The sequence below is a fragment of the Arachis stenosperma genome, chromosome 2, assembly GCF_014773155.1.
Source record: "Arachis stenosperma cultivar V10309 chromosome 2, arast.V10309.gnm1.PFL2, whole genome shotgun sequence".
Taxonomy (NCBI): domain Eukaryota; kingdom Viridiplantae; phylum Streptophyta; class Magnoliopsida; order Fabales; family Fabaceae; genus Arachis; species Arachis stenosperma.
In genome coordinates this window covers 7042189-7114277 of record NC_080378.1, presented here as the reverse complement: position 1 = coordinate 7114277, position 72089 = coordinate 7042189, and the positions used below count along the sequence as shown (strand labels likewise).

The 72089-nt window shown below is 33.0% G+C and overlaps 4 protein-coding genes across 4 annotated transcripts; 3 read left to right on the top strand and 1 right to left on the bottom strand.

The window, feature by feature from the left end:
• The first annotated feature begins 2675 nt into the window (after positions 1 to 2675).
• Positions 2676 to 4574, top strand: LOC130962450 (uncharacterized). The gene has a single exon (XM_057888661.1). It carries the CDS (start codon positions 2676 to 2678, stop codon positions 4572 to 4574), a length of 1899 nt encoding a protein of 632 aa, XP_057744644.1.
• Positions 4575 to 29005: 24431 nt separating this feature from the next.
• On the bottom strand, positions 29006 to 40822 carry LOC130962449 (uncharacterized). Its single transcript, XM_057888659.1, has 2 exons — positions 38752 to 40822; positions 29006 to 29394 (listed from the first exon to the last, which is right to left on the bottom strand). The coding sequence occupies exons 1-2, from the start codon at positions 40820 to 40822 to the stop codon at positions 29006 to 29008; spliced, it is 2460 nt and encodes an 819-aa protein (XP_057744642.1).
• A 17468-nt stretch (positions 40823 to 58290) lies between these two features.
• Positions 58291 to 63195, top strand: LOC130963728 (protein DMR6-LIKE OXYGENASE 1-like). Its single transcript, XM_057889831.1, has 4 exons — positions 58291 to 58613; positions 59416 to 59663; positions 61034 to 61355; positions 62913 to 63195. Exons 1-4 carry the CDS (start codon positions 58371 to 58373, stop codon positions 63156 to 63158), a joined length of 1059 nt encoding a protein of 352 aa, XP_057745814.1. The 5' UTR covers positions 58291 to 58370; the 3' UTR covers positions 63159 to 63195.
• A 3369-nt stretch (positions 63196 to 66564) lies between these two features.
• On the top strand, positions 66565 to 70702 carry LOC130963703 (cathecol O-methyltransferase 1-like). Its single transcript, XM_057889804.1, has 5 exons — positions 66565 to 66943; positions 67799 to 67961; positions 69215 to 69525; positions 69684 to 69751; positions 70265 to 70702. The coding sequence occupies exons 1-5, from the start codon at positions 66622 to 66624 to the stop codon at positions 70559 to 70561; spliced, it is 1161 nt and encodes a 386-aa protein (XP_057745787.1). The 5' UTR covers positions 66565 to 66621; the 3' UTR covers positions 70562 to 70702.
• The last annotated feature ends 1387 nt before the right edge of the window (positions 70703 to 72089 follow it).

Sequence of the window (72089 nt, the reverse complement as noted above, 5' to 3'; positions counted from 1 at the left end):
CAACTGTGTGGCACAAGGACGTTGATGAAGTTACATCGGAATATAATAAAAAATGATATATCATTTTTATTTGATTGGTTTCTTAAACACATCAAAATTTATGAAATGCATAAAAATACAAAAATAAGATAAATATGAATTGGGAGTAATCAATCGAACCATGTAGCCAGTCACCGGGACTCAGGAGGTGCAATTCTAAGTCATTAGCTAAGAATACCCACAAAATTTGTCATCCTGTAATTAGAGAAAAACTGTTATAGATGTCTTAACTCTAACTTTATACATCTTACTGTTCATGATGTAATATGCATGTAATTAAGGTTATATATTAGGTACTTCTTAGGTACTCTTAAAGTACTCTGGTGTATATAATCAATGTACATTGCCAAAAATAGATAAGTCATACAAACAATAGTATCTATCCAAACGAAAGGTATTTCAACAGAGATTAAAAAAATTATAATCTAGAAATTTAGGCTTTTAGAACTCCTATGTAGTAATATCATGGGCTTCCCCATGGATTAATCAAGTTTAGGAGCAGAATTCCAAGAAGATTCATCGATTGAGAGGTTTTCTTTTCATTTTTTCTTTGTTAAGAAATCGCATTTGTATTCATTATGTTCAACTTTCTTACTTTTGCGTCGTATTAGATATTAGAAACAGCACAAACCTACCGTGCCATAGTAGCATTCTGTTACCAAGTTTCTCCCTGTATGGAGCATACTTATCAGATTCTCCTTACCTTTCAAGTGAAAAATTTTCTTCTAAATCAAGACTCCATTCTTCTATAGAAGGATTACAAATATGGAAGTTTTATAGTAAAAAAAATGTAAGAGCTCACACTTGAAATTAAATACAAAGATACATACCGTGTGTGGGAGCATTAGTAGTATAGAAATACTTTCAATCAATGGATAATCTTTACATGTGCCAATGTATTAATGTTTTATCCATTAAGCTTTAGATATCAAAAATCATAGTTGAGCTTTATTTTAGGAGTACCTAAGGAGTACCTAAAGAGTACCTAATATATAGCCTTAATTACATGCATACTACATCATGAACAGTAAGATGTATAAAGTTAGAGTTAAGACATTTATAATAATTTTTTTCTGGTTACAGAATGACAAATTTTGTGGGTATTCTTAGCTAATGGCTTAGAATTGCACCTTTTGAGGCCCGGTGACTGGCTATATAGTTCGATTGATTACTCTCCATTCATATTTATCTTATTTTGTATTTTTATGCATTTCATAATTATTACATGGATAAGCTTGCTGCCTTAATTTGTAAAATCGCTAGTGGTTTTTGACTTTTTTCTAAAATATGTTTTGATGGTTTGTAAATAATTGTGCAGGTTAAATTGCATTATTTGGTGAAGTTGGGGTTCCATCAATGATGAGATGCATGAAGAATTGAGCATGTGGAAGGAGATCTTGCTTTTATGTGATGCATGAGTGCGGTTGCTTGTTTAAGGGTCCTCTCGTGTGCTATGCATATTATAGGATTATATTACCAAATTACAAGTATTGATCAATTAGTACTCAAAAAGAGTACATAAATAATTTTAGATTAAATTATACATCAAATTAGATTGATTTAAATTTAAAAAATATAAAACTGAGTTAGCACACCGTATTTATTAATAATGATATTTTAATAATCGTATTTTAATTCACTTAATTGTGTTTTTATTTTTAAAACGTTCATCTTTTTTATTATATAAAATTGTCCATCTCTTCTGTTATTTAAAATGTTATATTTTTAAAAGTTTGGTCTAATTTAAATTATTAATTATTTTTATATTTACAAATACATATATCTTATTATTTATACTGTAAATAAGATATATGAAAATTGAAAAAATATATATATCGATACGTGCAAAATTATTTCGCTTATAGTATAAATGAGATATGAAAGACTGACGTATTTTTGTAATAACTTTTAAAATTATTTATTTCAGTAATTATTGAATATATTTAATTTGTTTAAATAAAAAACCCTTAACCAGAAGAGAGTAAAATTTTTCTTTGGTAAGCAATGAACTCAATGAACTCAATAATGAACTTTTTAAAATAAATATAAATAATAATTAAGAATTATGTTAAAAAATTTAAGCATATTTTAAAAAGAACTTTTAAATCAATGAAACTTTAAAAATTAAAAATTAGAAGAAAAATTCTTTCCGTTTATTTTAGGGCAATTGACATAAATAAATAAAATGGGAGAATTATTTACGTAAATGTGCAAATCTGTTTGTTGTTACGATTTTGTGCAAAATTGAATTTTATGTAAACCGTGGCAACCCACCACGGTTTTGAAACATACATAAACCGTGGGAGGTCACCACGGATTAGGAGGAAAACGTTTAACATGTAAACCGTGGGAGGTCACCACGGTTTACGAAGGCAAAATGGGTGTGCATAAACCGTGGGGAGTCACCACGGTTTATGTAGAGTGAAAAAACGTGGTGGCTTGCCACGGTTTACTTTGACGGAAAATCTATATATATGTGGGTGATTCAAGCACCAGAAGAGACCATTCTCACAATGGCTAGTGAGGAAGAGAGCTTTCTTGCTCTGGTGCATTGCTCTGGAAAAATTAAAAAAAGCAAAAGCAAAGGTGTGAAGTTCACCGACAGAGAACCACTAAGTATTTTTATCAGTTCGTCTATGAGTTTGTTGGACTTGAAGAACAGCATCTTGGAGAAGCTTGGCGTGTTGGGTTCCAAGTGGGTGAAGAAACTATTCTACAAGATTCCAATGGCGGTTGTCTCGACCGGTGTTCAGTACGAAACCTTTGCGGTTAAGTCTGATGAAGATATTAGGGTTCTCTTCTACTGTGTAAGGAGTTTTCCGGAGATCAGAATCCATGAGTTGTTTGCGAAGTTGGAGGTTGGTGTCGATAGTTCTGGGGCATCCGCTCCAGTTCCTTGCGTAGCTTCCGGTGGTGGTGCATCTACTTCGATGCCTCCGGTCAGACCGCATCTTCCGCCGGTTCAATCACCTTCTTTTGCGGCTGACTTACAACAAACGGAGGTTGTTGGTTCTGTCCCTTTGGAGCATGCAGCAGTCATTGAGCCTCCCAACGTAGTGGGCACCGGTGGTGGCCTCGTGCCTTATCTCGAAGACTTTGGTGGACCTGATCAAGTAGAGAATGCAATGCGTGACGATGAATCTGAAGAGGAGCCTGTTGATATCGATGGTGACAGCGACGAAAACACAGGCGGCGATCCAGATGCGCAACATCGGCCTTCAAGTTCTGCTTCTCATCAATACCCTCCACACTTCTCGACACTAAACTTGGAAGCTCTTGGTCAACAGGAAGACAGTGGTAACAGAGTGGGTAGATCTTCTACAGAATTTGAGATTGGGCAATCTTTCCAGAGTAAAGATGAAGCTGTGCTCAGTGTGAAGGACTATAGCATCCGGCGAGGTGTTGAGTACAGAGTCATCGAATCGGATCATTTGAAGTATCATGGAAAATGCAAGGAATTCGGCAAGGGTTGCACTTGGTTGATTCGTGTAGCGCTTCGTGCACGAAAGGGAACTTGGGAGGTTAGGAGGTACAACGGGCCACACACGTGCCTCGCAACTTCTATTTCAAGTGATCACCGTCAGCTGGATTATAACGTTATATGTGCGAGGATTCTTCCTATGGTTAGGGCGGATGCTGCGGTTACGGTAAAGGTACTTCAAGAAGCGACAGAAGCTGATTACGGTTTCAGGCCTAGTTACAGGAAGGTCTGGTTGGCTAAGCAGAAGGCTGTGGCAGAAATATATGGAGATTGGGAAGAGTCTTACGCGGAGTTGCCCCGTTGGATGCTAGGGATCCAGGCAACAATGCCGGGAGCAATCACGGTGCTGAAGACGTCTTCGGTTCAGATTGGTGGTGCTGTTGATGAGTCGAGGGTGTACTTTCACCGACTTTTCTGGACATTTCCACCCTGTATCGAGGCATTCCGGCATTGCAAGCCACTCGTCAGTATTGATGGTACCCACTTGTATGGGAAGTATGGAGGGACGCTCCTGTTGGCGATAGGTCAGGACGGAAACTCGAACATCCTGCCGATAGCGTTCGCCCTTGTAGAGGGGGAAAATGCAGAGTCGTGGTCATTCTTCTTGTCCAACCTACGAGAGCATGTGACTCCTCAGGAGGGTATCCTAGTTATCTTAGACAGGCATAATGGGATCAAGGCGGCCCTTGAGGCACCTGAGAATGGATGGCTGCCTCCTCGTGCATTCCGGGCCTACTGTATAAGGCATGTGGCAGCGAATTTCGCCCTAACGTTCAAGGGTAAGGACTCAAGGAGGTTACTGGTCAATGCTGCCTACGCCAAGACTGAGGGTGAGTTTTACTACTGGTTCGACATCATGCGGACTGAGAATCCAGCAATGTGTGACTGGGAGGTGCCTGGGATGACCCTCTGTGACGCGCCTCCTCAGTCAACACAATCGGCCTCGGATCCTGAAATGCTACATCTGGGGATAGGAACCTGTGCGCAACACGGCACCACCACTCTAGGTAATCTGATGATGGACCAGGGTCGAGGACACGATCGACCCATATGACCGACTGATGCCGGTTCTCCCAATACTGGTGCCACTCCCGATAATATGAAGGAAACCACCGGTCCCCACCCCTACCATCCTTCGCATGTAGCCAATCTATGTTCAGAGCTACATCTGGGAGAGGCTGAACACCGCCGAACTGGGGTAGAACCCTATCCACCTGATGCCACTCGATCGCAGCAAAATATATCAGGCTAGTGACGGCCGTCCATAGCCGTCGGTGCTGATCAAGTAGTATCTCCGGATGAATAACAGCAGTAACATCAGCATGAGAATAAGGCTCCCACACAAACTGCATACAGACAGTAAGACGTTCATGAGGCAGTGCCATGTAAGAAAAACTAGATCGAGCATCAGTAATGAATAAGTCACTCACATCGTGGACAAGCAGCCGATCAAGTGCAAGGCGTGCGGAAACTAATCTCTGTGCCCCTGCATCGTTCCTCGGAACAAACTCCGCCCACCTACAATTTAAATTGAAATGATGTCAAAACAAACCATAACACAGTAGCAATTTTTACAATTTATGAACGCATATTTTTAAACCATACCTAGAAGCAAGCGGAAAACCAAACCGGTCAAAACCAGTGGGCCTCAGAGTGGGAAACCTCCAGAAAATCCAAGACTGTAGTAGGTGTAGCGGCCCAGCCAAGTTAACGACGTTCCTGTTTGTACCACGACAAAGACACCTATACAACCAGGCTAATGCAGCGGAGCCCCAGCTATATCTGCCCAAGTCATCCAATGATGCCAGATAAGGCAACCAGCGAAGGTGTACCCTGTTTGCATTCTTGTCCGCAAACAGCTGAGACGACAACAGCATCAGGATATAAGCGCGTGCGTATACACGAACGGTCTCATCAGTAGCATCTGCAGGGAGAACACGGAACCTCTCGTGGAACCAGGTGTAGCACACTGTCATCTGCTTCACTTTACTCTGCGGAGGTAACTCCCCGAACAACTCCCGGAACCACACCCATGCTGGTCTACCGTGTTCCATCAGATTCTCAAACTCAGTCAAGCACCCACTAACGGGTGCACCATCAATCGGCAAACCCAGCTGATACGCAACATCCTGTAGAGTAATGGTGCACTCACCAAACGGCATATGGAACGTGTGGGTCTCCGGACGCCAACGCTCAATAAATGCGCTAAGCAGAGACTCATCAACCCAGAACCACTGACTGTTTAGCCTAGCAAGATGATACAACCCCGCAGTCTCCAGATACGGTATAATCCGGTCATGTAAGGGCATATTCTGCTGCCGCCTAACGGCTGTAATAACCCTACCAGGCTGCAAAACGTTGGTAATAAAAAAATCCCTTAACATACAACCATTACAAACAACAACATACATAATACTGGTGCTAAGATAACTGTGCACATTAAATTCATGGATTCTCTTATCCTCTATTAAATACTGAAGCTAAGAAAACTGTGCCCTAACAACAACAAATTAACAATTTAAATTCATGAAAAAAACCTTTGAATCAAATAAAATATTGATAACAAAATATTGTGCAAAAATACTAAAAACCACACTACGAGGATAAATAAGCATAATAAAATATGCATTACTAACAACACCGATAATATCATTAATATTTACGTATATAATATTAATCAGAATCACAAAACAAATAAATGTAATAAAATAAAAATATTTACTATCAATATTCCTACTAACATATCAATTGCTATATTAGAATTAAATTTAATTACAATAATAATAACAATAACAGTTACTAACCTCTTCGTCGATATTTCCTGCCACGTGAGCGATGCCATTTAGTCGGTACAATCGATCCTCATCCTCCATTGGCCCCACCACCCACTTCTCCTTCACTGCCTCCAAACCTATTCCCAAACTCTCTCTACCACAATGAATCCAATTTTTTGCCAAAGGTTGCAAATGAATCCGTCCCAGCCTTCAGCGGATTACATATATATATAGATACACGTAAACCGCGGTGGGTTACCGGGTTTTACGTTCAAATTTGCATCCTCATAAACCGTGGTGACTCCCCACGGTTTATGCACACCATTTTGCCTTCGTAAACCGTGGTGACCTCCCACGGTTTACATGTTAAACGTTTTCCTCCTAATCCGTGGTGACCTCCCACGGTTTATGTATGTTTCAAAACCGTGGTGGGTTGCCACGGTTTACATAAAATTCAATTTTGCACAAAATCGTAACAACAAACAGATTTGCACATTTACGTAAATAATTCTCCCACTTTATTTATTTATGTAAATTGCCCTTTATTTTATATTATTTTGTTGGACAGCAAATAAAGAAAAATTAAAGAACATAATAGTTAATAGAAAAATGATTGACTAAAAATCTTTATTATACTTTATATATATTATAATGTCATTACTTATATATGTATGTATGAGTCGTTAAAGTGGTGATATGAATGTATTAGTTAAAGTGGTAATATGATAAAATTTATTTTTTCTACTATTTGAATGTAATGGACACATGACACTCATATATAAAATACAACTAGTTTAGTTTATTTCCTAAATTTACGGGTTTAAATATTTTATTCTATATTTTTGTTATAACTTACTTGACATGTACAGATAGATACCGCTGAATGAATAATGTATAAAAAAATGTGATTAAAATTAGAAGTATTAAATTTACATTAAATAATAAAACAGAACAATTTTATTAAGAAAGACACACAATTTTAATCACAGGTAAATCGTTTCTTTTTTTTACGGAATAATACAGAAAAATATATAATTTTTTATTAAAAAATTAATCAAATAATATATAATAATTATCACTATAAATATTTTATAAAGTTATAATTATAATCAAAATTTAATGATTTTTAATATTAAAAATATTAAAAATAATTAATATCTATCTCAATAAATATCTATCTCAAATAATTAATATTAAAGTAAAATATTAAAATTTAAATTTTATCTTGTATATGTAATAATCTATTAGTTAATAGCAGACTTTTAAATAGATTTTCAATCTACAGTAAATTAATTCTTAACTTGTCAAATTAAAAAATACCGTAAAAAAAGATAGTATTGATTTTTAAAGTCTGCCAAGATAGAAAATACCATAAAAATAGTATTTGTCTTAAAAAAAATTTTGGTGCAAGGACTCAATTAAAAAGAAAAAAGTATAGGGACCTAATTAAAAATTTTGCGAAGCTATAGGGACTAACAGAGTAATTAAACCTATAATTTATTGATATAAAATTATAGATTATTTTCCTATTATTTGAGCCAGCTCGTGTGCTTTCGATAAGCCGAATTTGAGTTTAAGAAATAGACTCGATTGTTAATGAGCCAAACCGTGAGTCAAGCTCAATTTTTGTGAGTCGAGCTTGAGTTTGATCTAGTTCGGCTCAGTTTGGCTCGTCTCGGCTCACTTCCAGTTTCAGCCCTAACTAGAATACTATATCGTTGAGTATTAGTTTGTGTGAAGAAATCGAGACCATAACAATTTTTGTTATTCAATAATTTATTCCATTAAAAAATGTATTATTATCCTCTAGATTGATAAATACATTTTCTTTCAATTTTTTACACCATTTTATTTGGGTTAATAGTCAAAATCGTCCTTGAAAGATACTCCGATATCTATTTTCATCCCCAAAAGATAAATTTAATCAAAATCGTTCTCGAAAGATTTAAAATTAATCACGTTAGTCCTTCTGTCTATTCTGTCACTAACAATGTTAATTTTGCAGACGTAAGACGTTAGTTTTTTTTTTGTCTTTTTGGTCATGGGTTGTTAAGCCTAAGAAACAGAAACAAAACCCTAACTACCCAGAACCCCGACCCACCCGTACCCATCCCGAAAATCCCTCCGCAACCCATCTGAGTAGTTTCGAGCCTCCATTCCCATTCCGCTGCAACAAAACCCCCGGAATGGTGGTTCTTCAAGCTTCACGTTGGGCACCGTCTCCAGTAACCACCGCCGTCGTCGCCGGATGTTGCAGAGATACCACGCCTTGCCTAAAGGTCAACCTCCGCCACCTATCAAGTGTCTTAGAGCCCCTGCTCCACAGTTACTGCCACCACCGCATTAATGGTATAGTGCTCGTTTTCCACCCCCAATCTAATTCGGTTAGCCGCATCACAGAGCACTACTTGCAGAACGCAGTCGTCGTTGTGCCAAGGAGGACGACTTCGAACTTCCGCCGTCGTCATCGTCTTCTAAACGATATGTCCGTTCGGTCTCCGCCCTTGATCTGAGCTTCCTCGAACGTATGCTCCTCTGTCCGTGGCTCCTGATGTCATCTGTTGCTTCCCCTGCTGCTGGTTCTGTTGACACCGCTCGATCCTTACTCCTCGGTGACTCTCGACGTCGCGTCGGATCACTACCCTAAGTTCAGGGGGCGGGTTAATCGTCCAGGATTGCTCCAGCGCTCCACCGAGTTCCATGGCTTCAATTTCGTGCGCCAATCTATTTCCCTCTCTTGGCGTCCAAGTGAACCCGAACCTGTTATCCTCTCCTGCCAACTGTAGGATGTCCAACAATATTGGATCAATGTCCCCCAACTCTGCTCTTCGATTTCAAATTCTGCACTACAAGTAAGCTATCTAACTTAATAAGCACTTTCTGTAACCCCAAATTGTTTGCAAGTATCATGGCGTTTCTAATTGCTTCTGCCTCTGTTGCTAGGCTAGAGATTGCTCCAAGTTTGGATGCTAACCCAACCTGAACACTCAGAGAGAGAGAGAAGGGGGTCAGTTTGGGGATTGGGTTTGGGTTGGTTGGGGTATGGAAATAGATACTGATGGTAGCTGATGCGAAGGTGTCGATGTAGGTGATAGCGAGAAAAACAACATCGACGAAGAGCCAGCAACTGTTGGAACTAGCATGGAGGCTGAGACGCGTAGAGGAGAAAGAGAGTCTGTAATCTCTGAGTCGGGTCGTTGGGTTGGGGCTCCAATTTTCTGATGGTTTGAACCTTGACAAAAAAAATTTACGTGTCACGTCAGAAAAATTAACGTCGTTAGTGACAGAATAAACGGAGGGATTAACGTGATTAATTTTAAATCTTTCGAGGACGATTCTAATTAAATTTATCTTTTGGAGATGAAAATGGAGATCGGAGTATCTTTCATGAACGATTTTGACAATTTTGCTAATAATTGTCAGTAAAAAAAACCACATTATGCTATAATATAATGTGTAAGGTAATTTTTTATTTTAAAACTAATTCTAGTTAGTGAGATAAAATTAAAAGTAAATTTTTTAATTTTTTACTCAAATTTAAATTTAAATTATGAATTGATTAATAATTTATTCTTTTTTTAATTTTAATAACAAAAATAAAATTAGTTAGATACAAAATATTTAACAATTAATTGATATAATTAATTTATTATAATTAATTGAATTTAATAAACAAAAAATTTAAAAAATATTCTTAAAAATATTTCACATCAATTTTATTATTAAGTATAAAATTTGAATTTGAATAATATATAATAAATAATAGATATATAACGAGGGTAGATTTTTTTAAAAAGAAAAAATTCTAAAAAATGCTTTTACCTTCAACGTTCCACTTTCTATCCTTGTGTGTTTGGCACAATAATATTGGGAATTTGCCTTCAAAAAGTAAAAATAATGTTGTAAAATAAATAAATAACTAATGAAGATATAATATATAAAGTAATTAAGTATAAATAGAAGACTCTAACTTTGATATGCACTAATATAATTATCATAATATAATAATAGAAGAAACTTATATATTTATTACTGTTATATATTAGTAGCGTATGAAAGAGGGAGGAGAAAAATTTAATATAAAGAGAGAGAAAGTATTAGCAACATAAAGAAAAAGAGAGAAGTGATTTGTTTATTGTTTTTGTGTGTCCAAACCATTTGCCTCGTCTATGCTTTTATAGGCAAATAAATTCAACTTTTTCAAACTATATTAATTGCTTTGTCATGTGAATTGTTCCTTTTAGCATAGGAAACATAAACCTTCCATGGTCATCCATTCTTATCGTAACACTCCCCCTTGGATGACCATTTAGGATTATTGCCTCGTTAAAACCTTACTAAAGAAAACCCTGTGGGAAAAACCTTAGTGAAGGAAAAAGAGTACAATATCCTTTGTGATGGGGACTGCCTCATTAAAAACCTTGTCAAGAAAAACCCAATGGGAAAAAACCTGACCAAGAAAAAAAGAGTACAGTCTCCCCCTCTTGCCGACATTATTTAACGTCTCGAAATCGGCGCATCCCAATCTTATGTACCAATCTTTCAAAGGAGGATTTTGGGAGTGACTTTGTAAATAAATCTGCCAGATTGTCACTTGAACGGATTTGTTGGACATCAATTGTCCCTTGATTTTGAAGATCATGAGTGAAGAAGAATTTGGGAGAAATGTGCTTTGTTCTATCGCCTTTAATGTATCCGCCTTTAAGTTGAGCAATGCATGCTGTATTATCTTCAAACAGGACAGTTGGAGCTATCTTATGATCAATCAGTCCACATGATGACAGAATATATTGAATCAGACTCCTCAGCCAAAAACACTCGCGACTAGCTTCATGAATTGCTAGTATTTCGGCATGATTAGAGGATGTTGCAGCAATCGTCTGTTTTGTGGACCTCCATGATATAGCTGTTCCACCATATGTGAACAGGTATCCTGTTTGAGATCTCCCTTTATGTGGATCAAACAAGTATCCAGCATCCGCATAGCCAACTAATTGTGACTTGGATCCATAGGGATAAAACAATCTCATATCAACCGTCCCATGAAGATATCGAAAGATTTGTTTGATTCCACTCCAATGTCTTCTGGTTGGAGAGGAACTATACCTTGCTAGTAAATTCACCGCGAATGATATGTCAGGTCGCGTATTATTAGCAAGATACATTAGTGCTCCAATGGCACTAAGGTATGGTACTTCAGAACCAAGGATATCTTCATTTTCTTCTTTAGGACGGAATTGATCCTTTTTCACATCTAAAGATCTTACAATCATTGGAGTACTTAATGGGTGTGACTTATCCATATAAAATCTCTTCAAGATCTTTTCTGTGTATGTTGTTTGATGAATAAAGATTCCGTCTTTTATATGCTCGATCTGCAGGTCGAGACAAAATTTAGTCTTTCCAAGATCTTTCATCTCAAACTCTTCTTTTAGAGTTTTTATAATTGTTGGAATCTCTTCAGGAGTCCCAATGGTATTTAAATCATCAACGTACACAGCAATTATAATGAACCCATATGTAGTTTTCTTTATAAAAACACATGGGCAGATATCATCATTCTTAAATTCATTTTTGGTCAGATACTCAGTAAGACGATTATACCACATTCGTCCAGATTGCTTTAGACCATATAAAGATCTTTGCAATTTAACTGAGTATAACCCTTGCGAATATTCATTGGATGGTTTAGATATCTTTAATCCTTCAAGGACTTTCATATAGATATCCCGATCTAATGAGCCGTATAAATAGACTGTTACCACATCCATTAAATGCATATGCAGTTTATGATATGCAGATAAGCTGACCAAATAACGCAAAGTTATCGCATCCACTACAGGGGAATACGTTTCTTCATAATCTATACCGGGCCTTTGTGAAAAACCTTGTGCCACAAGTCGGGCTTTGTAGCGCACAACTTCATTTTTCTCATTTCGTTTTCTCACAAATACCCATTTATATCCAACAGGTTTTACATCTTCAGGTGTATGGACTACAGGTCCAAAGACTTCACGTTTTGCAAGTGAGTCTAATTCAGCCTTCATGGCTGCTTCCCATTTTGGCCAATCATTTCTTTGTCGACATTCTTCAACTGATCTTGGCTCAAGATCCTTATTTTCATGCATGATATTTGATGCCACATTATATGCAAATATTTCATTGACAATTGTCTTATTTCGGTCCCATTTCTCTCCTGTAAAGACATAATTTATTGAGATCTCATCATTTTCACAATTTTCAGGTACCTGAACGTCTTCTGGCGTTATATCAGAATTTTGGACAACTGCCGGTGTCTTTACTATGTCTTTTTCAACAGGAATCGTATTTACCTCTTTTCTCTTTCGAGGATTTTTATCTTTGGAACCGACAGGCCTGCCACGCTTCTGGCGTGTATTTGCTTCCGTGGCTATTTGTCCTACTGGAACATCAATTCGAATTGGGGCATTTTCCGCCCTGCCACGCTTCTGGCGTGAATTTGCTTCAGTGGCTACTTGTCCTACTGGGACGTCAATTCGAATTGAGGCATTTTCCGCTGGTATATAAGATTTGGTTATCCTCTTTGTATCGAAAAATGCATCAGGCAATTCATTTGCTATTCTTTGCAAATGTATAATCTTTTGAACTTCTAGTTCACATTGCCCTGATCGAGGATCTAAATGCATCAACGATGATGCATTCCAATTAAGTTCCTTTTCAGGAAGCTTATTCTCTCCCCCTAATGTTGGAAATTTTGATTCATCAAAATGACAATCCGCAAACCTGGCTTTAAATACATCTCCAGTTTGTATCTCAAGATACCTCACTATAGAGGGAGAATCATATCCAACATATATTCCCAATTTTCTTTGGGGTCCCATTTTGGTGCGATTAGGTGGTGCAATGGGAACATATATCGCACACCCAAATATTCTTAAATGGGAAACATTTGGCTGCTGGCCAAAAGCTAACTGTATAGGAGAGAATTGATGATAACTCGTTGGCCTCAAACGAATAAGTGCCGCGGCATGTAAAATAGCATGCCCCCAAACCGAGGTTGGGAGATTTATTCTCATAAGCAAGGGTCTAGCAATTAATTGGAGGCGCTTAATAAGTGATTCTGCTAACCCATTTTGTGTGTGAACATAAGCTACTGGATGTTCAACACTTATTCCATTAGCCATACAATAAGCATCAAAAGCTTGGGAAGTAAATTCACCAGCATTATCAAGACGAATTGCTTTAATTGGATTTTCTGGAAATTGTGTTTTTAATCGAATAATTTGAGCCAATAATCTCGCAAACGCCAGGTTGCGAGAAGATAATAAGCACACATGTGACCATCTCGAAGATGCGTCTATCAGGACCATAAAATATCTAAAAGATCCACATGGTGGATGAATAGGTCCACTTATATCACCTTGAATCCTTTCTAGGAATTCAGGGGACTCAAATCCAATCTTTACTGGTGATGGCTTTAAAATTAACTTTCCCTGAGAATATGCAGCACAACAAAATTCACTAGTTTTAAGAATCTTCTGGTTCTTTAGTGAATGTCCATGAGAGTTTTCAATGATTCTCCTCATCATGGTTGTTCCCGGATGACCCAATCAGTCGTGCCAAGTTATGAATTCATTTGGGCTAGTAAACTTCTGGTTTACAGTGGCATGTGATTCAATTGCACTAATCTTGGTATAATACAACCCAGATGAAAGTGAGGGTAATTTTTCTAATATAACTTTCTTATTTGAATCATGAGTTGTGATATATAAATACTCATGATTTCCCTCATTCATAGTTTCAACATGATATTCATTTCGGCGAATATCTTTGAAACTCAACAAGTTCCTCAGAGACTTGGTAGATAATAGTGCATTATTTATTATAAATTTTGTTCCTCCAGGAAACAAAATTATAGCTCTTCCGGAGCCTTCAATCACATTGCCTGAGCCAATAATAGTATTAACATATTCTTCTTTTGGCACAAGATGGGTAAAATATATATCACTTTTGAGAATAGTGTGCGAACTTGCACTATCCGCAAGGCATACATCTTCATTACATATCCTTGCCATTTTCTTCAAAAACAAATAATAAAATGAGTAATATGCACAGTTAAATTGAATGCTTGATCAGAGTTATTTCTCTAAGGAACACTATACATAAAATAATGTCATATACTAAAATTTTATTTTAAAATTTGACACATTTAATAATTTCAAAATTCATAAACATTAGAATTTTATTATTTATGTACATCACTTAAATACATAGAAAATAAAACTTAACAATAAGTTCTTTACATTATTTATTTACATAAATACTTCACAATCTCACATATTAAACTATTCCATCATTGATCAAATGACCAATATTTCCTTCGGGATCCTCAAAGAAATCAGATACATCATAATGAGTGGTGGAGTTCTCAGCATCATTTGAAACAAAATTTGTTTCCTTTCCTTTGTCGTTCTTTTTCAAAGATGCCTGATAAAGATCGACTAGGTGCCTTGGGGTACGACAGGTACGAGACCAATGGCCCTTTCCACCACAACGGAAACACTTCTCCTCTGTTGATTTATTCTGCCCGATATTCTTTTCTTTATCCCACTTCTGGTGAGATCCTCTCTTTTGAACATAATTCTTTTTCCTTCCATAATTTTTCTTGTTATTAAAAACTTGCCATTTACCTCTTCTGGGGTAATGATTTGCCACATTTACTTCAGAAAATGGGGCGGCGCCAGCTGGGCGCGCTTCATGATTTTTCAATAACAACTCATTGTTGCGTTCGGCAACAAGAAGGCAAGAAATTAACTCAGAATATTTTTTAAATTCTTTTTCTCGATACTGCTGCTGCAGGAGCACATTCGAGAGGCATGGAAGGTCGAGAAAATTTTCTCTAACATATCGGGTTTGAGGAAGTATCACCATTTTTTCATGATTATACCTTTTTCAAGGTCTTTCCACAGATCTGCAGGATCTTTTAATGTGGGGTATTCATTTTTTCAATCATACTTCAAGATGATGACGAAGGAAAAATATGGCTTTATCTTTTATCCTTCTGGGATGTATTATTTTCAGCCTCAATGGTATCTTCAAGATCCATTGAATCAAGGTGGATTTCAGCATCTAATATCCATGGTAAATAATTGTTTCCAGATATATCAAGAGCATTGAATTCAAGATGAGAGAGTTTCGACATAATGAAAATATTACCTGAGTCTTCCTAAAGATTTGATCAGAGACTCGTACTGATAACGTGTTGTAAAATAAATAAATAACTAATGAAGATATAATATATAAAGTAAATAAGTATAAATAGAAGACTCTAGCTTTGATATGCACTAATATAATTATCATAATATAATAATAGAAGAAACTTATATATTTATTACTATTATATATTAGTAGCGTATGAAAGAGGGAGGAGAAAAATTTAATATAAAGAGAGAGAAAGTATTAGCAACATAAAGAAAAAGAGAGAAGTAATTTGTTTATTGTTTTTATGTGTCCAAACCATTTGCCTCGTCTATGCTTTTATAGGCAAATAAATTCAACTTTTTCAAACTATATTAATTGCTTTGTCATGTGAATTGTTCCTTTTAGCATAGGAAACATAAACCTTCCATGGTCATCCATTCTTATCGTAACAAATAAGAACTTTTTCTTTTTTTTAGTGCTGTATACTTTTTATGAGGTGATATCGTAATCAAAACCGCACTCTTTTAGTTTGATACACGCTAGTACTTTTGTCAAACCATTTACATTCAGTGTCTCTTAATAAAATTTAATCAATTTAACTAGAATTTAACTAATCTATTAATCTATCATAAGAATAATAGCTCAAATAAACTTGAAATTTTGATTAAAAAATTATATGTTAAACTTCATGTAAATATATCATAGAACAAAAGATTTTAGAGACAAGGTTAATATTCACAATGGTAATGCTAAAATAACAATATCTATAATTAAATATTTATTATATTTAAAATTATATAATTATTTTAATAATAATTAATGAATATTAAATAAAATTATTTTGAACTATTTAGACTAATTTTTTATTATCTCTTAAATATTAGTATATTCCGAAATATCTCTTAAAAGCATTACAAAACAATATTAATTGTAAATTATATATATATATATGTATGTATGTATGCTATCAATGTGTCTCCCAAACGTAATTAGTTAAATAAATTTGTCACTTTTGTTTTATCAAAAACCCCATTATTTTCCAAAATAATTGTACATACCAAGAGTGTATTTTCTCTAAAAGAGTGCACTTTAAAATTTATTGTTTATTTCACCACATGGTTAATAATAATAGATGAATAGTCTGTTGAAGTTAATATTTTTACTTTTTATTAGAGTTTTTTTCATGTTAGAATTTCCCCTTTACCTTTTCCGTAATTAAAATAAGCTTCAATGTTCACTTTAATCAAAGTAATTAAAACTCTGAAGACTCATAAACTTCAATTTTTTTTTATAATTAATCAATTACTTATTTTAATGAAATTATGATTTTTTTTTTGTTATTTAGAGATCTGAAATCCATTTAAGAGTCTGTTATTAATTAATGAATTATTGATACATATAGAAGATGTGATTCGAAAACCTGACACTTATTTAACTCGACCAAAAAAGTTTGTCAAATTGTTACGATTTTTTTTTGGACGGTAATGTTATGATGTTTTAACAAGTTTTAGTAGCAAAAAAGGGCCTGCAAGACAAAAGAGCATGGACAAAAAAAGAAGAGGACATAAGAGAAGATAGCCCAATTAATTTTGGACCTGAATTATCTTTGCATATATAATAATATGGGACCATATAAGATATCATACATTCTGTTCACCTAAAAAAAAAAAGATTTCATACATTCTGACCCAAAGGAAAAAATATCATATATGAAAGTAATCGTTTTTGTTTTCTCCTTTAGAATTTTTAGTCCCGTTTGGATATTAAAAAAAAAAAAAAGAAGAATGAAGAGAGTGGTTCAGGTCTTCAAGTGATTAAGGAAGATGATGATGAGGAGAGGGGTATTATATATTGGAAAAAAAAAATTGAGTTTGGATAGAAAAACATTGAAAATTTAAAAACGTTAAGGATGTGAACAAAATGATAATAGCATTAGAAACAATTTAAAAAAAAATTCAATCATTTTTCCAGTTAAAGACAAAAGTTATTTTTTATTTTTTCTAAAAAGGAAATCAAGTGATAATGGTAAATACTTTATGTAATATTAGATTATTTCGAGAGAGGAAAATTTTCCCTAATTCTACATTCCTACGTGAATTTAGTTTGGAATGTAAAAGTAGAATGGTTTTATAGAGAAAGTAATTTTGTTATACATTTAATATCATTAAAAATTTTGAAATATTATATTGTTAAAATCTACTTTAGATTTTTAACAAGAACACTCATTGCCAAAATCTTATAGTTTATCTAGCATTAGTTTATAAATACAAATTATCATGATTATCTGATCCAACCGAAATTTAAACGACATATTTCAAGACCAGAATATACTTAGTTTTATTTAGATTCAATTATTTTATTAGATTCTATAATTTTATCGAATTTTTAATTAAATTTTTATAATTTTTTTAATTGGATTTTATACTATATTAGATTTTGTAATTAAATTATTACTATAACAAAAATGTTGGATTTGAGTTAACAGAATATTATTTCATTAAACAAATCAAAATATTCAATCAAGTATTAGGACATAATTAAAAATTAGGTAAAATTATAAGAGCCGATAGAATAAAACCTTTTATTTATATTAAATGTATAATTATTTATATGTTTTTACTTAATAATTTAAATTTTATGATAAAAGATTTAAAATTCGATCATTGTTATCCTAAAAAAAAAAAATCAATATAATACAAAAAAAAAGAGACATACAAAATTTATCCTTTAAACCCTCCAAAAAAAAGTTTTTTATATGAAGAATAATAACGTTAGAAATATAACTATTCATATATTTCTATTTAATCATATAAATTTTTAGAATAAGTGATTTGGTAATAATTCAATATTTTACAAATATATAATATTTTCGTAAAACATAAATGTTAGGCTTATATTTAATCTAACAAATGTAATTGTTCTTCATATTTCATAAAGTTGCAATTAGATTCAAATTAGATATTACTCATGAGATATTATGAGTTTCATACCTTATGTAAGAATTTAGTTTTTGATAAATTGATTTTTTGGGCTATTTTGTAATTTATTCTACAAAATGCTAAACCATGGCTCAACAAGAGTCAGTGAGACTAGTTCGATGGTTAAAAAAATAAAAAAATATTAATTAATAGATTAAACTTGGTTTTATGAGGATAATTAATTCTTTTAAGTCAAATTTGACTAATAAAAATTAAACACTTATTTGTTATTGATTTATTTTTTTCACTAAAGACTTTTTGAATTGGGATTTAATGATAGTTTTGCGTATGCCAAAAAAAAAAAAAGTTAAAAACCGAAAAATTCAGAATCGCTAATAAAAATAATTTCTATATTTGTAATTGTGTCCCAAGATCAATATTAGCAATCTATTCATGATTTATTTCTTTAAAAATAAATCTTAGCCATTAATTATTTTACCACACAGTAAAAGTTATCCTGAATCGAATTTCTGACTAGTATTCTGCAAATGATTCCTAAAGACCCCGAATCCTCTTACTTGTCATCCAAGAAATTCACCCATCCCTCTCAGCCTCTGTGTAATACTCGGTCTAACCGAAATTAATTAAATAATAAGTTAAATAGGAGCGAATATGGTTGGAAGATTTGGCAATTGGAATTTGATGATTTAAATATGATATTCGGATTCAGTGAATTTTTCCGAGTCGAAAAATATAATTTTCTGCGTAAAAGCGTGCAGTGGAATTTTGACCGGAAGTACCGGCTGAGATCTGTCTAGTACTGCAGCTGAGAAAATTGATTATGAGTAAATAAGATTAAGAAATGAGGAATTATAATTAGGGGAGGTAGAAATATTTGAAGTACGATTTAGAGCGCTAATCTTAAAGGTTTTGGTCCAAAATTGGGCCAACGGACAAAAATAAGTGAACCGGGCCTAAGTGGGCCCAAGACCCAACATATATAAACATTAGTTATGAGCATTTCAGCTCATTTTGCCCTAAAGAAGGGGTGTTGGGCGCTGAAATTGGGAAGAGATAAGAGAAGAGAGAAAACCTAACTCTCTTTGATCTTCAAATCACCATAACTTGAGCTACGAAGCTCCGATTGACGAGCCGTTTGTGGCTACGCGTCGCTCTTCTTATCCTCTACAATTCTATCTACGTTTTGTGGTGAGTAATCCACTGTCCTCTGCCTAATTTTCATTTTTCTCTTCAAATTCGAATTTGGTTTGGGTTTTAAGGATGTGATTTTGGTTGTTTAGGAGTGCTCTAGTATGAGCCATGGGTGATATTCATCATAAACTTCAGTGGGTTAAGGTAAGAAACCCTCCAATCCTTGTGAATTGTCATTTTTATGAGCCATAGGTTGATGTATGTATGTGATATTGGTTATGTTAGTGCATTTGATGGTTTTGGTGCACAATTGGAAGATTGATGTTGCTTGAGGAGCTTTGGTGAGGTTTGGGACTAAGGTTGGTGGAGACTTCCAAAGAAGAGGCTCAATTGATTTGGCTACAAGAGGTACGGTTTAAGTTTCATTTAAGTACCATGTGGTGTGATGAGAATTCCTAGGCTAGATGCCCCTAGGATTAAGTTTGGATTGTGTAAATGGTTGGTGCTAATTAATATGCATAGTTGGTATGCAATGTAAATTAATGATTGGGTTGAGAATTGTGTGGCCTTGTATGCTTGGTGTATTGAGAATTTGATGTATTGGGTAATGAGTATTGATTTGTGGTTTATGCATTTAAATTGTGAAATTGGGCCGGAGGCCGTGAATTTTGGGCCGGAGGCCGGAAAGAGGTAAGGAAGGTAAGTTGATGTGTGCATTGTATGATGACACAAGTGATTGGATGAATTTCAGATAATGAATACATGAATGATTGGGTTGGTTATTGAATAATAAGGTTTGAAGAGTTGAAGTGTGGAATTTGGTAATTTTGGGTGAAATTATGTAGATGAGGTATATTTGGTTTTGGTTGAGATATATTATGGGGTCATATATGTGATTATTATTATTGATGCCTTGATGGTATGATGATGCATGAGAGATATGTATGTTGTGATACATGCTTGAGAAATGATTAAGGTTGATTTGTGGGTGAAACCATGTGATAGTGAGTATGATATTGATTATGTATAATGATGATTAATTGGAAATAGTATTGTTGGAAATTGGGATGAGGAAGGATGTATGACATGTTAATGTGTTTGTAATATAGCCATTTGTTTGAAATGGGTAGAAATGGTTATATGGCGATTTTGTGAATTGTGATAAGGTGTTAATGCATGAGTTGAGGAGGCTTGATATTGATTTTGGTATATTTTGATTAATTTCAAAAAGGGTCGAAATTGGCATGTTTTGGTTGATTTTAAAAAGGGTTGAAAATGGCTTGTTTTAAAAAGGGCACCTTGTGGTTTTGTATGAAAACATGGTTTTTGGGCATACTTTGATGGGATATAACTTGGACTCTGGATCTCCGTTTTGTGCCAAACTTGTTTAGAAGTGAAATTGGATCCGGGATGTCCATGCCGTTCGAAGAACGGGCGAAAAACGATTTAAAATGAGAAAGTTATGTCCGTCGGAAGATTGGGGGTTGAATCTGTGAATTCTGCAGCTTTTAACTTAGAAAATTTTTAGCAGAATGACTCTCCACGTGTAGGCGCACTTGGCGCGTACGTGTCGTTCTTCAAGAAAGCACCATCCACGCGTGTGCGTGGTGTGCGCGTGCGCGTCGATGCGCTGCACCCAATGCCTAACCATTTTCCCGAGAGTTGTGCCAGAGTTGTGCCAGTTTTGTGCCTGGGGCTCAAATGCACCCACGCGTACGCGTGGCTAACGCGTACGCGTCGTCTGGCTGTGTATCAATCCGCGCGTTCGCGTGTACGACGCATACGCGTCGATGAGCTTTGTTGCCATCCACGCGTGCGCGTGAAGTACGCGTGCGCGTGGCCCTGTTTTCATCCCAAAGTTGATTTGTGAGTTTTAAAAGCTAAATCTTATACTTCTAGGCCTCCGATCTCACCCCTTATGTATTAAATCATTATGATATGCCTAGCAAAGAGGAAGGAGTTAGGGGATGTGGTAACTTGCGAATAAAGCAAGGGGGAGAGTTGTGATCAATGATGATCAAAGATGATTATATGAGATATGGAGGATGGCGGTGGAAGTACCGTATATGCCATGAGCCGAAAGGCTATAATTATTGATAAATGGTTGGTTCTTGATTGAACCATGAGCCGGATGGCTGAGTTATTGCCAGATACGGCGGAGCCTTGTTGATAAATTGGCTAGTTCTGGATTGAACTGTGAGCCGGATGGCTGAGTTGTTGCCGAGTTACGGCAAAGCCATTATGGATTATGGCTGAGTATAAAGACATATATGATAAATGAACGAATATGATAAATGAATAATGATGGAAAATGTTGAATGTAAGCATGCTTGTGTTTTCTCTCTGGTTGTAAGGGTGACAGGGCACCGATACCCTCTAACGGCGACAGGGCGCAGATACCCTCTAATGGTGACAGGGTACATATTCCCTCTAATGATATTAATACGCAACAGAGAGTGTGCCCGGGTTAGCTACCGGACACGTCGGGTTGGCTTGATAATCGATAGATGATATCATCAGCCATAGGACAGGCATTCATCATTTGCATATGTTTGAATTGTTTGGGTTTGCCTATTTGTTTTGGATTTCTACATTATATATGCTAAGTTACCTGATTATGTGCTACTTGTTCTACTTGTACCTTAATTGTGTATTACTTGCCTGTATTGCTTGTGTTTGTACAACTGAGAGGCCCCTCATGTTGGTGTCGGTGGATGTTGAGGGCTGATCTTGATGAGATGAATTAATGATGCGATTGCATAATGATGATGATCATTGGATGAGATAATTTGAGCCCCCTGGGTAGACGCAGTGATGTGATTTTACTAGCTCCAGGCGAGGGTATGATGTATTGATATAGAGTTGCTGAGGCAGAACAACTGGTAATGGTTTTGCTTATGAGTCTGAGTCTGATTCGTGGAAGAGTCAACCAGTTGGGAAACATGTGTAATATGAACTAGATTTAGTATCACCTTACGACAGTTGCCTATTCATGGATTAGTGAGAATCTAGGCTGGATATTTGGTGAAGAAGTTTAGGATTGCTTAGTGAGTTTTTATTGCAGTGCATTGTATTTATTTGGCACTTTTACTGTACCGGAAACCCATGGGCCCGGGGTTCTCATTCCGTATATATCTCTTGTTTTTCAGATACAGGTCCAGGTGCTCAGAAGTGAGCTGTGGTTCGTCTGAGAGACGGCGAAGATATTTATTTCCTCTACTTTGTGTTTTGCTTAGAATCTCTCCACCTTTGTTTTGAAAAGATTATATTATGTATTGAACTCTTTTGGAACTTGCCTATAGAGGCTCTTATGTTTTCTTTGGGAGAGATTAGGATATACTGTTGTCAACTACTTTCATACCGTACCCTAGCCGGCCTAAACTTCGCGGGTCGCGACTAGTGGCTATTTACTTATGCTATAAATATCTATCTGTTATCTATCTCTTAATCTCCTTTATGCCTTGTCCGTATATCGCGTTCGGCTTAACAGTTTAACTTTTCGTTATCGAAACGTGAGTGATACGTCTTCACGATTTTATTTCTACTCTTTTCAGGTTTCTCGCTTAATACTCCTTTCGAAAATTACCTATATTTATATATTAAAAATCCACCTGAGAGTCGTACCACCGTAATATCATTGACTTATGACTCGAGCATAAGGATTTGAATATTAGGGTGTTACATTCTAGGCCGAGATTATCTTAGTCTCTCACCCCCTCTTTGCTGTATTTTTAACCCAAATAACTAACTGTGGATAAGCTCGACATGCAAGTATTGACCAAGCTTCCTCGTTTTTACGCCCCTTCTTTATTAATCCTCAGATCTTGACCACAAAATTCTCAACCTCTTTTATCATCATAAATTCAGCCAAGACTTTGAATTTTTATTTAAAGAAATTTTGCTCACAAATTTTACAAACACTTGTACATTTTTACTACCTTTTTGATTGAATTCTTGAGACAAAAAGAGAGAAAAATACTGCACCTTCTCTCTACATTTCAACCTTGATTATAGCAGCTCTTCTATTGTTCTTTATGTGTTATTCAAGAATCCAAGCCATACAAATACAATTCCTTGTCCGTTTTCACTAATTCTTGCGTTCTTTTTTTTTTTTACCAAAAATTCAGCAAGGTGAGCTCTTGTTTCTTCTCTATTCTTTTCAATTTTTTTAGCAGTGACCATGATGAATTTTTTCTCTTTTTCATGTATATAAAATCTCTGTTGAAACCCATATAAAACACACTTAAGGAGCTATATAAAATTCAAGCTAAGAGTGATCAAATTTTAACACTTTTTGCGACGCTTTCGGCCAAACAAAAACTGCACCATAGCCAAACGTATTACCGTCTTTGTGTAAGGTTGAGACATTTTAAGTAAAGAGACCAGGTACAAATTTTTATAAAAGTTTATTTGAAAAGTGTCGCGAAAAAAAACTGTAAATCCCAAAGCTGCATTTTTTTGTGTGGACATGACAGAACATGATACTGAGATAGAAACAATAAAATAGAGACACTAAAAATTATTCTTTGTGTATTGTGTTTGGGTACAATGTATAGACATGGACACGACTAAAATATTATGCGAAGTGACTAAAATAGTCCTGTGATTTCAAATTTTTTGCATCAAGTATAAATTAATTTAATAGAGAATGAGGGTATGTGGGAGTATAGGTAATTACAAGAAGAATTGGTCTATGAACCAATAAAGTAAAAATGGCATTGAAGTAACAAAATTAAGAATAAATAAAGTAACGTAAGTAGAAGAGTGAATTAAGCTTTCATTGAGTAAACCTGCAGCATATCATAGAGAAGAGAATGGACAATGAGAAGGAAGGAATTATCAAGCTAAGTAAGAAATTCTGCAAGAAGAAGAGAGTACTTGAAAAAAAGAGAAAAAGAAGAAGAACGCGGATAATGGAAAGGGTAGGGAGAAGAGAGTACCTTTCTAAAAACGACGATGCATAGAAGAGGCTCAAATTAGAAAAAATAAGAAAGGGCAATAATGGAATAACAAAAAATATCTATGGACACAAAAGAAAAAAATCATAAAAAAATTCGTGTCTACCTTCTCAAATCTCGTGTCCATAATTGTCTTTCATAAAAGAGTGGATACAAAAATAAAGAAAATTGCGCCAGGGACAATATATCCAGTGTCTATATCTCTGCTCTCAAACACTTTTTAAATATTCATTGTCCATGTCTCTGTGTCTTGTCTCCAAAAATAAACATAGCCCAAGGTGCTAAAAGATTATCTAGGGAGGAGGAGTGTTTACTTCGATGGAACCAGAACCTTGCTAAGAGATTATCTAGAAAGAAGGAGTTTCTGCTCCGATGGAACTAGAATCATAAGATACGAAGATGTCCACTTTATGTTAAAACCTGTTTCTTCAATAGTTAGCATACTATGACATCAAGCTCAGCGACAATTGCTAGTTGCTAAAATGCACGTGACTTTATCCATTAGGCACGTATGCAGAACGTACGCAGTTAAAAAAACCATATTTAAGAATAGTTTCTAGATAACATCAGGTTGCAGGTAGTCAATTGACGCATGAGCTCATGGCGTGCATAGGACCAGACATGCATCATACTTGATTGCTGCATTTTTTGCTTGTGATTGCTTATTGTTATTCTATTGTATACTTGTGACTGTGCTTGCTTGTATGTTAATCATTGTTTTAACCTTGCAAACACTTAGACTTAGGCTGTGGACCCCTTAGATTTTCCGTTTAGTACCCAGTTGGAGAACCTACCTTAGGTTCTCACTTCCTTACTTTTTTCCGTTCTGCAAATGCAAGTCGGCGAGATCTTCTTTGAGTTTCTAACCTTCGAACGGATGAGCAACAATAGCATTATTGATGGGCTAGAGAGACTTCTTTTACTTTCACACAACACTTTCGTATTTTTTCAGCTACCAGGAATCGATGACCTAGTAGTAGTAGTAATTGTAGCAGCAATAGTAGTAGTCTTTGCCTTCGTTCTGTCTAAAATTTTAGAGGACTAGGTACTTTTGTAAATACCTATATAAACAAGTTAGTACAAGTCTCAAACTAGGGTGGCTCTTGTCAGTTGGGCTTGTTAGTATAAATAATGGAGTCTGTAGATATTTTTATGAATAAGTAACGACGAAATTCGGTGTGAACTATGATGTATGAAATGAGTTTTCGGACATATATGTATGATATTATCATATTTTCTGCGTTTTCTATACTTCATGTAGATATTATCTATTTAATTATTATCTATTCCATTATATCTATATATTTGACACACGATCTCGACTAGCATTACAAACTCATATGTATATATTTAATATAAGGTCTATAATCTTTAAAAAAATCGTGAAATAACGCCTGACAACTAATATTAGTCATGTGTATTGGAAATTAGATCGTTACAACATAATTAGTCAAATAGAGTTTGGTTGATCCTAGTCCTACCAACAAGTTATACCTGAAATCATTCGCATGAAAACATAAACATCAAAGTTGAACAAATTAACATGCCCGAACTTTAATGAATTTATGTCAATGTTTGATTTCGAATTGAATTATAATACTAAAGGCGTAAGCAGCTTCCATAAACAACGTACCTTAAATGATAAAACATAATAGGTAGCCACCAACACACGTTGGCCTTTTGTCGGTAACTACCATAAGACTAAGAGTCTGTAACCCGCTGCATACATACACATGTCATCACATGCATAATAATAAATTAATAATGATAATAATATTGTCGAAAAAGGAAAAAAAAATCTATTAATTAAATAATTGCATTATTGTGTTCTGTTATATAACATATTTTCAAACAATAAATCGATTCTCACTTGAGATTTATGTGTCCGGTACATAGTTGTCAGAATCGAATCGGTGATCGAACCGATCAGGTCATTGAGTTACTGGGTCATTGGTTCAACCGTTAAGTTACTGGTTAAACCAGTTGACTCGGTCCTATGTAAATAAAAAATAAAAAATAGTCAAAAGTTTAAAATTAAAATTTAAAATACATATTTTTACTAACATTTTAAAATATCAAGTTATTTTAAAACAATATGGAACATGAACAATAAATATTTTATTATTTTTACTCTATCATAAATATTTTTATTTTGTTTTTATATTAAAATAACTATTATTTTTAAATTTTAATAATTTATTAATTAGTTTATATCTTTTATACTATTATATACTACAAGTATTTATTAAAAAATAATTAAGGGTAAAAAACCTAAATAAGCCAAGGAGAGTTGGAAATTACCCAAATCAGCCAAATCAAAAATCAACACCTGAATCCACCAGGATGAATTATTATATAATTCGAATCAATTGGATTTGAATTATGCTAACAAGTAATTCGAATTGATATGATTCGAATTACTAGGAAGGCAACAAACTAATGAAGTTCGAAACAACTCGTTTCGAATTATATCAACCTAATTCGAATTACTAGGAGAAGTGGACAATAGAGAGGTTCGAATCTAGTTGATTCGAATTAGGTGAAAATTGAGTTGCATAGTAATTCGAATCAACTTGATTCGAATTACAAGGGATTCGGCTATAAAAGGAGTTCGAGCCAAGTTCATTCGAATCACTTTCTCATTCTCCAACCCCACCAAATCCCAGAGAAGAAGACCAACGTTCAGTACGAGTGCGACCAGAGCGGCTGTTTTTGTCGATGGGGGACGATCCGGGAAGGCTTTATCGTTTGGATGGAGTAGCTCATATCGCCGGTGTGATCAACGACGAGGTTAGTGGTTTATGAAAGCGGTTTATGATAACGGTATTTGTTAATGGTTTTTTATAATGGTTTATGTTACTGTTAGTGGTTTAGGATAGTGGTTTAGGAAAGTAGTGTAGGCTAGTGGTTTTCGTTAATGGTTTTTTATAGCGGTTTATTTAAGTGTTAGGTGTGTATGCAAGTGGTTTAGGCCAGTAGTTTTTTTTAGTGGTATTTGAAATTGTTTTTTGTAAGCGGTTTGTGTTAATGGTTTTGGATAGTGGTTTTAGTGATGGTTAGCGGTTTGGGGTCGTGGTTTAGGTTGGTGGTGTAGGACAGTGATTTTTGTTAATGGTTTTTTTAGCGGTTTATTTTATTGTTAGCGGTTTAAGCAAGCGGTTTAGGCCAGTGGTTTTTGTTAGCGATTTTTGTACTCGGTTTTTGTTAACGGTTTTGGATAGTGGATTCAGTGATGGTTTAGCGGTTAACGGTAGTGGTTTATGATAAATGTGAAAATGCATATGTTTTTGTTAATGGTATTGGCACGTGGTTTGAGTGAGCGGTTTGTGTATGAAATGTCGGTCGTTTGTTTCATATATCTTTTACCCATCATGATTTATTTTCTGGTTCCTTATAAAATATATCGCTTATGTTAGTGGTTTGTGCATCTGTTCTAATTATGCGGTTTATGTACTGGCCAGCCTCGTCGTTGCATATCCAGCGTTAGGCGGCAACAGGGGATGCGTCTTGATGAGAGGTATGTTCCGTACTTGCAGATGGCCGGACTTTACCATCTTGCGAGACTGAACGACAGATGGTTCCGACTAGACGAGCCCCTAGTCAGCGCATTCGTCGAGAGGTGGCGGCCTGAGACGCACACCTTCCACATGCCGTTCGGAGAGTGCACTATCACGCTTCAGGACGTCGCATACCAGCTGGGGTTGCCAGTCGACGGAGATTACGTTAGTGGTTGCCTTACCGACTTTCACCTTTACATTGAGGGTGGGAGACCTGCTTGGCAGTGGTTCCATGAGTTGCTCGGTGTTTTACCTCCCGAGAACCAGGTGCAGAAATTCGTAGTCAACTGCACCACGGTAGCTCCTGCGCATCCTTTTGCCATGGGTGGGACCCCAGCATCGGCCCAGAGTATTGGATCACACTCAGTTGCCGGCCCGTCGTCATCCAGACCCGTGCATGTTGCGCCTATGACCCCGAGACAGCCAGTTCCGGATGACAGCGACGAGTCGATTGAGGATGAGGAGCCACTTATACGTAGGGGTTACCGGACACAGGTGCCACGCCGTTGCGGCACTGGATCGCACCTATTTAGATGATTCATGGATAGTGGTGTATGTCATGTTGTTATATTTATATTGTGTACCTTGTTGGTTGGTTATCATTGTTATGGTATGTACTTTGTTATTATGTTATTTGATATTATGTTATGTACTTTGATGTTTTGTTATGTCATTTACTTTGATGTATTCTACTTTTATGTTATGATTTATAGTTTGATGTTATGTTATTCGTTATCAGTCATCCCATGATATAATGTTGTTTGTTTTAGATATAAATTTCAATCATTTAAAAGACATTCAACAGAAATATTTGGTACGAATAACAAGTTTCATTACACATAGGAAACAACTTAGTTCCAGACAAGTGCTAATACATTAACAAATAAAAACAATTAGAAGACAAGTGCTAATACATTAACAAACAAACACAGACATAGCAAATCTCCTACTGATTTCCAGCAGTCCCGCTGGGGCCTGCAGCTTGTGGACAACTACGCCTGGTGTGACCTGGCTGCCTGCAGAGGCCACATCTCTTTGGCCGGTTCGGATCTGCTTCATCCATGTTGGTGCGAATTCTTGTGGATCTAGGACGACCCTCCCTCGCACGCCTTATACTCGGATCCGGTATAACGGTAGGCCCGGCATAAGGTGGCCAGAAACCCTCTGGGATGGGAGGTGTAAATCCCATCTGATAGACACCGAAAACGGAACTAAGGCGATATACCTCGTGGACGTAAGGCTGCCATGTAAGCCGTGAATAAGCACAGCATGCCAGTGCGTGCGGACAGGGAAAATGAAGTGCTTGGAAGTATCCACAATCACAAGTCTTAGACCCTGTACGTACCAAGAGAGAATGAACCTGTCGGAGTCGTCTCAGCAACGGTGTACTCCGAGTTATCCCTGTCGTAAACAGTCACCGTGAAGTGCCTGGCTGTCCTCAGGTTGGCCTCGATACACTTTACTAGGTATTGACTGAATTGTTGTCCAGTACCTGATGAGCGGATAATTTGTACGCTTTTTGGCATTATTTTTAGTATGTTTTTAGTAGTTTTAGTTGAGTTTTTATTATATTTTTATTAGTTTTTAGTTAAAATTCACTTTTCTGGAATTTACTATGAGTTTGTGTATTTTTCTGTGATTTCAGGTATTTTCTGGCTGAAATTGAGGGATCTGAGCAAAAATCTGATTCAGAGACTGAAAAGGACTGCAGATGCTGTTGGATTCTGACCTCCCTGCACTCGAAGTGGATTTTCTGGAGCTACAGAAGCCCAATTGGCGCGCTCTCAACGGCGTTGGAAAGTAGACATCCTGGGCTTTCCAGCAATATATGATAGTCCATACTTTGCCCAAGATTTGATGGCCCAAACCGGCGTTCAAAGTCGCCCTCAGAAATCCCAGCGTTAAACGCCGGAACTGGCACCTAATTGGGAGTTAAACGCCCAAACTGGCATAAAAGCTGGCGTTTAACTCCAAGAAGAGTCTCTACACGAAAATGCTTCATTGCTCAGCCCAAGCACACACCAAGTGAGCCCGGAAGTGGATTTTTATGTCATTTACTCATCTCTGTACACCCTAGGCTACTAGTTTTCTATAAGTAGGACCTTTTACTATTGTATTTTTCATCTTTGGACATCTAGTTCTTAGATCAGATCTTGGTTCTTCTGGTTTCCTCTCTGGGGCCGAAACCAATGATCACTTTTGTTCTTATGTATTTTCAACGGTGGAGTTTCTACACACCATAGATTAAGGTGTGGAGCTCTGCTGTACCTCGAGTATTAATGCAATTACTATTGTTCTTCTATTCAATTCCGCTTGTTCTTTGTCCAGGATATCACTTGTTCTTCAACTTGATGAATGTGATGATCCGTGACACTCATCATCATTCTCACTCATGAACAAAGTGACTGACAACCACTCTTGTTCTACAAGCATACGAGGTTCTAGTGTTTATCTCTTGGATTCTTTAACCGGAATCTTCGTGGTATAGGCGAGAACTGATGGCGGCATTCAAGAGAATCCGGAAGGTCTAAACCTTGTCTGTGGTATTCTGAGTAGGATTCAATGATTGAATGACTGTGACGTGCTTCAAACTCCTAGCAGGCGGGGCGTTAGTGACAGACGCAAAAAGATCGATGGATTTTATTCCGGCCTGACCGAGAACCGACAGCTGATTAGCCATATGCTGTGACAGAGCATGGGAACATTTTCACTGAGAGGATGGGAGGTAGCCACTGACAGCGGTGAAACCCTACATGAGCTTGCCATGGAAAGGAGTAAGAAGGATTGGATGAAGACTGTAGGAAAGCAGAGAGACGGAAGGGAAGGCATCTTCATACGCTTATCTGAAGCTCTCACCAATGATATACATAAGTATCTCTATCTTTATCTTTATGCTTTATTCGTTTATCACTATACCCATTTGAGTCTGCCTGACTGAGATTTACAAGGTGACCATAGCTTGCTTCATAGCAACAATCTCCGTGGGATCGACCCTTACTCGCGTAAGGTTTATTACTTGGACGACCCAGTGCACTTGCTGGTTAGTTGTGCGAAGTTGTGTTTATGCCATGGTATTGAGCACCAAGTCTTTGGAGCCATTACCAGGGATTGTTTTGTGTAAAAGTAGTGATCACAATTTCGTGCACCAAGTTTTTGGCGCCGTTGCCGGGGATTGTTCGAGTATGGACAACTGACGGTTCATCTTGTTGCTTAGATTAGGTATTTTTTTTTTCAGAGTTCTTAAGAATGAATTCTAGTGTTTCAAGGTGATGTTCTTATCATCACCAAAGCTGATTGATCCTCATCAATTTAGCTCTTGAATGCAATGTCCTGCTGAAGCTTAGCTAGCTATGTTTAATTCCTTTAGACTAAAGCTTTAGACTAACATTGCATGATTCCTGGAATTCTCATTAAGAATTTTGATACCTTTATTTTCTTCTTCCACTTAATTTTCGAAAAAATCCAAAAAAATTACAAAATCATAAAAACAAAAAAATATTTCTTGTTTAAGTCTAGTGTCTCATTTTAAGTTTGGTGTCAATTGCATGTTTCTGTTCTTCTTGCATTTTTCAAATTTATGCATGTGTCTTCATTAATCTTCAAGTTGTTCTTGATGATTTTCTTGTTTTGATCTTTGAATTCTATTGACTTGAGTATTTTTGTTGTTTCTCATATGCATTCTCATCTTGTTAGTGTCAGTAGTATACAAACTGCTATGTTTGGTGTCTTGCATGCATTGTTATTTGATTTTAGTTGCATTTTGATTATTCCTCATTATTAAAAATCCAAAAATATTTTTAATTTGTGTCTTTTCAAGTCAATAATACAGAGAATTAGAGATTCAGAACATACTGCAGAGGAATTATACAGAAAAAGCTGGGCATTCAAAAATGCCCAGTGAAGAAGACAGACTGGCGTTTAAACGCCAGCCAGGGTACCTGGCTGGGCGTTTAACGCCCAAAAGGGTAGAGTTTTGGGCGTTAAACGCCAGAATGTGCACCATTCTGGGCGTTTAACGCCAGGATGGCACAAGGGGAAAGATTTTGTTTTCAAATCAATTTTTTTTCAAGTTTTCAAAGTTTTTCAAAATCAAATCTTTTTCAAATCAAATCTTTTCAATCAAATGTTTTCAAAATCAATTTCTTTCCTTTTTCAAAGATACTTACTAACAATTAATGATTTGATTGAACATCTCAAATTTGTTGCCTTTTCTGTTGAGAAAGGTTTAATGTTTGAATCATATCTTTTCTTGTTAGGCAAGTCATTAATTTTTTTTAAAATCAAATCTTTTTAAAATTGTTTTCAAAATCATATCTTTTCAATCATATCTTTTCAATCATATCTTTTTAATCACATCTTTTTCAAAATAGTTTTCAAATCATATCTTTTTAATTTCTAATTTCAAAATCTTTTTCAAAAATCACTTTACTTCTTTCCCACTTTTGTTTTCGAAAATCAATTAGTGTTTTTCAAAATGTTTTCAAAATCTTTCACTTAATTTTTGAAAATTACTTCCCTTCTTCTCACATCCTTCTATTTATGAACTAACTCTATTCCTTAATGCAAAATTCGAACTCCATCTTCTTTGATAAGTTCAAATTTTCTACTTCTGTCTTCTACTTTTCTTTTCCTCTGACACCTCAAGGAATCTCTATACTGTGACATAGAGGATTCCACACTTTCTTGTTCTTTTCTCTTTCATATGAGCAGGAACAAAGACAAAGGCATTCTTGTTAAAGCTGACCCTGAACCTGAAAGGACCTTGAAGCGAAAGCTAAGAGAAGCCAAGGCACAACTCTTTGTTGAGGACCTGACCGAATTCTTCAAGGAAGAAGAACCCATGGCAGCCGAAAACAACAACAATGCCAACAATGCAAGGAAGGTGCTGGGTGACTTTACTGCACCTACTCCCGACTTCTATGGGAGAAGCATCTCTATCCCTGCCATTGGAGCAAACAACTTTGAGCTTAAACCTCAATTAGTTTCTCTAATGCAACAGAATTGCAAGTTCCATGGACTTCCATTGGAAGATCCTCATCAGTTTTTAGCTGAATTCTTGCAAATCTGTGACACAGTCAAGACTAATGGGGTTGACCCTGAGGTCTACAGACTGATGCTATTCCCTTTTACTGTAAGAGACAGAGCTAGAATATGGTTGGACTCTCAACCTAAAGAAAGCCTGGACTCTTGGGAAAAGCTAGTCAATGCCTTCTTGGCAAAGTTCTTTCCACCTCAAAAATTGAGTAAGCTTAGAGTGGAAGTCCAAACCTTCAGACAGAAGGATGGAGAATCCCTTTATGAAGCTTGGGAAAGATACAAACAATTAATCAGAAAGTGTCCCTCAGACATGCTTTCTGAATGGAGCACCATAGGTATTTTCTATGATGGTCTCTCTGAACTATCCAAGATGTCTTTGGATAGCTCTGCTGGAGGATCTCTTCATCTGAAGAAGACGCCTACAGAGGCTCAAGAGCTCATTGAAATGGTTGCAAATAACCAATTCATGTACACTTCTGAAAGAAATCCTGTGAACAATGGGACAAGTCAGAAGAAATGAGTTCTTGAGATTGATACTCTGAATGCCATTTTGTCTCAGAATAAAATATTGACTCAACAAGTCAATTTGATTTCTCAAAGTCTGTCTGGAATGCAAAATGCACCAAGCAGTACTAAGGATGCTTCATCTAAAGAAGAAGCTTATGATCCTGAGAACCCTTCAATGGAAGAGGTGAATTATCTAGGAGAACCCTATGGAAACACCTATAATTCTTCATGGAGAAATCACCCAAATTTCTCATGGAAGAATCAAGAGAAACCTCAACAAGGTTTCAACAACAACAATGGTGGAAGAAACAGGTTTAGCAATGGCAAGCCTTTTCCATCATCTTCTCAGCAACAGACAGAGAATTCTAAGCAGAACCCCTCTGACTTAGCAACCATGGTCTCTGATCTAATCAAAACCACTCAGAGTTTCATGACTGAAACAAGATCCTCCATTAGGAAATTGGAGGCACAAGTGGGACAGCTGAGCAAGAAAGTTACTGAACTCCCTCCTAGTACTCTCCCAAGCAATACAGAAGAAAATCCAAAAGGAGAGTGCAAGGCCATCAACATGGCCGAATTTGGAGAGGAAGGAGAGGAAGTGAATGCCACTGAGGAATACCTCAATGGGCGTGCACTGACCTCCACTGAGTTCCCCAATGAGGAACCATGGGAATCTGAGGCTCAAAATGAGACCATAGAGATTCCATTGGACTTACTCCTGCCTTTTATGAGCTCTGATGAGTATTCTTCCTCTGAAGAGGATGAGTATGTCACTGAAGAGCAAGTTGCTAAATACCTTGGAGCAATCATGAAGCTAAATGACAAGTTATTTGGAAATGAGACTTGGGAGGATGAACCTCCTTTGCTCACCAAAGAACTGGATGACTTGTCTAGGCAGAAATTACCTCAAAAGAGACAAGATCCTGGGAAGTTTTCCATACCTTGCACCATAGGCACCATGACCTTCAAGAAGGCTCTGTGTGACTTAGGGTCAAGTGTAAACCTCATGCCTCTCTCTGTAATGGAGAAGCTAGGGATATTTGAGGTACAAGCTGCAAGAATCTCACTAGAGATGGCAGACAACTCAAGAAAACAAGCTCATGGACTTGTAGAGGATGTTTTGGTGAAGATTGAGGACCATTACATCCCTACTAATTTTATAGTCCTAGAGACTGGGAAGTGCATGGATGAATCCATCATCCTTGGCAGACCCTTCCTAGCCACAGCAAAGGCTGTGATTGATGTTGATAGAGGTGAACTGATCATTCAAGTGAATGAAGAATCCTATGTGTTTAAGGCTCAAGGATATCCCTCTGTCATCATGGAGAGGAAGCATGAAGAGCTTCTCTCAAATCAGAGACAAACAGAGCCCCCACAGTCAAACTCTAAGTTTGGTGTTGGGAGGCCACAACCAAACTCTAAGTTTGGTGTTGAACCCCCACATTCAAACTCTAAGTTTGGTGTTGGGAGGTTCCAACATTGCTCTGAGTATCTGTGAGGCTCCATGAGAGCCATCTGTCAAGCTACTGACATTAAAGAAGCGCTTGTTGGGAGGCAACGCAATGTTATATTTTATCTATTTTCTTTGTTATTTTATTTTATTTTGTAGGTTGATGATCATAAGAAGTCACAAAATCAATTGAAAAAGCAAAAACAGAATGAAAAACAGGAAGAAAAACAGCACACCCTGGAGGAAGAACTTACTGGCGTTTAAACGCCAGTAAGGTTAGCAGTTGGGCGTTTAACGCCCAGTCTGGCACCATTCTGGGCGTTTAACGCCAGAAAGGGGCACCAGACTGGCGTTAAACGCCAGAAAAGGGCAAGAACCTGGCGTTAAACGCCAGGAATGGGCATCAGCCCAGCGTTTAACGCCAGAAATGGCTCAAAACGTGATTTTGAATGCCATTTGGTGCAGGGATGACTTTTCCTTGACACCACAGGATCTGTGGACCCCACAGGATCCCCACCAACCCCACCACTCTCTTTCTTCTTCACCCATTCACCAATCACCTCAACACCTCTTCCCCATAAACCCTTCTTCACTCCTTCATTTTCACACCACCTAAACACCACTTCTCCCCCTCCTTGGCCGAACACAAAGCCATTCCCTTCTTCCTCATTTCTTCTTCTTCTACTCTCTTCTTTCTTCTTTTGCTCGAGGACGAGCAAACCTTTTAAGTTTGGTGTGGTAAAAGCATTGCTTTTTGTTTTTCCATAACCATTTATGGCATCCAAGGCCGGAGAAACCTCTAGAAAGAGGAAAGGGAAGGCAAAAGCTTCCACCTCCGAGTCATGGGAGATGGAGAGATTCATCTAAAGGGATGCACTTTCCTCCACAAAACTATTGGGAGCAAATCAACACCTCCCTAGGAGAATTGAGTTCCAACATGGGACAACTAAGGGTGGAGCACCAAGAACACTCCATTCTCCTCCATGAAATTAGAGAAGATCAAAGAATCATGAGAGAGGAGCAACAAAGACAAGGAAGAGACATTGAGGAGCTCAAGCTCTCCATAAGACCTTCAAGAGGAAGAACAAGCCGCCATCACTGAGGTGGACCCGTTCTTTAATCTCCTTGTTCTTTATTTGCTTGTTTTTCGAATTTTCATGCTTGTGTTTATCTATGTTTGTGTCTTATGATCATTAGTGTCTTAGTGTCTATGCCTTAAAGCCATGAATATGAATCCATCACCTTTCTTAAATGAAAACTGTTTTTATTACAAAAGAACAAGAAGTACAGGATTTCAAATTCATCTTTAAAACTAGCTTAATTAGTTTGATGTGGTGGCAACACTTTTGTTCTCTGAATGTATGCTTGAACAGTGCATATGTCTTTTGAATTTGTTGTTCATGAATGTTAAAAATTATTGGCTCTTGAAAGAATGATGAAAAAGGAGACATGTTACTGAGGATCTGAAAAATCATAAAAATGATTCTTGAAGCAAGAAAAAGCAGTGAATACAAAAAAAAAAGGGAAGAGAAAGAGAAAAACGAAAAAGAAAAAAAAGGGGAGAAAGAAAAAGAAAAGAAAAAGAAAGAAATAAAGTTGTGATCCAAGGCAAAAAGAGTGTGCTTAAGAACCCTGGACACCTCTAATTGGGGACTCTAGCAAAGCTGAGTCACAATCTGAAAAGGTTCACCCAATTATGTGTCTGTGGCATGTATGTATCCGGTGGTAATACTGGATGACAGAGTGCTTTGGGCCACGGCCAAGACTCAATAAGTAGCTGTGTTCAAGAATCATCATACTTAACTAGGAGAATCAATAACACTATCTGGATTCTGAGTTCCTAAAGAAGCCAATCATTCTGAATTTCAAAGGATAGAGTGAGATGCCAAAACTGTTCGGAGGCAAAAAGCTACTAGTCCCGCTCATCTAATTTGGAGCTAAGTTTCATTGATAATTTGGAGTCTATAGTATATTCTCTTCTTTTTATCTTATTTGATTTTCAGTTGCTTGAGGACAAGCAACAATTTAAGTTTGGTGTTGTGATGAGCGGATAATTTGTACGCTTTTTGGCATTATTTTTAGTATGTTTTTAGTAGTTTTAGTTGAGTTTTTATTATATTTTTATTAGTTTTTAGTTAAAATTCACTTTTCTGGACTTTACTATGAGTTTGTGTGTTTTTCTGTGATTTCAGGTATTTTCTGGCTGAAATTGAGGGATCTGAGCAAAAATCTGATTCAGAGACTGAAAAGGACTGCAGATGCTGTTGGATTCTGACCTCCCTGCACTCGAAGTGGATTTTCTGGAGCTACAGAAGCCCAATTGGCGCGCTCTCAAGGCGTTGGAAAGTAGACATCCTGGGCTTTCCAGCAATATATGATAGTCCATACTTTGCCCAAGATTTGATGGCCCAAACCGGCGTTCAAAGTCACCCTCAGAAATCCCAGCGTTAAACGCCGGAACTGGCACCTAATTGGGAGTTAAACGCCCAAACTGGCATAAAAGCTGGCGTTTAACTCCAAGAAGAGTCTCTACACGAAAATGCTTCATTGCTCAGCCCAAGCACACACCAAGTGGGCCCGGAAGTGGATTTTTATGTCATTTACTCATCTCTATACACCCTAGGCTACTAGTTTTCTATAAGTAGGACCTTTTACTATTGTATTTTTCATCTTTGGACATCTAGTTCTTAGATCAGATCTTGGTTCTTCTGGTTTCCTCTCTGGGGCCGAAACCAATGATCACTTTTGTTCTTATGTATTTTCAACGGTGGAGTTTCTACACACCATAGATTAAGGTGTGGAGCTCTGCTGTACCTCGAGTATTAATGCAATTACTATTGTTCTTCTATTCAATTCCGCTTGTTCTTTGTCCAGGATATCACTTGTTCTTCAACTTGATGAATGTGATGATCCGTGACACTCATCATCATTCTCACTCATGAACAAAGTGACTGACAACCACTCTTGTTCTACAAGCATACGAGGCTCTAGTGTTTATCTCTTGGATTCTTTAACCGGAATCTTCGTGGTATAGGCGAGAACTGATGGCGGCATTCAAGAGAATCCGGAAGGTATAAACCTTGTCTGTGGTATTCTGAGTAGGATTCAGTGATTGAATGACTGTGACGAGCTTCAAACTCCTAGCAGGCGGGGCGTTAGTGACAGACGCAAAAGGATCGATGGATTTTATTCCGGCCTGACCGAGAACCGACAGCTGATTAGCCATATGCTGTGACAGAGCATGGGAACATTTTCACTGAGAGGATGGGAGGTAGCCACTGACAACGGTGAAACCCTACATGAGCTTGCCATGGAAAGGAGTAAGAAGGATTGGATGAAGACTGTAGGAAAGCAGAGAGACGGAAGGGAAGGCATCTTCATACGCTTATCTGAAGCTCTCACCAATGATATACATAAGTATCTCTATCTTTATCTTTATGCTTTATTCGTTTATCACTATACCCATTTGAGTCTGCCTGACTGAGATTTACAAGGTGACCATAGCTTGCTTCATAGCAACAATCTCCGTGGGATCGACCCTTACTCGCGTAAGGTTTATTACTTGGACGACCCAGTGCACTTGCTGGTTAGTTGTGCGAAGTTGTGTTTATGCCATGGTATTGAGCACCAAGTCTTTGGAGCCATTACCGGGGATTGTTTTGTGTAAAAGTAGTGATCACAATTTCGTGCACCAGTACCCATCTGAGCCTCGGCCTCCCTACCCTTACGGACAAATAGCTCAGCTAGCCTTCCGTATGTGGCCTTCACCAGCGAGCAAACAGGGAGGTTTCTAACCCCCTTCAGGATTGAGTTGACACATTCCGAAATATTGGTCGTCATGTGCCCGAATCTCCGACCCTCATCACAGTACTGTGTCCACAACGAATACTCGATTCGGTTCGCCCAGTCACACATTGCCGGATTCTCAGAGCGCAGAATGTCAAACCAGTAGTCGAACTCCACCTCGGTCTTGGCATATACGGCGTTAACAATAAGCCTCCGGGCATCTTTTCCCTTGAACGTCAAGGCAAAATTTGCTGCAACGTGTCGAATGCAGAACGCCCGGTACGCAGCAGGGGGTAGCCATCCCCCATCCGGAGCCTCGAGGGCTGCCTTAATGCCGTTATGCCTATCTGAAATAACTAACAGACCCGGTTGAGGTGTCACGTGCTCACGGAGGTGGGAAAGAAAGAAAGACCATGACTCAGCATTCTCACCCTCAACTAGTGCAAATGCCACGGGGAGGATGTTCGAGTTTCCGTCCTGTGCAATGGCGACTAGCAGTGTTCCCCCATACTTCCCATATAGATGGGTGCCATCAATACTCACCAAAGGCTTGCAATGACAGAATGCCTGGATACAAGGGGGGAAAGTCCAGAACAGCCTATGAAAATAAACCTGAGACTCGTCAACCTGTCCCCCAACTCGAACAGGGCAAGTCCTGAGGACGGCTACAGTGCCAGGCATCGTCAGCTGAACTCCTAAAACCCACCTAGGGAGCTCATTGTACGACTCGTCCCAGTCCCCATATATGATGGCAACGGCCTTCTGCTTCGCCGTCCATATCCTCCTGTACGTAGGCCTGAACCCAAAGTGTGCGGCCGTGGCATTTTGAAGCACCTTGATGTTCACAGCTGCATCAGCCCTAACCATTGGCATAATGAAGGTGGATATGACATGGTAGTCCAGACTCCTATGGTCGCTGGAGATGGAGCTGGCAAGACATGTATGCGGTCTGTTGTATCGCTTCACTTCCCAGATACCCTTCCGCTGTCGGAGACTCAACCGAATTAGCCATGTGCACCCATTCCCAAACTCAGAACACTTTCCCACATACCTGCGGTAGTCAGACTCAACGACCTTGTACTGGACCCCTCGGCGGATACTGTACGTCTTCACACTCAACAGCGCCTCATCTTTATCCTGAAATTGTTGGCCAACCTGGAACTCGTTCATACCGGCAGACCCCTCGGTATCTCTAGCGCTAAATCCTGAGGGCTGCAGAGCGTTTTCGTCCTGCCGCATGGCAGCCAGGTCCAACGAGAAAAAATGGGGTGGATACTGCTGTGTGCCAGAACTATATCCACCTGTAGCCCTTCTTGGAACAGTAGTTCCAACATCATCGCCGCTTTCATCAGCGATCATATCCGGCTCAACGTCATCGTCATCTGGATCATCAAACAAACCATCACTAACACCAGCCGGTGTGGGACAATGTACCTCGGTGGGAATATGTTCCCCATACCGAACCTCGTCTCCAACATTGCCGCTCAAATCAACGGCAAACGAAGGGGACGCAACAAGCTGCATCGGTGGCTCATACACAGGAGCAGAGGATGAAGCAACAGTAGGTCTCGAGCTCGAGCCGGCAACCGCGGCTATAGTATTGGCATTCCGGTTCGAACCACCCGAGCTAGATACCACATCAACCAACTTTGCCAACAGCTCTGGTGTCCTTACCTCGGGAAACTGCCTATGAGAAAGAAACATAACCTGCAAGTCCTCGTCACTACCGATTGTGAAACAATCAAACTTCACGGTGTCATGGAGCACCGCTGTTGGAATGCGGTAGAAAAACTTCTTGACCCTTTTAACTCCTTCAAGACCAAGCTTCTCCAGCACAGAGCTAACAAGAGCATCGTAGGTGGTTGTTGGCGTCACGATAATACATAGGGGATCTTTATCAGTGAACTTCACGCCGGACCGAGTTTTTCTCTTAATCGACCCTCTGTAATGTACCAGAACTAGGAAACTCTCCTCACTAGCCATCTCCCCTCTTTGTTGAGAGCATCATGAGTTCACAGCATATATATACAGCCCTGGCTCGCACTATATATATATAATTCGAATCTATATGTTTCGAATTATGTAGTATCACAAGCTAACCTAGTAATTCGAATTAACTAAATTCGAATTAGTTAAGTGTAATTCGAAACAAGTTGTTTCGAATTACTTAATTATGTGTCCTTCCTAGTAATTCGAATTAAGTCAATTCGAATTACTTTAGTTTGTTGCCTGTGTGTAATTCGAATTATATCAATTCGAATTACATGTAAGTATAATTCGAATCATATTGATTCGAATTATATAATAATTCGTCCTGGTTGATTCATGTATGGATTTTTGATTTGGCTGAATTGAGTAATTTTGAGCTCTCCTTGGCTCATTTGGGTTTTTTACCCTAATATTAATAGATATTATATAATTATAAAAAAATAAGTGAGTTTATAATTATTGTTAAATAAAAATATAATTAATTTAAGAATGAGTGAGTTTATAATTAAAATTAAAATAAATTAAATAAAAGTAAACTATTTGATAGAAGATATCTATATGTATTATAATTTGCATCAATTTTAATAGAAAATATAGTGGTTTGGTGGTTGTGGAGCCTTTTGGTTTCCTTGAGGGCAGGGGTTCGAACGCTACCTCAAGCATTTTGAAAATATTTTCTTCTAAGCGGTTCGGTCAGACCACCTAACCGGTTTTGACTGGTTCGCACTGGTTCACACCGAATTTGACCGGTTCAATTTCTTGTGCGGTTCAAACACTGGACCGGACCGATATAGGATCCGATTTACCGATTTTTTGGTCGAACCGACCGATCCGATTTAGTTTTTACAACTATGGTCCGGTGTGTAAACAATTAATATGTCAAAACAACAATTCAACAAAACAAGCTAAGTAGTGTAATGTTGGGTAGGGGTGTTCAAAACCAATCTGGACCAAGCTAAACTGGTCAACCGAACCGAAAAAACTGAAAACCGAATAAACCGAAAAATGTATTTTGCAGTTTTTTGCGGTTCGGTTTGGGTTTCGGTTCTGACCAGAAAAACCCTAACCGAACCGGTGGTATACAAAATGCCGTAAAAAACCAACCCCACTCCCCCACCCCCAAACAGCCGAACCCCAATTCCCTATCCCCACGCCTCCCACCCCCAATCGAAAACTCTCAGTCTCAACCTCTCACAATCGCGCTCTGTCGCTCTCCTCAGTTGCGCTCTCCTCTCTACAGTGGCGCTCTCCTCTCTTGGCGGCGAACCCACGTTCCTCACAGTTTGCCACCACGTTCTTCACGGACAAAGCACCACGAAGCCCCAGCCACAACTTGAACGACCCTTGCACACAGCAGTAGCAGCCTAGCAGAGCGCAACCCTCATCCCTCGCACCCAGCGCCACCAGTCACCGATTCAAGTCTCCCACCTACTGATTCAACACAGCACCCAGCCACCCACCAGTCACCGATTCAACATAGGACCCACGTTCCTCCCAGTCTCCCACCCAGCCACCGATTCAAGTTAGGCATGGAGCCCGAGCCACCGAGTCATGTATTGTTTACTTTATTGCTGACTTGCTGACTTGTTGATTCATTGTTAATCTGGTTAAATTATACTCAGCATTGGTATTATTTACTTTATTGCTGACTTACTGACTTATTGATTCATTGTTAATTTGGTTAAATTACTCAGAATTGGTATTTTTAACCCGGTTTTGTTACTGACTTGCTGTTTGTTGATTCATTGTTTGTTGTTTGTTGATTCATTATTTGCTGTTTGTTAGGCAATGTTCTGTTTGTTAGGTATTGTTGCTAGTTAATGATTTATTTTGTTAGGTATTGTTGCTGGTTATTGATGCTGACTTGCTGATTTTGTTCTGTTTGTTGAATTGTTTGCTGACTTGGTATTGTTGATGGTTATTGATTTATTTTGCTAGGTATTGTTGCTGGATAAATCATTGTTGCTTGTTATTGATGCTGACTTGCTGATTTTGTTCTGTTTGTTGAATTGTTTGCTGACTTGGTATTGTTGCTGGTTATTGATTTATTTTGCTAGGTATTGTTGCTGGATAAATTATTGTTGCCTGTTATTGATGCTGACTTGCTGATTTTGTTCTATTTGTTGAATTGTTTGCTGACTTGGTATTGTTGCTAGTTAATGATTTATTTTGTTAAGTATTGTTGCTGGTTATTGATGCTGACTTGCTGATTTTATTCTGTTTGTTGAATTGTTTGCTTACTTGATACTGTTGCTGGTTAAGTGTTTATTGATTCATTGCTGGTTATTGATTCGTTTATGCAGTTTGATGTCAGTTTAAGTGAAAATATGGGCGACACTGGATTGTCGCCAGTTCCTCTGCCGAATGAATCAACTAGCATCAGATCTCCAAGTGCATTGCCTGTTGTGCTAGCTCCTCATAGAAACACAAGGAAGCTTGCTAGTAGAGGCTGAGGGAAAACTTTGTGAACTTTTAAACTTCTTTAATTGTTGTATTTGAATTCCTTTTGTTGTTAAATTTTATTAGACCAAGACTTTGTTAGCTATTGTGTACTTATGTTGGTGGATTTCAATGTTATGACTTTGTGAAATAGTAGGTTAGTATTTTTTTTTAAATTGATTAAAAAAATCGAACAAACCGAACCAAACCAAACCAATTAAAAATCGGTTTGGTTTGGTTTGGTTCGGATGGCTTCGATAAAAAAAGAACTAAATCGAACCGCAGTTTAATTAGATGATCAGATCGGATGACTTTTCCCTTAAAAACCGAACCAAACCGCACCGTGAACACCCCTAAATTATTGGGTTAATAGTTGAGAATAATAATGCTAAACTTACAAATATTTTTGGTAATTAAATCTAATTAAATTAATATAAATTTAGAAAAAAACTAATGCATATATGTATTATGCATTTAATTTTTTCTTTTTTGTACTATTTCGTTAGCATAAAATTTTTGTTAGAAAACACATAAATTTATTGATATATATATATATATAATACAAATTTTTTTGTATATAATACATAAATTTTTACACATAACATATAAACTTATCGATATAGTATAGAATTTTTTTTACATAGCACAAAAATTTATTGATAAATTTTTGCGAATATCACAAATTTTTATTGCGAATGTATTTTGTTGGTTGGAAGAGTCAATATTTTGAGTATGTAGTCCTTAAAAAATTTCTATATTATATACTAAAATTTTTGTATTGTGCATATTTTGTTGGTTGGATATCAATATTCTAGACATGTGATTTTTTAAAAAATTTTGTGTTGTATACCAAAATTTTATGTATTGTGTTTTAAAATTTATGTATTTTATATATTTTGTTGGTTGGATATTGATATTCTGGCTATGTAGTCTTTCAAAAATTTATGTACTATGCATTAAGATTTTTTGTGCTATGTACTAAAATTTATGTGTTATGTGTAATTTATTAATTGGGTGTCCAAATTCTAGTTATGTAATTTTTTAAAAAAATTGTGCCGTGTATTAAAATTTATGTGTTCAGTAGTTTTGCTAAACATATATAAGAAGAAGAGAAAAAATATAATAATAATAATGGTGATAATAATAATAAAAGAAGATAAAGAAAGAAAAAAAAAAGAAAAAATAAAAAAAAGAAGGATGAGAACTGAGAATATATGCATGTTACCTCCAATCCATGAGTGTTGTATTAGATTGAAATCAAGTTATTAGTTGTTAATTATGAAGCATGTTAACATTTATTATACACTACTACAAGTTAAGTCTACAACAAAATAATATTTTTGCGACGGTTGTTAAACTGTCCCCAATTCATTTAGTGCTTTCTTTTCAAATTTTAATTACTTCTTATGTTATTTTATTTTTGTTTTTTTTTCTGTTACTCTTTTTGCAACAAATGGAAAAATATTAAAATATTAATATTTTTTAATCAATATTAACTAATATTTTAAGTTAACATCTTATTTTTATACTATTAAAATTTAGGATTTAAAAAAATATAATATTTAAAATTTAGAGTTGACCAATTATAACTAAAAATAATAAATTTTATTGGTCATATAATATTGTTTATATTAAAATACAAATTTTAAATATTTATTACATAGAATAAATTATCAAGGTACTACATAATTAAACACCAACATACATATTCATTCATGGCTAGCAAGTGCATTGCAAAAGAAAGTTTAAATTAGCTGCATTACTCCATATAATCTGAAAAAATTAAACAAAACAAATTTTTGAATAACGTATCATTAGAATGAATAGAAGGAACAAGATGACCAAAGTAAAATAATATATATATTAAAAAAGGTAGGGATATAGTCATATATCAAATTATCAATATTAAACTCCAAAAGGAAAATTGAAAGGAAAAAAGAATGGCTAGCAGACAACAATTTCAAAGGACATGACAAATCATTTGATGATAGGAAAACTTTGAAATTTATGGAATTCTATATATGTCATGGTCATAGCTAGACTGTTCTTTATTTATGTTTTTTTTTTTTTTCTCTTTTGCTCTTGCTTTATTTATGTTTTGAAAATTTGTAACTTTTACATTATTCAATAAGGTTGATGGTCAAATTTATTTTTGAAAGATGAATTATTTGTCAAATTCGCTTTTGAATAATTTTTTAATCAAATTAATTTTTAAAAGATTTAAAATTAATCACATTTATCTTTTCGTTAATGAATGTATGCCATTAAAAAAAGTTTTAATGGTGATGTTTTGCACTACAAAGTGCGCTTGGTTGCTAAAGACTTTCAACAAATTAAAAGAGAGGATTTTGAACAGCTTTATAGCCCGATTATTAGGCCTACTGCTATGAGAATTATCATTTCTCTGGTTCTAACAAATGATTGGATGATAAAATTAATTTGGGTTGGTCGAGTGGTCATCTCACTCGTTTGCTTAATCAAGTGTCGAAGGTTCGAATCTCACTTTAGTGCATGCAACAATCTATTGGCCATCAGCAAACCCTTAAATAAAGTTCCGATCCGCGGCGAATTAATTCTTGCCTGTCAGGTTAAGTAATACTATGAACAAAAAAAATGATTGGGTGATAAGGCAGTTAGAATTTGATAATTCAGTTTTCAATGACAAATTGGATGAATGTCTATATGCACCAACCGAAGATTTTATTTCTACAAATTCAAATTTGGTGTGCAAATTGAATAAAGCAATTTATGGTTTGAAATAGACACTAGGGGCCTGGTTTCAAACTCTAGCTAAAACATTAAAATCACTCAGATTTGAAAGTACAAAATCTTATCATTCTTTATTTGTAAAATGTGCTAATTCTTCTGTTATGTATCTCTCTGCTAGATGATATTATGCTAATTGGAACTTTGAAGCTCTAAAACTGATATTGATAATCTTATCAAAGAGCTCGGTGACATGTATGTTTCTAGTCAAGAATTTAGGTTAACTAAACTATATTTTTGGATTTTGAGGTTACTTATAATAGAAAGTTAGTTAACTTTTCATTTATGTTCTAACTACTCGTAACATTAACTAACATCTAAACCAGCTTTTTCTCTAACAAGAGTAAACTAAACACATAAAACATAAAATTTAAGCAAGATTTAAATCGTAAAATCGTTCAATCTATTGGAATTTTTTTTAGAATTGATCCACTGATTCAAAGTCGTAATTTAAATTATTTTTAAGAGCTAAATCAAAATTTTTACTATTATAAAACTATTGATCACTAAACTAAATTTTAGTTCAAAATGAAAGCTAAAGTAAACTATTTCAAAATAATATATGAACATGTTATTCAGATCATTTTTAAATATTTTTTATATTTTATGGTCAATTCAACTGAATTTGAAGTTCAATACAAATTCTCCGATTAAATATATCTTTGTGAATTATTGTACCGAAAAACTTATTAATTTGCAAATCATCTTATAATTTATTTCAAGTGTAAATGATATAATTTATGTACTATATATATCTAACATCATCTTTTATTAAGTTGGATTACTCTAATGATTAATTTATTAATCTACTTAAATAAGTATTAGATATTTAAATTATATTTTGTATATATAATAATTTATTAATAAATAATAAATATTTAAATAAAATTTTAATTAATTCTTAACCTGTCAAATTAAGGTTAGGAAATACTATGAGAATCAAATCCCTTGTCATCCTGTTAAAAAAATAATGTGGTTGTATGTCAAATAAAAATGATGTCATAATCGGATGTTAGCTTGTGAGTTGTGACAATGGAAATTAAAAAGGAAACTTTAAAAGGTCAGCAATTTTATTAAATATTGGTTAACATGTAATTAGTAAAAAAAATAATAATCTCACATCATTAGATAAAATCCCACACTATTAAAAATATTATTGATGAAAAATCACACAAATTAATGGCCCCTTAGCACTTCTCTTTTAAATATATATGGTACTTTCTTGACTAGTCTATACTTTTACAAAAGTGATTATTAGAAAACGAAATTGAAAGTCCATAAATAATAAATAATAGGTTGTTTGATTAATGGGCGCATGCATGTTTGAGTAATTTGACTGGAAAACTAGTTTCTATTATTATTTTTAAATTAAATTAATGAGATATATATAAACTCCACTAAAATTCAATTACCAATGCAATTGATTTTCTACCAAAAAATGGTGCCGTTTTTTATTTTGAGAATCGACATTTATTATTTTTCTTCAAAGAAAAAAATTAATAATTATCTCTTTAATAAATTTGCTTATTTATTTTCCATCCTATATATATTCATACAAAAAGCTTATCATATCATTTTATAAAATTCAACTATTTTTAGGATCATATCCAAATTTTTGAGCCTATAAAACTTGTCATACTTAATAATTAAGAAGATTTAATCTTGACAATTTTCAAACACAGGTACAACTAACTTTTGCAAAAATACCGTCATGTTTGGGTGTTTGTAGTTTGTGCTACGTGGATATTTATTTCTCCAATTATTATTTACCATCTAGCTAGGCCCTAGTACATTCATGTTCATATATTTCCATGTCTAGAATGTAGATTCCTATTTCCATTTTTTCAAACAATTTATTTTGCTTTAATAATAACATACCAATTATTTATTTACTGTATGTTGTCAATACATGTTTGTACTTTTACAAAATGATATGATTCTTTATTTCTTGTTCCGGTAAAGTTTGAGATATTTTGATTTCCTTTACATCATATTTGTCTCATTTTTTATTTTTCGAATAAAAATATTTTATTTTAAAATAATATAATTATCAAACGTGACCTAAAAGTTCTGGTGTGAGTTGGACCAGTTCCATGGGTCGAAATGATGGGTGGTCTCGGGTTTATTCTCCACCGCCACATTTTACAATAACTACAATAATGGTTACAGCATTTTGAAAAGGCGTGGTTAAAAATTAAAATAATATTTTTTATTTTTTAATAATATTTTATTTTTAATTTAAAAAATAAAAAATTATGAAAATATAAAAATATATTTTTAATTTTAACGATACTTATATAATTATCGAATCATCTTTATTCTGAATCTGCCTTTTATAATATCGCAATAAGTTACAATTACATAGAACTTAGGAGAATTCTTATCCGCTTTAATTAATAATTTGTTATCACATTTTATTCTTGACATAAAATAATTTAAATTGTAAACTTTCAAAAGAGTTTCGGACTAATGCCTTATAATGAGGAGTATTTTGAGAGTATTTATTAAAATTTTTAATAGTAAGTTTTAATTATTTTTATATACTAAATATATTAATAACCTAGTTTTTTAAACCAATAACTTATAATTTAAAGTTTTCATAAATATATTACCAATACTTGTTTAAAACATGGTAATTAAACCAAAGTCCTAACGTGGAAATATTTTTTTACTATTAACTCATCACCTACTCACTCCATCGAAGACTTGCTTGAATACACTGTAATTTTTAAGGAAATGTTCCTTTTCTTTACAATATCTATCTTAAAATAATTTTGTTGTTGATATTTTAAAATAATTATTTAATTTTAATATCAAAATAGTACTAGTTATTTCTGTTGTAAGAATTTTAATTTAATTGTGACAATGAATAAATACTAATTGCATACAATTATTTACAAATAATTATGTATCTTCATATAGTTTTAAGTGCGCTTATTAACAAGATTTATTACTTTTTGAAGATACATACTTTTTACATTAAACAATTATTTTTAGAAATATAATAGAGAGAATAATAATAAACTAAAGATGCATGTTAATACATGGGTTAATTAATGTTCAAAATTGTTCATTAAAAATTACAATTGTGCTAATTTGATTATTTTTTTTTAATCGCACTTGGTAGAATAGCCTTCATCTTTTTTTTTTAATTGTTGGGTCACAAATTCGATCTAAAGTGATGAGGAGAAAAGACATAAACAATGTCTAATCCTCAGTAATGATTTTTTTCGCATTGTCATCAAGGATAACGTTCAATAATAAAATATCACTACTAATCTAAAGAAAATAACAACTAAAAAACCACACTTAATACAAAATCTTAACACCAAATTAAAATCAATAAGAGTTCTTTCATTCAACACTAGAACTACAATAACTCTTACTAGGATATCTCTACTCTTTAGTGCATCATACTATCACTAGTAGAATATATAAGACTACATGTCGTACATTATTGCCACGCTTGCACATCTAATTTATTTTGATGATCATGTGACTTCTCATGAACATCTACTTATAATACATTTTTGGAAAATCAAATTAAAGCCTTGTTAAGAGCCCTGTGTATAATCACACGAAATACACACCATTCCAAAATTCTCATCATGACATATTTGGATCTAATCAATATTAACGTAGCCTTACTCCACTCAGTGACTTCACATAATTCATGAATAACTAACTAGTAGCAAATACTAACCGTATAGGTGAAGTCCCACCGTGAACACCACTTTTAGACAATAAAATATAATATGTTTATTACATATCAGGGAGATATGGATCAGCACCACAAGACTTTACTACTCTCATTTTGTTTACCCACTATTTTTTTCAATTATTGATGAATTAAATTTCTCGTGTGAAGTATATTAAATCTTGATATTATTAAAATTTTAAAAGAAATTTTTCAACTTTTTTTTTTTAAATTTAGCCTCCAATAATTATCATTAGGGGTGGTAAAGCGGACCGGTCTGTCCCACCCCACATAGGTTTGCACCATAAACGGGACAGACCATTAAAGTAGATTCAAAATATTAGTCCGTCTTACTTTATGGCGAATTAGCGGGTCGACGGATTAGTCCGCTTGACTCTTTGTTCTTTTTTTAAAATAAAATTAATTAAAATTAACCAAAAAATAATAATTAAAAAATTAAATATAAATAAAAAATAGTCAAATATTATAATTTTTTATTTTTAATTTCAATAAAATTATTTAAAATAATATTTATCAATAGAACTATCTTTATTTTGAAAAATAAATTATATAATTTGAGCATATATACGAAATTGTAAAATAAAATAAATAAAGTTAATAACTAAAAGAAGAATAAAAATAAAAAATAAAAAATAAAAGTGTTTGAAAATTATATAATCATTAATTTTGTAGTAGTAATCACTCTTTTATTGAATAAAAAAAGCAAAACTAAAAATTTTTGGCTCGGCGGACCGTCCCACCCTATCCTGCCAAGACCCACAAATTTGTCGGTACGAATTTGACGAATTTTTTAAATTTGACGGGTTCCAAATCTGAACCTGACCCGTCTTTTTTAGCGAATTCAACAGGTTCGACCCGTTTTGCCACACCTAATTGTCACATTGTATTTTGGCCCACCTCACTAAGTATATACGTCATCAATTTTAAAAACCAACCGCTCTAAACTTGTAAGACCCGGTTAATTAACGGCTAATTAACCCATAAATGAGAATTTATTCTAGAAAGCTAAAAATGTGATTTTTATGACTTAATATGATAGAGGAGATTGAGATGAGAATTTCGATACCAATTTTATAGAATTCGGACCACGATTGGACTGAAAGGGCCAAATCGGGCCAACCGGACCCAAAGTGAACCCTTGACCCAACTAAACTAAAACAAAACCCTAGTTTTCAGCACTCTCTCTCCTCATTAGACACACACACGCTGAAATGGTGGAGGGGAAGGGAAGAACACACTCTCAAGTTCTCTCCCTTAGTTAATCTTCAAACCACCATAACTTTTGATTTAGAGCTCCGATTGGCGCACCATTTGCAGCCACGCGTTCACCGCGAAGAGCTCTACAAAACCCATACAATCAATCTTGAGGTAAGCCACGTTTTGCTCTTTAAATTTCCAGCTTTAATTTCGAGTTTCATGAGCAAAAATATTGAGATTTTGGGCTCTTTGATGTTATAGGATCCACTTCTCTTGAAGGAGAAGGTTAATCTTGTCTCCTTGAAACTTGGGTGTGGTAAGATTCTCAACTCTAGTGTAATTTGTTGTTCCATAATGTTTGGGTATTGAGATGTTGTGCATGGGTATGATGATTGTGGCTTAGGTTGTGTTTGTGTGAATTTTGGAGCTTGATTGGTGACTTTGAAAAGCTTGAAAAGGGATTTGGTGGTGAAAAATCTGTTCTTGAAAGTGTTGAGGCCTTGAGAGCTTGAGGAAAAATGGTTTGGAAGTGCTCCGGTTGAGCTTGGAAAATCGGCTAAGGTATGGTTTCGGTTTCCCGTATCTAATATGTAATGTGGTAGGAAATACTTAGGCTAGAGGCCCTAAGATAGGTATTAAATTGTTGGTGTTGTTGAATGGTTGATGTATATGATGTGATCATATATGTGATGATGATTATTGATGCCTTGATGGTATGATGTATGAGAAATATGCATGTTATGATATATGCTTGATGATTGATTAAGGTTGAATTGTGAGTGAAACTATGTTGATGGTGAATATGATATTGAGTGTGTGTAATGATGGTTAATTGAAAATGGTATTATTGGAAATTGGGATGAGAAAGTATGTATGACATGTTTATGTGTTGTCCCTTAGCCATTTGATTGAGAAGTGTTAAATTAGTGGGATGATGCTTTGTGAATTATGGTAAAGTGTCAATGTGTGAGTTGAGGAGGCTTGATGTTGACTTTGATATGTTTTAATTGATTTCAAAGACAAGGGATGAAATTGGCATGTTTTGATTGATTTTGAAAAAAGTTAAAATTGACTTATTTTGAAAATGGCACTTTGTGGTTTTGTATGAAAATATGGTTTTGGGCATACTTTGACGGGACATAAATTGGACTACGGATTCCCGTTTTGTGCCAAATTTATTTAGAAATGAAATTGGATCCGGGATGTCCATGCCGTTCGAAGAACGGGCGAAAAACGATTTAAAATAAGAAAGTTATGCCCGTCGGAAGATTGGGGGTTGAATCTGTGAATTCTGCAGCTTTTAACTTAGAAAAAAGTTTAGCAGAATAACCCCCCGCGCGTAGGCTCACTAGGCGCGTATGCGCCGTTCTTCTAGAAAGCGCCATCCACACGTGTGCGTGGTGTGCGTGGGCGCGCCGATGCGCTGCACCCAATGCCCAGCTATTTTTTCGAAAGTTGTGCCAGAGTTGTGCTTGGGGCGCAAGAGCACCCACGCGTACGCGTTGTTGACTATTTTTCAATCCACGCGTTTGCGTGCAGGGCGCATACGCGCCGATGAGTTTTGTGGCCATCCACGCGTGCGCGTGGATCTGTTTTTCATCCCAAAGTTGATTTTTGAGTTTTAAAAGCCAAATTTCATACTTCAAAGCCTCCGATCTCACCACTTATGTCTTAAATCATTATGATATGCCTAGTTATGAGAAGAGAGACTAGTGAATGTGGTAACTTGCGAGTGAAGCAAGGGAAAAATGAATGATCAATGAGGATCAAAGATGATTATGCGAGATGCGGAGGATGGCAGTGGAAGTGCTTGTTATGCCATGGGCCGAAGGGCCGTAATTGTTAATGAATTGGTTGGTTATGGATTTAACCGTGAGGCGGATGGCTAGATTATTGCCATGTTACGGCGGAGCCATGATTATGACTAAGTATAAATGCATATATGCTGTTGAATGAATTGTGAATGTTGCACTTCCACTGTTGGAGATGAGAGTTTCCCTAGAAGGAAGCTGTGGCTAGCCACCACGTGCTCCAGGTTGAGACTCGAAGCTCTTTTGACCCTATGTCGTAAGGGTGACCGAGCACTGTGAAAGCCCCGGATGAGCTCGCCCCCGTAAATATTCACCAATGAAGGTGATGGATATAGATCATGATTATGATCAAGTTTATGATGAGTATAACTCGAGTTGGGGATGCGCGACAAAGGGACAGTCCAATGGTTAGCTACCAAGACTTGTCGGGTTGGCTCTATAACCGACAGATGATATCATCAGCCATTAGGAACAGGCATTCATCATATGCATACTATGTGAATTGATTGAGATTGTCTATTTGACTGCATATTACTTGTTATTTATCTAAATGCCTTACTTGTTCCTATTCGTATATTTCTTGTCTGATATAACTGTGTTTGCTATATTATACTCCTGCTGGTGGTTGGGAGGTCTGAAGGGATTGGAAAGGGATGTATTAGTTAGACTGAAGGATCTTTAGTCAGATGCCCTTTATGGTTTAGCTTGTTTATAAGCTTTGAATTATCTAGAGGAAGTTCTAGGATTGCCTTCGGCTTTCCTCTATTATTATGTATTATATATGTGGAAGCTGTTACCATGCTGGGGACTTCTGGTTCTCACCCATGCGGATTTTGTGGTTTTCAGATGCAGGACGTGAGGCTTCTCGCTGAAGCATGCTGGAGACTTCTCGATTAGCGAAGATCCTTTGTTCTCGGGACTCTGTTTTGATTCATATGTTTTGTTTAGATACTTTTATCTCCATTAAATAATACAAACAGTGATGACTCCTCTTATAGGAGATTTTAGAAAATAGGTTCTCAGTTTTGTGTCCCTTTGGGTTTTCCTTGGGGTTTTCTATTTTATTTACTTGTATATATATATATATATATATATATATATATATATATATATATATATATGTTGCTATGCTCGGACCGGTTATCTTCGCAACTGGCTTTTGAGTTTTGATATTCCCGTTTTTGACACTCTTTTGTATATATATAATCTCGCGCTGGTTTATCCTTGTTCGTTACGTTATCGATCAGAGTGTTACGCGTTTTGAGTTACGATTTTTGTTTACCCTTTTTACTTAAGAAGGCTCCTAGTTATAATCATTTCTCACAATACTATTTGTACTAAATTTTTATTTTAGTCATCGTAATACCTTGTTATTTCTAAATTATGACTTAAGCATAAGACTCTATATATCAGGGTGTTACAAAACTCACACTGTACTCTTCAAGCAAAAATTGGACAAATATTTTAATGTACTCTACCAAAATATTAACTCTAAAATCTATATTCAAAAATACATAAAAGTACAATAATATTTTTTTCAATGTTCACAAAATAATCATCTATTGCTATATATTGTTTTGAAATAACATATTCACCGCAAGTCTATCTGAAACATTCATTTTTAATGTTTATAGCGGACTATACTATTTGTAATCTCTTATTTAAGATGTGGAAAAATAATTTTGTAGTTATCGACTAATATAACCGCTGCTAAATCAAATATTGTGACTATTTGTGGTAGTGTATCAAATAATAAAAATGTTAAACAAATTAATAGTTTTTATGAAATAATAATTGTCAATTAGATGATAATGTGTAATATATTAAGTGAAGGATTTATGAAATAATATATAGGAAGAAGGCAAGACGCAAAACCAACACAAAAGGTGACAAAGGCATGTGAGGTCATCCATTATTAATTTGTGTGCCAGGATTTATGGTTTACTATTCATTTCTGAAAAATAAAATAAAAAAGAAAAAAAAATCACAAACTGCCTCGAAAGTTGTGAAAAGCCTTTCCGTGTTTCTTTTAATAAGCCTACATTAATTGAATTATTGAAGTGCTATTTTAATTTGTATACATACATTTGTATAAAAAATCGTTTTAGATTTTATTAATAATCAATTCAAAATAATTAAAATTTCATTTTTAGTTATATGAAAGTATTTATCTCCGTCCTTTAATTAATATCATATATAATTAAGCCAAAGATGCAATAGCTGTATTTAGTGGAGGGTTATTTAGGGCTAATTTGGATAAATTTTTTGTAAAAATAGCTTAAAATACAAGAATTTTTATTAATAGTAATTTATAAATAAATTATTTTGTATTTGAAAAGTTATTATGGAAGTACTTATTTTAAAATTGTAGATTTGAATCCTCTAAAATTTGAATTTCACTTTAAAGAGTAAAATGTGATACTGTGATCTTCTATCTTTAAATAGTTTCTCTTTCATATTTATTCTTGATCTCACTTATGAAATCAATGGTGAGAGATTATATTTTATTCTCTAAAGTAAAATTCAAACTTTAGAAGATCCAAATCTTAAAATGTATATAAATAGAAGTAATAAAATAGCTTTTAAAAAGAAAAAAAGTCAAATTTTTTAACTTTTTTAAAAACTCTAAAACAACTTTTTAAAAAATTAAAAACATATCTAAAAAATTGTACTAAACATTATTAATGTGATTTTTTATAAATCAAAAACAAAAAAAAAATCTTTTGAAAATTTTTAAATAGACCATTAGTCATTTAATAATCTTCTTTATAATAATACAGTGATGTAATACGTATAAGTTATTTTGTAATTAAATTCAATTAAATTGGTATAAGTTTAATAAAAAATACGTATATATATCACCACTTTTTCGACTACAAGATTTATATCTAGTTGAGAAAAATTTTTAAAAATCTCTAAAATATATTTTATTTATGACAATTTATAAAATTTTTTCTAATAATTAATTGAATTAAAATTTAAACTCTCACTCAAAAAAAATATTCTTCTTCTGAATTTTCAAAAAACTGAGAGATTGAGGTAGAGAGAAGAGAATGGCGATAAAACCCTAAGCTCTTTACTGTCGGTGTAGCTATCGTTGCAGTCGTCGTTTTTGCCGCTGTTGCTGCCATAGTTGTCGCAAGATGCTTTTCAATCGAGCCACCTCTTCTATCAACATTGTGGTTTTAGATTTATTTATTCTGTAGTCATTATTGTTGCTACAATTTTCACCGTCGTATCTATTTTTTTGTCTATTTTTTTCGTTCTTTCTCTAATTATTATCAGCGAATTTACCATCGAAAAATGAAATTCATCGCTATTGATTTGTCTTGATGAATTTAATGCTTAATTCACTAGTAAATTTGTCGCTAATATTCGATGTTAAATTCGATGAAAAATCTGACGGTATTTAATATTTTTTTTGTAATGATTCCTTTATAAAGAAAAACATTTTCTTAATTGACACTCCTTTTTAAGGAATTGAAATTACATTTTGTATATCTTTTTAAATTTTTAATTTTAATGTTTTTAACTCTTCCTTTTATGGATAAAAGATGGATACAATATATTTCATACATTTAAATTAGGCATAAGATAACTACTCAAATAAAAATGACAAAAATATTTTTTTATAAAAATATTTTATTTAAAAATATGATTTATTTATTTAGTCACACTTTAAACAAAGACAATATTTTTATAATATATTAAAATCTAATTATACAATGCATGTCTAAAAATTAAAAGAAAATATTTTTATATAAAAATAATTATAAAATTTTCTAGTAGTATCCATCTAGGCATAATAATAACCTGCCCAGTGGTGGAGCTTAGTTCAGACAAGGGGGGCACGACCCCCCAAACTTTTTATAAAAAAATTAGTAGTACTTTTTCAAAAGATAAAAAATAATTCAATTGGTTTAAATACTTTACTATGACTTAAAGTACCCAATAAATTTAATAAGCAACACTCTTTCTACTTTTAAATTTAAATATAAAAAATTAGATATTTTTATTTATTTAATTTAATATTATTTTATATTTTACTATTTATTTAATTTAATTTTTTATATGATAAAAAATAATTGAATATTCAATAAGTATTAATATTATTGTATTTGTATAAATTGATAAAAAAATTCAATAAATATTATAAATTTTAATATTTGTTCTTCTAACTTCTTTTTTACATATTCTACAAGATATATATTCAAATTTTATTATAAAATAATAATAAAAAATTAAAGAATTGATGATTTTTTTAAGAGGAAGACTAATATTTAAGAAGGAGAACATATAATTTTTACAATATCAACACATGTAGATAGTTTTTCTACTTTAATGAATCGCGAAAAAAAGTGAGATACAACTTTTAAAAGTTCAAAAAGTTACATCTGATAAGTTTGACCTTAATTTTTTGGAACGATACCCTAAAAAATGACTTTAAATTTGGCAATATCACCAAAACCAGAGAAATGAAATTAGACAAACTTATCTTAAATGGAGTTCATATCAAAAATATTTTGACAATTATCTTCTATGTAACCCCCAAAATTTTATTTCAAGTTCTGCGACTGAACCTGCCCAAATTAACTCAAACGACAAAGGGCATTATGAAAAGCCTATTACCATTAATGTAAATACGTAATCGAACATTTGGATTAGACGAAGAAAATTTTGTATTGTATAATTAGATAATTAGATTCAATTGGGTACAAATGTTGACTAATTACGTTAACTTTTTTATGCATAAATTAAAATATTGAGTTATTAACTTTTTTATGCATAAATCAAAATCGCCACTAAACTCATAAACCCATTACAATCAGTCGGAAATGTTATAGTGTAAATAGCTATTATATAAAAATTTTAAAAATAGTAACATGCTACATATTAAAATACATTTTCTATTTTATTGGTTATCGTAGCCATTCACTTTTTATTTATTTATTTCTTATTTAAAAAAAATTAAACTTAGAAGCGAAACATCAATTGATTAAACATTTAGTAAAAGAAGAAAGTTAAAAACTTTATTTGATGTTAAATTTAAGAATAAATATTCAAATTGGTTGCAGATGAATTTCAGATAAAATATTTTGTTCTCTAACAAAACTTTACTATATATATTCTAAAAGTTATAATAAATTTTATTTTAAAACAACTAGGTACAAATAAATTATTTCCATTTAAAACAATGAAAAGACGGATCTGTTTCATGGAATAATTATAAAAAATCTATAAAAAGAAAGTAAAAATTTATTTGAAAATAAAGTGTTCACTCTAAATTTTTTTAGAAACAAATTTAAATATTTATTATAAGATGATATATATATAGCAATATATATTACGTCATGGTGATAGCAATGAATGAAGTCATGGTTACAACGTAAGCCTATTGAGATTAACAATGAAATGAATGAATGCCACTGCACCATATGCTACCTTATAATAATTTGCTTCCTTGTCCATATATAAATTTAAGAACCATATTCTTCATCATTCAAAATTCATTCAACACAAAGCACAAGCAAGAACTCCATCACATAAGAGATATTTTTCTTTTGTTGATACAACGTTCAATTTGATTATAAATTTTTCTTCTTCAAATTAAATGGCAAACACCAAGCCATTACTCTTAGCTGACCAAGTCACAAACATGAAACATGTTCCTTTGAATTTCATTAGGCCCCTTAATGACCGTCCTAATCTTCAAAACCTTCAATCCTCCAATGATAACAATGAATCCATCCCCATCATTGATCTTCAAGGTTTAGATGAAGATAATGATGCCTCCAACCGTTCTCAAACCATCCACAACGTTGGCCAAGCTTGTCAAGATTATGGCTTCTTCCAAGTAAAACTCATATCAAATCCTTTTATTTTAACTTTGTTTATGTTAAATTTAATTACTCCATCGGTTCTTATAATTTCACTAAATTTTCAATTAAGTCTTTATATTTTTTTTAATGGAGTCCTCATATTATATTAGATTTTATCATTAAGTCCCTGCCGTGATAAAATATTAGAATTAACGGAATATTCTGTTAAATAAAATGAATCTGTCTAACACTTGACTAAATATTTTCTACAGTTTAACAGAATATTATGTTAATTTCAACATTTTTGTTACGGTAGGGACTTAGTTACAAAATTTGATATGGTATAGAAATCCAATTAAAAAAATATATAAAAGCTTAATTGAAAATTTAATTAAATTATAAGGACTAATAGAATAATTAAATCTTTATGCTATTATTCAATTCTATTATTATATTGTTAGAAGATTTTTTCAATATTTTTTAACATTTTTCTTATTTGTGTTTACGTGTCAACTTAGCCAAGATACACTAATTGTGTTTTTGTTTCATATTTTCTTTATTTTTTTTCTTTCTCTAAATCTTTTTAGTTATGCTAGTTCTGATTCTATATCAGAGAGTTACTTAATTTAGAAATTCACATGGATAGAAAAAAGAAAAATTACATACCCAAATAATTATGTCTTTAATGATATATAAAATTTAGTAGCCGCCATTATTATTGTCATATACTTATTATATATGATATATCATTAGTTTCATAGGTGTTGTATATATTTAATCTTTGATTAATGAATATTATTTCTTTTTATGCTTTTTTTTCTTTCTCTTCTTCTTAAGATTTTGAATCATGGGGTTCCGGAGGATGTTGTTGGGAAGATGATGAAAGTGGCAAAGGCATTCTTTGATTTGCCAGCGAGTGAGAGGATGAAGAATTATTCAGATGATCCTTCAAAAACAATGAGACTCTCAACAAGTTTTAATGTTAAGACTGAGAAAGTTGCAAATTGGAGAGATTTTTTGAGGCTCCATTGCCACCCTCTTGAAGATTACATTCAAGAATGGCCTACCAACCCTCCTTCTTTCAGGTTCTAAAGCAAAAAAAGATAACTTATTTTATTGATAATTCATATAATAGTTTATTAAAATAAAGTATGGTGGAAACTCATGTGCAGTCGACTTCACGTGAAGTTGATAGTTGAGAGCCGTTAGATGATTTGACTGATTTGACTAAATTTTCATCTAACGACTCTCGACTATCAACTTCACATAAAGTCGATTGCACATGAGTTTCCATCATAAAGTATATATATAGTTACAATAACTTTACATATATGTTTAAAAAAGAACATTGTTTTATTTAACCATCACTTAACTCAAAATTTTGTTTGTTAGTAATTATTATAGTAATAGTAATATTATGTGTATGTATGCATTTTCTACCCACATCAATCTTATAAATTGTCATTTTTTTTGGGAGGGGGCTTGTCCCTCAAGTAATGTACTCATTTTTTTAAATTCTTATGTACATTATATGAAAAAATAATTTTTTTCATCAAATTAATTTTATCACTACAAAAATAATTAAAGGAGAGAAATGAAATATTATAAAAATAAATAAATAATTATCAATTAATATATAATAAAAATTATATACACCTCACATAGTTGAAAAATAAAAAAAAATGTTAGAAAGAAGCACAGAAAAAAAGTAATTGAAGAGTTTGAATTTTGGAATAATGAGTATATGAATGATTCTCATGAATAAATAAAACAAACCTAATAAATTTATTAATTTTTCTAGTTTTAAAGAGCTATAATTAAGAAAAACAAAATACTTGCGCGTAAGAAAATAATATTTATATATCAACTTGGATATTTCATTTTAATTTTATACACTTATTCTAGATTTAATTATCTTGTTAGTCTTTATAATTTCACTAATTTTTTTAATTAAACCCTTGTAGTTTAGAAGATTGTAATTGAATTCTGATCTTATATTAGATAAAAATCTGTGATTGGATTCTTAATAATAATTATTTTTCAGAAAAAAAATATTTATTTTAAAACATTTGTTTAGCTTTTAGAATAGTTTATGATTCATCTTACATTAAATACAAAAATAAATATTTTAAAAATAATTTATATATTTTTTCTTTAATATAAAAATTCAATTACAAATTTTTAAATTATAAAAACTTAATAAAAATATAAAAACCAAGAGAATAGTTAAACCTTTATTCTATTATTGGTTGTCTTTTAACATTTTTTTCCATCTTTATTAGATTGAAGGCTGAAGATGTTCTCTAAAATAAAAATACAAACAATAGAAGAAATTTTTTATCTTTAATTATCTTCAGAAGTAAACTTGTTTAATTTCTGTATTTCTATTTCAGAGACAGTATCCAAACAAAATATTTGAATAATAAATTATTTGAATGTGTAACATTTATTACAGAGAAGATGTTGGTGAGTATAGCAAACACATGAGGAAATTATCATTGAAATTACTTGAAGCTATATCTGAAAGCTTAGAATTGGAGAAAGATTACATGGAAAAAGCACTTGGAAAACATGGACAACACATGGCAATAAACTACTATCCTCCATGTCCAGAGCCAGATCTAACATATGGTTTGCCAGCACATGCTGACCCAAATGCCATAACCATTTTGCTCCAAAATCATGTCCCTGGCTTGCAAGTTCTCAAGGATGGTCATTGGGTCACAGTCAAACATGTCCCTAACACATTCATTGTCAATATTGGTGACCAAATTCAGGTTCATATTTCTAAACTTTTCACTCAAGTCTTCAATTCCTATAGCTACCCTTTTGTGTGTTTGTCCAAATACAACTTTTTGATTCCATGAATTTTATAGTGCAAAGAATTTGATGCTTAATATTTAATAAATAAGTTTGGCAACTTCACCTACTCATTGAATTAGTGGGTGTTAAGTCTATTATAGAAAACTATCTAAAAATGGGTCCAAAATGAGTTCATTGAATTATGAGTTATTATTAAATTCTTATGTTATTTTTATAAAAAAAATGTTATTTGTACACTAAAATTAGCTACTAAAATCAGCCACCAATGTATTTCTGTATAAATATACGTATGTTTTAATTTATTTTCAATATGTTTTTATATTCTAGCATGTATTTTATACTCGTGGCTGACTTTAGTGGCTGATTTTGATGTACACGTAGTATGACTCTATTTTTATTTGTTATCTTATCTTTCTTTTGTTACGCTTATCTTTTTCTAAGTTAGTTATGCTTATCTTTCTCTAACAGAATCATCTAGATATTTTGGTTGTTTTATCTTATTTTAAAATTTAAAATCAGTTTAGTAATTAGTATAAATAGGTAACATTGTTCTCTCATATATAACAACTATCTTTTTCTAAAAATAAAATAAGAATTTAATAGTTATGAAAATACTTTTTACACAGAAGGTATTGTATTTTTCGTTAACTTGAAATAGTTTAAAATTATCTTATTTTGCATTAATTTTTTTATTTGGTATTTTTTAATTATTATTAAAATAATTTTAAATATAATAAATATATAATTATAAATATTACATTATAAAATTATTGATGTTAAATTAAATAAAATAACTTTATGTTATTATTTACCTAATATTACTATTTTCTTAAAGGATGTGACGTATATAATTAAAGTGTGGTTATAAATGGATAGTTATGACCACTTTGATGCCTCAACTATATTTCTTACATTTTGAAATATAATTAATATTATGATAGTTATGGAAAATAATTTTAAATGTTAATTTTGACATTTTTTACAACTATTACATGAATAATCACCAATACTACCTATTTTGAGTATAGACTACAGAATTGTCAAATTGTATGTGAATCCGAAAACGTTTTGTGGATTATACAAAAAAAATTTAGCAATGTGTGGGAAAAAATGATTCTTAATTTTTGATACCTCATATAGAACTAAAAATAATATTTTTAATACACTGCCTATGGAAAAGAAAATTACATAAACTTTCAATCTTATATTCCTATGCTTAAAGAAATAAAATGATGTATTTAATTATAATTTACCCAAAATTTTTATATTGTATGTATATATTCATTTCAAATATATAGAAGATATAAAGAAAAATGAGATGATATATATATATATATATATATTAGAAAATTTTAAAATATCATTATCATATAAAAAATTAAACAAAACTTCCTTATTATGGCATAATGTGTTAGATGAGATCAAATATCATACAAAGCAACATTCCTTATTTATATAGATTTTTTTACAATAATTCATAAATATGAATTAATTTTGCATAATTTTTTTAGGTGATTAGTAATGATAAATACAAGAGTGTGTTGCATAGAGCACTGGTAAACTGTGAAAAAGAAAGAATGTCCATTCCAACATTTTATTGTCCATCACCTGAAGCTTTGGTGGGCCCAGCACCTCAACTCATAGACCAACATAATAATCCTCCCAAGTACACAAATTTCACATATGCTGAATATTATCACAAGTTCTGGAACAGGGGACTTTCAAAGGAGACATGTGTGGATTTGTTCAAGCTTTAATTAAACTAGCTGCCTCGTAGTTAACACCTAATTCAGATGGTAAATTAGCATGTCTTTTAGTATGTTGCATTTAAGTTTGAATTTTGACAATGCTAAATGATGGATAAGAAGTTTTAAAATATTAGGTGTGTGAATAAGTAGTGGGTTTGAATTTGTGACTTAATGTCTATAATTAAAACTGGTCTAATTTAACCAAAAAAAAACAAAAAAAACAAAAAGCTATCTGTAAATAAAATAAATGGTTAAGTACGATTTTGGCTTTTAAGATATAGGTCGAAAATTTTTTTTGTCTGAAATTTTTTTTATATACAAAATTGTTTCTAAAGTTTAACTTGATTTTAAAATCGTCTTCACCTTAGAAACCAAAATTGTATGGAAATAACAACGACAACGGATGCAGAGGTGGATCGTGGACAATTTCTTCTTCTTCTCTTTCCCTTTCTTCTTCTTCCCTTCCTCTTTTGCGAGAGCAGAAATACTTATTTTCTCGTATTTTTTCTTTTTTATTTTTTTTATGGATAATTTAATCCAAAATTTTAATATTTAAGTAAAAATGACGATTTTAAAACTTAATTTTAAACCTTATGAACGATTTTGCATACAAAAAAAATTAGAAACAAAAAATTTTTCTAATTATACTTTAGAGACCAAAATTATACTTAACCACAAAATAAACTAACAAGGTAGTGAAAAAGGATTCTTTATTAGTTTCCAATGAAATGTAGTTGATTTATAATCTCTTCATATGTTTGTTAATGAAAATTTATTCATCTTATACATGGCATGTATTATAGACTATTAATAAATATGATGATTTCTCTATATTTTTATTTCTGTTGGTTACATTATGGATATGATATTTAATAACACTAGTTCAACATTTGCCATTTATTATTAATTATTGGGTCTTAATAATAAAAAATAAAAAATATTTTTGTGGACATGACTAACGCAACTAAATATGTGTATGTGTCGTTTTGTTTGATTTTGTTCTTTTTCCATACTTTTAATTTTTTAAATGAATTTAAAAATAATATATATTATTTAAAAATATAAATTTGTTTTTGTAATTAAAAGAGAAATAAAAATATTAAAATAAGTTACTTTGTATTTTGATATAAAAAATATTGTTCTAATTTATATAAAAAAAAATACCTACTTTCTGTTTTATGGGCAATGGTAGTTTCTTCACTTTTTGGATTAATGTGAACTCCGGCCCTAAATATATGGGCCTAATTTGGGCCATAATTGATCCATCTATATGTAAGGTTTCTATCCATGTTCCAATTCTTTTGATTCGTGCATAACACCAACAAAAAAAAAAGGCAAAAAACATTGTATTGGGTGAAAGAAATAAAGATTTCAGAAATTTTGTCTAGTGTTCTTGATGATTTGATAAAATTAAGTAGTAATTACCTGCCTACTAATTGGTTTAAGCTTTTTTTTTTCCTTTAAAAGAAAAGCTCAACATATAAAGTGGAATAAAGAGGACAGCAAAAAAAAAAAAAAACAAACAAAAGAAAAAAAAACAAAAAATCAAACGAACAATAATAAATATTCTTTTGTCATCTTCGGCAGAAAATTTTTTTTGTTGACTAAATGCATAAATAATTGAGAAACATAAATTTATTGCATTAAATAAAATTGACATGAAAAATAGGTTGAGCACTTGATTTTTTATGTTTATCTTTTGTGCCACTGTGATAATAAGATGTTTGAGAATTCCTTTTATTTTTTCCCTAACATGAAAATCCTATTTTATACACGTATCTTAATTGAGATAAATATTACACTTATGTGAAAAAATAATAATATTTTCTAGTTACTATTATTGAGATAAATGACTTAGAATATATATTTTTTGACTAATAAGGTGTCTCCTATAATCGAAATAAAATCCATCGAGTATTAACTAGTGGAATTTCTCGATTAAAAATTAAGCAGATATAATTCTAATCGATTATTACAGAATAAAATACAAATTAAAATCTAAATCTGCCACGATTAAATAAATAAAATCAAATCCTAAACCTAAATTTGAATAGCAAAATTATTTGATCTTTATCAATAAGAACTCCTGTATAAAAATTTTTTATTTTTAAAAATGAAATATAGTCTACACACAACTCCACTTATATTTATACAAAAAATTCATTTTTGTTTAAAAATATATAGAAGTACTAAATAAAAATCCAACTCTAAGTTATTTGATTATATAAAGCCTCTGGTTTCTATGAATAATCTTTTTTGAAACTAGTTTTACTTGTATCTAATATCTATGTTTCATCATTATTGGGCTTGATAATTGAATTCATCTTAATTTTTTTAGCTAGCTTTCGGTTGTCTAACGGTATCTCCCATTTCGACAGATTAATAATTAATTTTTTATGAATTTAAATTTTATTTAATAGTCTGTCGTTAACTAATAAATTATTATCTGCAGAAAGCAAAATTCTAAATTTCAATACTTTCCTTAACTGACTATTCCAGATTAGTTATTGCTTTACCTAGCTACCATGTCGTTTTTCTAATACATATATATCATCATATACGGTGCCGGCCCGGTTTAGCAGCCACATTTTATTACCTTAGAAATTAGAATAATGCATAATAGATGGTACGTATGAAAGCTACTTCACAAGTCTTGTATCAAAATATTTCAATATTCTTGTGAGCAATGGTAAACAATCCAAAACTTGAATCATTCATAAATTATAAGGAGGTGAATTCTAGTATAATTAAGTTATGGTAATTATGTAAGTATTATTAAAATTAAAGTAATATTTTTTTTAAAATAATTTTTAAAAAATATTGTTTAATAATAAAAAATATTATTTTAAAATACTGTAATCACTATTAATTATCGTAATATAGTCATATTAGAAGGACTTTTATAATAAAAAATATCTGTAAAAGAATATAATGGTAATATAAATCTTTTTCCATATATAACATATGGAAAATAATCAAAATATCTACATCTTGTTATGAAAAAAGAAACTTATTTGTTTAACTATTTTTAGTGCCTCAAACTAATAAGTGTGTTTGACTATTTATTAACTCATGCATAAGATTACTTTTCTACATGTTGGTGTTTTAAAATTGTTTGGTGAATAAAGAATTGCCCTACCTAATCTTGAAGTCATGTTTCGCTACATTATTATTTGTTTTTCTTGCCACGAGGATTGACTATGTAATATGACGATTTTTCTAATGGACATTTAAATGCTATCACTTCTTTATTTGACTAATAATGTGATTATGCTGACTAGTAATAATAAAAGCAAAATTTGCTAATGAAGACAAAATAAATCAGGTAATTAAAATTTATTTGATACAAATCCTCCATTATATATATATATAACACACAATTCATGAATCAATTATTATTCAATTGTAATATATAGATCATCTTTATATTCTATATATCTAGGAATAACCCATTGCTATATCTATCATTTTTATGGCTCCATCATTAGAGAGCAATAAAAATGTTGTTATTGATGATGAATCCAATAAGAATGTTCTTAAAGAAGAAGAAGAAGATGGAATGCTTTTTGCAATGGACTTGGGGGTTTTAGTGGCGTTTCCAATGGCTGTTAAGACTGCATTTGAGCTTGGAATCTTCGACATAATAGCCAAAGGTGGTGAACATGCAAAGCTCTCATCTGAAGACATTGCATCAAAGATTGGTAGCACAAACCCCAATGCACCATCAATGGTGGATCGTCTTCTTAGGCTACTTGCAAGTCATTCTTTGTTGTCTTGTTCATCACTTCCTCAAGGTATATACACGAATTTATATATTTATTTTACTCTCATTTCACTGTACTGCCATCCGCTTTTTGTGGCGGTTTTTTATTTTTATTTTGTGGTGGTTTTGAATTGCCGCTTAATGATTTAGTGGTGCTTGCTGAAACGCTATTCTTTAAGTGTCAGAAAATAATTTTGCAATAATTTTTAACGACTGTTAAAATTATCGTCACTACAAAAAATTTGATTTATAATACTTTATAACTGCTGCTATATGCCGGAATTAGTATAATACTTGTCTATTATATTTGTTTCGTATTATGATAAAAATTACATAATACTTTTTATTATGTATTTATTAAGAGTTAAGACTGTTAACCATGTTAACTTAATTTGTCTAAATCCATAGTTTAATTAAATAAAATAATTAACTAAATTCAATTCTTTAAAAGAATTAAAAAGAGGAAAGATATCTTCATGCAAAAGTAAATAGGTTATTAGTATATATGTATGTATGATATTTTTTAAAAAAAACACTAATTCTACTTTTTTTTGTCCAAATATAATTAACCAGTTTAAATAAATTTTATAACATCAAATATAAGTTAAACAATTAATTAAACTATTTTTTAATTAAAACTAAAATATTAAAAAACACATAAGATATAAACATAAAAGGATTATTAACAAACTAGATATGTTTAGTTAATCCCAGAAGTTAAACTGTCTAGACCAATAAACTTAAATGTGCTTAATTTTTTTTTATAAAGAATCAATAGAATAAAAAGAAAAGGAGCTGGTCCCACGAATTTGATAAAAAAATACCCTAACTTTAATTTATATTATATTTACTCTTATTATTACCATATTTTATTTTCTGGATTCAGTCAACAAAGATGAAGATGATCAAGAACATAGGCTTATTGGATCTCCTCAGAAGACTGTGTATAGTCTTACAGCTGCTTCCAAATATTTTGTAACTGATGATGATGGTGTCAATTTTGGACACACTTTGAGCTTGATTCTGGACAAGGTTGTCTTGGAAAGCTGGTCAGTTTTACAAAAATAAATAAATGAAACGACTTTTATTATTATATACATACTATCATTTTCAACAAAGGGTAAGAGAGTAGTGCACGTTATTCCTTTATCATAAATCTTGTGGTTAGGAATATAATAATTTAAAATTATTTTATTTAATTTAATATTTAAAATTTTATACATAATATTTATAATGATATATTTATTATTTTTAATATTATTAAATTATATCAATAGTAATTAGAAAATAAAAAATAATATAAATAATAATTAATAAATACAAAATAAAGTAACTTTGACTGTTTTGATAGATTGATTTTCATTACCTTTTAAATAATTTTTTATTATAAATATTAGTATATTACTCGCTCTAGTATGTAAAAAATATGTTTAACCGCCTTTAATTCTAATTTTTTACATGTAAATTATATTAGTTTTCTTTAAAATTTTGTTTTAATCTTATTTTATTTTATTATATAAATATTTTTAGTCATCTTCTAATATTTCATCTAACTACATCCCTCTCCAAAAGTATAATAATGAATTATTAATAATTATATTCAATAAGTTGTTTTTAAGATTTCTTCTTTTTTTTCCCTCTTTTTGAATTTTTTTTTACATAAATAGAGATTTGAAATGTTATGAAAATTCTTATTTTCTCTTTGATCTATCTTTAAAATTTTTCCCTCACATTTTTCCTTTTTACTTCCAACACTAAAACTAAAGTCAAAATTACCTTATGAAATAAGAATCTTTTACATAATAGAAAATGAAAGAATATCTCTATATTCATAAAATAGGAAAAAACATACTCTTTGTTCCTAATATTTGTAATTTTTTTAAAAAATATTTCTAACATTTAATTTTATTCAATTTTATCTCTAACGTTTTTTATTTATTCAATTTGTTTTTAATTTGTTTTAAAACTATTCCTAAGCGTTTTTAATTTTGTCTCCAATATTTCAGATGAAATTAACATCTAAAAATAATTTATTTTGATAAAAACCGAAAACGTTAGAGATAAAATTGAATATAATTAAACGTTAGAGATATTTAAAAAAAAATTGCAAACGTTAAAGACAAAAAAAATATATTTTACTCTTATAAAACATTAAATAGTTGGGTGGAAATTTAAGTTGACTCGCCTATAAGATGTAGACGTGTGTTTTTCTTTGTTCTTTTCCCACTTTATTTATTTATTTTCAATTATTATGAATTTTTAAGTGACAATGATATTGAATGATTTTTGAATTGAATTAAAGGAGTGAACTGAAAGGAGCAATATTGGAAGGAGGTGTGCCATTTGTTAGGGCTAATGGGATGCATACATTTGAGTACCCAAGTGTGGATCCAAGGTTCAATGACGTTTTCAACAAAGCTATGATAAGCCACACAACCATAGTGATGAAGAGGGTTCTTGAGTCCTATGAAGGTTTCAATAACATTAACACTCTAATTGATGTTGGTGGTGGTCTTGGTATCAATCTCAAAATGATCACTTCCAAATATCCAAATATCAATGCTATTAACTTTGACTTGCCTCATGTAATTCAACATGCCCTCACCTATCCCGGTATATTATTATTATTATTATTATTATTATTATTATTATTATTAGATCTCATTGCCATTTTTATTTAATTATACAATCTAAAATGCATTATTTAAATTATGATTATATATTATTTTTATTCTTTTTTATTCTTTTATATATTTTTTTATATTTTGTAGGTGTGAAACATGTGGGAGGAGATATGTTTGAGAGTGTTCCTAATGGCGGAGATGCCATTTTCATGAAGGTGATATATATAATATTATTCCATTCCTTTTTTTTAAACTTTAGAAATGAGACTTAAATTTGAGATCTCTAGATAAGGATGAAAAGACTATACCATTTAAGTTATAGTTCGTTGACATAATATTATAATATTATTCAATTCTTTATGCTAAAATTATCTATCTAAATTATATTTATTATTTTATTATGATATATATCATTGCATTCATTTTTCAATATTTTATCTTTTATAGTGAAATATATGAAAAATATTAAATTAAATATTTTTGTAGCAATTAAAATATTTTTTATCATGTGGTAAAATACTAAAACCAATTACATTTATTATATTAATAAGATAAGTATTTTGTTTTATTATAATAATTTATTATTATAATATTTTATCTGACTTATTACTTTATATAACCCACAAAAAAATAAGGAGGGAAAAAGACAAAATTATATATTTTTGTCATATTTTATATATGGACAATTGGACATGATATGACTTTATTTTTGAAACCAAAAATTTCAGTGGATACTTCATGATTGGAGTGATGAACATTGCTTGAAGGTGTTGAAGAATTGCCATAAAGCCATTCCTGAAGATGGAAAAGTGATTGTTGTAGACACAATGGTTCCGGTTTTGCCGGAGAATAAAACCGCCGCTAAGGTTGCTTTCAAAGCTGACTTATTGATGATGACTCAAAACATTGGAGGAAAAGAGAGAACCAAACATGACTTCATTCATTTGGCCACTGCCTCTGGATTTTCTTCCATCAAATTTGTGTGCTCTGTCTCTGGATATTGGGTTATGGAGTTCTACAAGTAGAGACCATATGTATCTAGAGTCCTATATTATATTGGTGTGTGTCTCTAAATAAAAAAAATTAAGTAATTTAGATGTTTGGATACAGATAAAATAGAAAAGTTATACATAAATAAAATACTAGATAAATTATCTTAACGCAAAGTCGCTTTGTATTATTGTATATATTCCATTCTCCCCTGTATTAACATATTATTGCCCATACATATTTTTACTACCATACCACACATACACTAAAAATTAGTCATAAAATCAATTCTTGATATAAAATATATATTAACAATAAATTAAATTAAATATATATTTATATATAAATATATAATAACTTGATTGTTGGTATATAAATAATATTTTTGTATTTTTTATATTGTTTACAAAAAATTAATATACACAAAAATATCAAATTAAAATACTTGTTAGTGTATAGTTTTATAGTTTTAATATTAAGTGAGTAATAAATTAGACATATTAAATTTATTAATTAAAATTAGCATCTAACAACACTTCTCAACAATTCAATAAGATAAAATAATACATTTTTACTACGAGTCTGAGAAGAACAAACTATAATTTATTCCATCTTTTCAATTCTTTGTTAACTTTTAAAATATACTTTAATTGTCAAATTCTAACTTGTTACCATTATTGTAATCACTATAAGAATATAACCGATTAGCTACCACGAAAAGAGTCGTAAAATCATCGCTAATCTGACACAAAATATAATTTGTGACGGATTAGCTACTGCCTAACAACTAATGCTTTTTTCGCTAATTACAAGTCGCAGATCAGTGAGGCAAACACAACCGTCGCTAATTCATCGAAAAAATTTTTAGTTACCAAATAGATAGTCGCAAATCCATCACTAAAGTAAAAGCTAATTCTGTAAGATCCAGAATTTTCGAAAAATATTATTATGAGTTAATTTCAATTTATTTATTCATTAAAGACTTTATTTTTTAGAAATTATTTTATTAAAAGTAATTAAATTAACTTTTGATAATTAAATTAGAAATTTTACTTAATCTTATAATTATTAAACAATTTTCTATATTTAAATTATATAGCTTAACAGTTGTAAAAGAATAAGAATTTTATACGATTTAGTTAAATAATTGAGATTTTGAAATTTAATACTTTAATTTTTATAAACAAAAAAATTAATTATATTATTTTTAATTTTAAATTAAAATATATGATTAACTACCAATCAGTAAATTAATAATTAAATAATATTTTTCAATGTAATTTTAGTAGATTAAATTAGTTTTTTAATTGACACTATACTCTAATTTAATTAAAATTACCAAATTTCAATTTATCTAAAAATTTCAAATTTCACATTTGCCCCAAATTAAACCATAATCCTAAAATCAAGCACACTAACCCTAACCCCTTCTAACCTAACCCTAGCCGCCTATGTTCTCCTCTTCACCAAACATACGGCGGTGGTAGAGGAAAAAACAAAAGAAAGGAAGAAAGAATGGGAGACAGAGGAGAGGGGAGAGAGGAAGGGGATGTGCTGGCCCTG

Bases quoted from the DNA above. Each gene is read 5' to 3' on its own strand.
- LOC130963703 (XM_057889804.1), top strand. From the start codon at position 66,622: ATGGCTCCATCATTAGAGAGCAATAAAAATGTTGTTATTGATGATGAA. The intron at 66,944-67,798 runs GTATATACACGA...TTCTGGATTCAG, and splicing joins TTGTTCATCACTTCCTCAAG to TCAACAAAGATGAAGATGAT. The intron at 69,526-69,683 runs GTATATTATTAT...TATATTTTGTAG, and splicing joins ACATGCCCTCACCTATCCCG to GTGTGAAACATGTGGGAGGA.
- LOC130962450 (XM_057888661.1), top strand. From the start codon at position 2,676: ATGAGTTTGTTGGACTTGAAGAACAGCATCTTGGAGAAGCTTGGCGTG.
- LOC130963728 (XM_057889831.1), top strand. From the start codon at position 58,371: ATGGCAAACACCAAGCCATTACTCTTAGCTGACCAAGTCACAAACATG. The intron at 58,614-59,415 runs GTAAAACTCATA...CTTCTTCTTAAG, and splicing joins AAGATTATGGCTTCTTCCAA to ATTTTGAATCATGGGGTTCC. The intron at 61,356-62,912 runs GTTCATATTTCT...TAATTTTTTTAG, and splicing joins ATATTGGTGACCAAATTCAG to GTGATTAGTAATGATAAATA.
- LOC130962449 (XM_057888659.1), bottom strand. From the start codon at position 40,822: ATGGCTAGTGAGGAGAGTTTCCTAGTTCTGGTACATTACAGAGGGTCG. The intron at 29,395-38,751 runs GTACTGGTGCAC...TGGTACGTACAG, and splicing joins GGAGGCCGAGGCTCAGATGG to GGTCTAAGACTTGTGATTGT.